Source organism: Coregonus clupeaformis, unplaced genomic scaffold (assembly GCF_020615455.1).
Source record: "Coregonus clupeaformis isolate EN_2021a unplaced genomic scaffold, ASM2061545v1 scaf1752, whole genome shotgun sequence".
In the NCBI taxonomy this organism is placed as follows: Eukaryota; Metazoa; Chordata; class Actinopteri; order Salmoniformes; family Salmonidae; genus Coregonus; species Coregonus clupeaformis.
The window spans coordinates 2,222-72,586 of record NW_025535206.1 but is presented as its reverse complement, the minus strand read 5'-3'; the positions used below and the strand labels follow the sequence as shown (position 1 = coordinate 72,586).

General features: G+C 44.7%; 5 protein-coding genes across 8 annotated transcripts in view; 2 read left to right on the top strand and 3 right to left on the bottom strand.

Annotated features, from left to right (window-relative positions):
* Positions 1-6,427, bottom strand: part of LOC121533142 (ras GTPase-activating protein nGAP) — a 14,492-nt gene extending 8,065 nt beyond the window's left edge. Inside the window, exons 1-8 of one of the 4 annotated variants that reach the window (XM_041838944.2) lie at positions 5,111-6,427; positions 3,903-4,042; positions 3,576-3,654; positions 1,569-1,636; positions 1,282-1,367; positions 1,066-1,198; positions 817-915; positions 1-70 (exon numbers count right to left, since the gene is read on the bottom strand). The exon at positions 1-70 is cut by the window's left edge and continues 608 nt beyond it. In XM_041838944.2, coding sequence (XP_041694878.1) covers positions 1-70; positions 817-915; positions 1,066-1,198; positions 1,282-1,367; positions 1,569-1,636; positions 3,576-3,654; positions 3,903-4,042; positions 5,111-5,741 — 1,306 coding nt within the window. In that variant the 5' untranslated portion in view covers positions 5,742-6,427. Of the gene's footprint in view, positions 71-816; positions 916-1,065; positions 1,199-1,281; positions 1,368-1,568; positions 1,637-2,902; positions 3,188-3,575; positions 3,655-3,902; positions 4,043-5,110 lie in introns of those variants that run through there. The other 3 variants (XM_041838945.2, XM_041838947.2, XM_041838948.2) reach the window with 3 other exon arrangements.
* Positions 6,428-9,796: 3,369 nt separating this feature from the next.
* LOC121561988 lies at positions 9,797-15,914 on the bottom strand. Its single transcript, XM_045218720.1, has 11 exons — positions 15,829-15,914; positions 15,257-15,369; positions 15,008-15,059; positions 14,601-14,807; positions 14,012-14,332; positions 13,084-13,812; positions 12,390-12,887; positions 11,780-12,193; positions 11,086-11,583; positions 10,392-10,889; positions 9,797-10,207 (listed from the first exon to the last, which is right to left on the bottom strand). The coding sequence occupies exons 2-11, from the start codon at positions 15,364-15,366 to the stop codon at positions 9,884-9,886; spliced, it is 3,651 nt and encodes a 1,216-aa protein (XP_045074655.1). The 5' UTR covers positions 15,367-15,369; positions 15,829-15,914; the 3' UTR covers positions 9,797-9,883.
* An 11,259-nt stretch (positions 15,915-27,173) lies between these two features.
* Positions 27,174-29,889, bottom strand: LOC121533254 (N-acetylmuramoyl-L-alanine amidase-like). Its single transcript, XM_045218716.1, has 5 exons — positions 29,567-29,889; positions 28,440-29,288; positions 28,073-28,283; positions 27,528-27,822; positions 27,174-27,260 (listed from the first exon to the last, which is right to left on the bottom strand). Exons 1-5 carry the CDS (start codon positions 29,628-29,630, stop codon positions 27,231-27,233), a joined length of 1,449 nt encoding a protein of 482 aa, XP_045074651.1. The 5' UTR covers positions 29,631-29,889; the 3' UTR covers positions 27,174-27,230.
* A 1,002-nt stretch (positions 29,890-30,891) lies between these two features.
* Positions 30,892-33,248, top strand: LOC121532652 (trafficking protein particle complex subunit 5-like). The gene is made up of 3 exons (XM_045218717.1): positions 30,892-30,963; positions 31,546-31,818; positions 32,080-33,248. Exons 2-3 carry the CDS (start codon positions 31,549-31,551, stop codon positions 32,374-32,376), a joined length of 567 nt encoding a protein of 188 aa, XP_045074652.1. The 5' UTR covers positions 30,892-30,963; positions 31,546-31,548; the 3' UTR covers positions 32,377-33,248.
* A 303-nt stretch (positions 33,249-33,551) lies between these two features.
* LOC123487508 (mucolipin-1-like) lies at positions 33,552-52,550 on the top strand. The gene is made up of 14 exons (XM_045218715.1): positions 33,552-33,785; positions 43,097-43,368; positions 43,626-43,793; positions 44,277-44,433; positions 45,261-45,342; positions 45,663-45,759; positions 45,991-46,090; positions 46,618-46,724; positions 47,514-47,663; positions 47,853-47,954; positions 48,040-48,162; positions 48,628-48,834; positions 49,688-49,818; positions 50,135-52,550. Exons 1-14 carry the CDS (start codon positions 33,740-33,742, stop codon positions 50,169-50,171), a joined length of 1,779 nt encoding a protein of 592 aa, XP_045074650.1. The 5' UTR covers positions 33,552-33,739; the 3' UTR covers positions 50,172-52,550.
* The last annotated feature ends 17,815 nt before the right edge of the window (positions 52,551-70,365 follow it).

Genomic DNA, 70,365 nt, shown 5'->3' with positions numbered 1-70,365 from the left:
TCTTGGGGAGCAGGTCCTTGGCCTCGTTCACCCACAGACTGAGGGAGTTCTCTGTCCGCTCACAGTTGTCCTAACGGAGACAGAACATGTTAGAACATCAATCAGTGAGTATACAATATGGAGTCCTAGAACATCATGGCAATGTGGCATACATTAAAGGAGACGTTTTCTTTTGTACCAAAAAAATATATTTTTGATGTAATATTCCATTTTGTTGCAACTCCAGTGGTACCTCTCCATTCTATAAGTAACTGCCAAAATAAAGGAAACACTTATGAGGGATAGATAGTACTGTATATTGAAAGCATGGGGTGCTTCCACTCAGGAAGTTCCAGACACTTGTAGAATCTATGCCAAGGCGCACTGAAGCTGTTCTGGCGGCTCCTGGTGGCCTAACGCCTTATTAAGACACTTTATGTTGGCAGTTACCTATAGCAGCAGACTACATGAAGAATGGAACAGCTGGATAGGGGAAACCGCTTGAATCGCACAAAAGGGAATATAATGTTGCGGATAAAGTGTGGAGTGACACAATTTCATGCGTACAACATCTAAAGACCTGCATCACTATATTGAGAGCTTTACTGTTTCTAAAAGGACTTATTTGGGTGTTTTTGGAGCCTTTGTTCAGGTTTTTTCGGGGGCTCAATACTATACAACAAGGATGAGGAAGTGATTCGCTGTTTGGGATAAGTTTCTCAAAAACAAGTGAAATAACAAAGGTGTCTGGACCCTACTATAACATTCCATTTACATAAAAAACTACTTCTCCTTTAACTGGTATGGAAGATTAATGTTTTTAAATAGTTTCTTTACCTTATTGGGCTGAGCAGCCCGTCTCAGGTCCTCTATCCAGCGGTCTCGCTCAGCAGCTGAGGTGCACCCAAAACAGTGGTTGTTCTCTGAGTTTATCACCTAGGACGTCAACAGTCAATACCAACAGTCAATACATGACAGGACAGAGTGAGGCAGAGATGCTATTGGGCAGTATTTAACATGAACTTAGTCAAATCACTTTAAGACATGGGATGAGTGTAGAAGTTACAGGTCAAAGGTCAGGTCTACCTCAAAGCAGTACTTCTCCCCCAGGATGGAGCTGTGTACGGGCCTGATAACCGTACTGGTGTCTGCGCTCAGATCCAGGTTTCCTGCAGCGCTGACTGGGATGGACACGGACTCCCGTGATCCATGGAGCCTGCTGGACAGACAGGAAGGAGGAGAGGAGTCAATGACGAACAGCCTGCCTTACACACCAAGAGCACTATGAGACTGACCGCATACCTGCTCCCTTTGTTCAACCCAATGGTGTTTAACTGGGTATTGCTCTTTCGCATGGCTCCACCATAGAAACGCCGCTTGATCAGCCCCTAGAGACAGAGGCCGGGAAGAAGACCATTAAAGAGGGGGGAGGGAGAGAGAAGAGTAAGAAGATGGGTAGATGAAGTTCAATTCATCCCCAGAGGAATACTGATTAGCAGGCCCTGAATCATACAGAATCCTCAGGAAATCCACAGCTGTTATGAATCATGTAATAACAGTGTCTTATCTGTGGAGTAAGCAGTACTCACCCTCACTCCTCCATCTTGGCCCTTCAGTCTGGGGCCTCCAGTAGGGGCCATGTGGTCGGGGCTGCATTCTGCAGGTCCAGGAGATACACACAGTTAGCATGTAAACACACTTTTGACATGATCCCTCCCCTCCCTCGAAAAAATGGCAACCTTTATCAGAGCGCTTCGGGCGTAAAGTGGGCATTGTGGGTTGTCTCTGTTATTGTTGCTCCATATGGAGATATACTGTATATCTTGTTACATATCACTCACATCTTACATATGTACGTCTGTACATTTTCCTGTTTATTTGGAAACCATTGGGGAGGGACAACCTGTGGTTGATCTAATCTCCCCAAGCTAAATTGCACAGTCCTCTGAAACCACCAGGGGAAGTGTAGTCATTTCCTCCTTTCTGCATTTCCTCTGAAGATCGAACAAATAACTGCTCAAATAGATGAGGCTGCAAGGCTGAAGATTATTCAGACTGGGTTTGACTAACTAATCTAGAACAGTGCATGTACTGTATAACTGAACATTAGTACACCGGCTTTGAAATGTTATTGATAACCACTTTAGCTGAAGTCTCTCCATCCCCGAGTGGCGCAGTGGTCTAAGGCACTGCATTGCAGTGCTAGCTGTGCCACTAGAGATCCTGGTTCGAATCCAGGCTCTGTCGTAGCCGGCCGTGACCAGGAAACCCATGGGGCGGCGCACAATTGGCCCAGCGTCATCCAGGGTAGGGGAGGGAATGGCCGGCAGGGATGTAGAGCATGGTGTTTGCAACGCCAGGGTTGTGGGTTTGATTCCCACGGGGGGCCAGTATGAAAAAATGTAATAATGTATGCACTCACTAACTGTAAGTCGCTCTGGATAAGAGCATCTGCTAAAATGTAAATCAGTAAGAAGGTTGAGGGATGAATAGGCTCAGTGTCAAAATGAGTCAGCCATTGAAAAGTATTCTGACAGTCACACCGGATATTGCTTTTATCTAGTGGCCGAGACAGGGCAGGAACCTTCCAAGTGCAGCCTTAATTTTAGACATTGAATAACTTGGTTTAGAGATTACAAAGATCCTTAGTACCACAGCAGAGCAGAAAATCAGCCGTGGTGTCACTCCATGTGAATAAAACAACAATTGAGACACTTCTTTGGCTAAAAGAATACATTTGCCTATGGCAGTAACTAAAGCGATCATACAGTACATCACTTTTCTTTAGAGCATTCGTTAAAAATTCACCTTTTGATATTCTCCTTTCATAGACATAATCAAGTAAAAGATTTGTCTGAATCAATAGCAATTGTGACTGTACAAATAAACGTACACAATTCTTAGAATCTAATCCTTTGCTTACCCAAAGCGCCTCCACATGCAATCCAGCGTCTAAATCCCATCATTGAGAGAGAGATCTGTCGAACCCGCTTCTCCTAATCACACGTAAGAGTGAACACTGTTTCACCTCTCATGGTTCTCCTCTCTTCACCAAATAGGCCTTGCCAGTGTAGCCATCACACAGAACTAATCAATATCCAAAATTCTATATCCGGACTAAACCCACAAGCTAATACTAATAAAATGAACATGAATGAGAGCAGCTACAGACACTGCTTCTTCTCAACCAGCCCTGACTGGTCTTCTGGAACACCCAGATGTGATGCTATCTACCCCCCAAATTTTGAGGAAACAATTTGAAAGTCACTCGCATGCATAATCACGTCAGCTATTTCCTCTGTGTCTGCCCTACCGTTACTCTGATAGACTCTCTAGTGGTTGTGATGCTGCCGAATGGATGTTCTCCTTGCAAAGACATCCCTGACTCACTCTTGCACAGTATTTCTGAGGATCAACCATTTTGATGAGAAAGTGGACTTCACTGTTGATTCACTGTTTTATCTTCTTTGTGTCTCTGATGATGACGTTAGGAAAGCTATTAGAGTAAGCAAGGTATTGGATCATAGTTCCAGGAACCCCATTCATATGAAACACTGCTCTAGTCTAAAGCCATGTGGCGGTATTGGAGGACTGACCCATGTTGACATCTGCCAGGTTCTGGATGCTGAGGTTTGACAGGCAGCTGCTGACTCGGTTCCTGGTCCACATCACTGGCTGAGTTAGGGAGTAGAAGAGATACACGCTAACTTAATAACCTAGAGAGAAACCATAACTATCAACCTCATACAGTCAAGTGTGAGTTTCCATTGAGAGTGCAGTGCTCCCAGTAATAGTACTAACTGTTAAACACAATGCTTCAAGGTTGTGTTGACTCCATGTTGTTTAATGGAAGTGCAATGCTAAGTGTTGTTGTGTAATTTTCAGTGTAGGTGATGTGAATGGTCTGTGTCTGTGTCGTGTACCTCTTCCTCCTGGGTGATGAGGATCTGTCCATCCTCCAGGACACAGTTGTTGATGTCCCAAATGGGGACGTCCTGGGGAGGGGCCCATGACAGCCTGGTTAGCTCTAGGGACGCAGCTGCAGGCCCGCTCCCACCCGCATCTACACACACACACACACACACACACACACACACACACACACACACACACACACACACACACACACACACACACACCATGACAACAGCACAGTAGATCAGTACACATTGGGATGGACCAAATCACTGCAATAGTCACTTGAAATCCTGGCCTTTTTATTTGAACTATCTGTGTGACACAACTAACTAGAGTTGCGTGACATAGTCTACAATAGATGCCACTAATTTTGACTAATTTTGATGACCCTAGTCGTGCCTCTGTGATTGGACACAGTTATTTTAACAATACTCTATATCTGTGTCTGACATTGGCACAAACGGAGCTCTCTGAGTTTTTTTATAGTCTAAGGAAACCAGCAATGGTTGTTCTGGGGGATAATTGAGCGCACACGCTGGCCCTTGGATGTTTTTCATTCGGAGTAATTATGGCATTATGTCGTTATCTGACACAGCGCACATGGCCACTCCCATTTCTAGTTTGTAGTTGTTGTTTTGAAGCTATCTTCCACTGCCCCCGCCCTCCCCCCTCCCCATCTATGATGAACCATAGCTCTCACACATCCTGTGTCAGTTTGTTTTCTAGTCTAAGTATGGCTGTATTACCGTCAACTTCTCCTAAATCATATCACATACTGTACATTTTTTCATCCATATCTGTATCTTCAGGTGTATTCTAGTCAAATAGACCCACTGAAAAGTCCACTCAAAATGGTCTCTGACGTGCATGGGTGATAATAATGCTTTTGGTTTTATGCCAACTTGCTTCTTTAAAGGGTAGAATGCTTACCAACCATGTCAAACGCCATCGTGGGTTCTTAGACACACTAAATGCCATGTATACAACACCAGATGTTAGCATTTCACTGAAGGAAAATGACTGAAAATCAAAACTAGACTGAAATCTAGAGACTAACTAAACTTTACCAATTAAAACCTAGAATTTAAAACTGTACTCAAAATGGTTGACATACAGTGATGTAGGAAGAGCATGACACTGTCATATGTGTGGTGCTAGGTGTGCATTCCGATGCCAAGGCAATCTGCTTATAGTGTGCATTCTGTGCCCTCACCTTGTAGGAGGGTCGGGGTGCTGTTTCTGCTCAGCAGCCGGGGCTTCTTGAGCTTCTGCGAGACAGTGCGAATGTACTTCCTGAACAGGGCCCCTCCGCCCCCTTTCTGTGGCGTGTCCGTGGGGGACGGCTCCGATGCCTCTGCGGTGGCCGCCGGTCCCGATGTTGCCTGGGCTGAAGAGGAGGAGGAGGGGGACAGTGTAGTGAACAGCGACCCTGGAGGCTCAGACTGGGCCCTTCTGAAGGGGTTCTTCCTGGAGGCAGGGTTCTTCTCCAGCCTGGGGGCCTCCCCTCCTCGTCCAGCGGTTGAGGCCCTGTCCCCGGGATCCTCGCTCATGGCTTTCCGCCAGCTCTGCATCTTATTACTCCATTTGGTGGTGGTGGTGGTCTTCTCCATCTTCTCTGTTGTTGATGCTGTGACTCCACCCTCTCCTCTCGTCCCATCGAGGGTTGCTGCCTTGGCCCCAGTGTGCCACTTGTAGGTGTTGAGAGGGTCGACGTCCTCAGGAGGAGGGGCGTCTTGAGGCTGCTCAGCAGGGATCTCCTTGTTCTCCTCTGTGGGGCCCGTCTCCTCTGGAATCTGTTGAGCTTCTGGCTCAGATTCATCCTCCTGGTTTGTGCCCATTTTCATCTTGGTATCTGTGACTTTATCTTTTTTTTAGCTTGCTCCTCTCACTGTTTTCAAGAATGGATTGGAATAAATCGTCCTTACCTCCCTACTTGAAGTCCCTTCAAAATGTAATCGCTTAGGATGACTAATAATCTGGACATTACTTGTTTTTCTTTCTTGATTCTTTTTTTATTTCTGTGTTCCAAAATGTAATCCGACAACATCAGTCTGACTGCTTCGTATGTAGTTCCTTTGCTGTGACTCTTCACGCCCTCAACCTCTCACACTCAACGGTTGCTTCCTTTCACTGTGTCACTAACACGTTATTGTTTTTCATGTATTTTAGTATTCTCTCTGCTCTCTCACCTCTCCCCTTCTTCATCTTGCCATCCTATCCAAGAGTTCTCTTTTTACTTTACCTCAAATCCTCCCACCCCTTCTGTAATGTTCTTAATGCCTTACTGGCCCTTGCCTTGAACAGAGTAGTGTTCAATTCCTCCGCTGCTTGGAAGAAATCTCCTCATAAAATCCTCAGGACGTCTTCACGTGTATGGTTTAGGTAACTGAAACTGTTGTTTAGTTTGTGAAGTTGTCCTCCACCTCACAGGAAGTGTGTCAGTTCACCCAATCATTTTGAAAGCGCCAGAGAGGAACAGAGGTCGTTTTCAAATGTTCTTCCCACTTGCCTACCCTTTCTTTGTATATGAAATGTAAATACAGGCTTGGTTTTGATTTGTTAATTTAGACTAGATATCATTTTTTTTGCATCTGTGCCTTCCTTTACTCAGATGGCTCTTATTTCTTCACACCTTCCTCTTTTTAAAATTTATAACATTGATTGAGACATATGCTCTGATGCTATCATAATTTCACAACTCTGTCCTATTCACCAGTTCTCTCAACTATTCGGATCAAACCTGAAGTTCATACATTAACGACAACTAGATGTAGAATATTTATTGAATGATAATTAATAGAACATCATCACCATCTGTGGGTCGTCTGACACAGATACATGTGGTTGTTTGTGTTTAGTGGCTGTTGGGCTCAGTTTCCTGTCTAAACCAGCAGAAGTTCCTGCCAGCCATACAGGTTCACTAGACTCTCTAAACCACTTCCTGTGTTGATGCTGCGCAGTTGTGACACATGCACCTGTTAAATATTTCACTCTCACACACTGGTCAATGTGTGTTTCATGAAATTATGGCTGTGAGTTTGAATTGGACAGGCAGCCAAGAATTCTGATCCAACACCATTGGATAGTTGAAAACAGGGTTACACAATACAGTTCTCTCTGATCAGTGCCAGATTATGCCAGATCAGAGAACCATTTTCAAAGTAGTCTCCTTTGAGTTGTGGATACTCCTTTTAAATGTCTCCTTATGCAACCTAAAACTGACTTAGTTAGAAGAGATACTTGCAACATCCAATAGCTTTGTCAATGACCCACCACCACAACCATCATTTATCTAAACCTTTACTCAGAAACACTGGAGGGCACTATTACACCAATATAACTGAACTGTCGTCAGGAGATAGAATTGAACATACTGTAACACCTATTTTAAAGTCTCTGCATTGGTTGCAGTATCCCTTCTTTCTTTTCTCTCCAAAATTATTGAGCGTGCCGTCTCTAGCCAACTCTCCTGCTATCTCTCTCAGAATGATCTTCTTGATCCAAACCAGTCAGGTTTCAAGACTGGTCATTCAACTGAGACTGCTCTTCTCTGTGTCACAGAGGCTCTCCGCACTGCTAAAGCTAACTCTCTCTCCTCTGCTCTTATCCTTCTAGACCTATCTGCTGCCTTTGATACTGTGAACCATCAGATCCTCCTCTCCACCCTCTCCGAGTTGGGCATCTCCGGCGCTGCTCACTCTTGGATTGTGTCCTACCTGACAGGCCGCTCCTACCAGGTGGCGTGGCGAGATTCTGTCTCCGCACCACGTGCTCTCACCACTGGTGTCCCCCAGGGCTCAGTTCTAGGCCCTCTCCTATTCTCTCTATACACCAAGTCACTTGGCTCTGTCATATCCTCACATGGTCTCTCCTATCATTGCTACGCAGACGACACACAATTAATTTTCTCCTTTCCCCCTTCTGATAACCAGGTGGTGAATCGCATCTCTGCATGTCTGGCAGACATATCAGTGTGGATGTCGGATCACCACCTCAAGCTGAACCTCGGCAAGACGGAGCTGCTCTTCCTCCCGGGGAAGGACTGCCCGCTCCATGATCTCGCCATCACGGTTGACAACTCCATTGTGTCCTCCTCCCAGAGTGCAAAGAACCTTGGCGTGACCCTGGACAACACCCTGTCGTTCTCCGCTAACATCAAAGTGGTGACCCGATCCTGCAGGTTCATGCTCTACAACATTCGCAGAGTACGACCCTATTTTAAACAGAAAGCGGCACAGGTCCTAATCCAGGCACTTGTCATCTCCCGTCTGGATTACTGCAACTCGCTGTTGGCTGGGCTCCCCCTAAAACTTATCCAGAACGCTGCAGCCCATCTGGTGTTCAACCTTCCCAAGTTCTCTCATGTCACCCCGCTCCTCCGCACACTCCACTGGCTTCCAGTTCAGGCTCGCATCAACTACAAACCATGGTGCTTGCCTACGGAGCTGTGAGGGGAACGGCACCTCCTTACCTTCAGGCTCTGATCAGACCCTACACCCAAACGATGGCACTACATTCATCCACCTCTGGCCTGCTAGCCCCCCTACCTCTACGGAAGCACAGTTCCCGCTCAGCCCAGTCAAAGCTATTCGCTGCTCTGGCACCCCAATGGTGGAACAAGCTCCCCCACGACGCCAGGACAGCGGAGTCACTGACCACCTTCCGGAGACACTTGAAACCCCACCTCTTTAAGGAATACCTGGGATAGTATAAAAGTAATCCTTCTACCACCACCCCCCCCATAAAAAAAAAATTAAAAAAATAGTGGTTGTCCCACTGGCTATCATAAGTTGAATTTGTAAGTGGCTCTGGATAAGAGCGTCTGCTAAATGACGTAAATGTAAATGTAAATGTTGCCTGTAGTTTTATCATTTATTTTAAAATAGATGTATTGATTTTTAAAGTACTACGTGGCCCTGCACCTGAATACATGTCTGACATGCTTTTAAGATACTGTATGTGCCCGGTCGGTCCCTCAGATCCTCTTTTAGTTGTTCCAAAGGTGAGAACCAAAACATTTGGTGAGGCTGCCTTCAGCCACTATGGTCCTGGCCTTTGGAACAGCCTGCCGGAGGATCTGAGGGCCTCAGAAACTGTAGACAGTTTGAAGAGCTTAAGACATAACTTTTTTGTAAATTTATTTTTCATACTGGCCCCCCGTGGGAATCGAACCCACAACCCTGGCGTTGCAAACGCCATGCTCTACCAACTGAGCTACATCCCTGCCGGCAATTCCCTCCCCTATCCTGGGCCAATTGTGCGCCGCCCCATGGGTCTCCCGGTCACAGCCAGCTGCGACAGAGCCTCGATTTGAACCAAGATCTCTAGTGGCACAGCTAGCACTGCAATGCAGTGCCTTAGACCACTGCGCCACTCGGGAGACACTGCGGGGTATGCTTAGTCATACTATCTATTTTATTCCATTGTATATATCTTATTTATTTTATTTTATTTTAATGCATTAGTCTCTCATGTCCACTGTTATTGTTTTACTATTTTAATTTGTCTCATTTAGAAAACCTATTTGTGTCTTTCTAACCTTTTATTTTATTTTCTAAGCACTTTGAAATGCATAATCTGTAAGAAATGTGCTCTGAAAATAAAGTTTCAGGAATCAGGAAAATAGCCCACAGTAGAGCCATTCAACCACAAACTTACATTCATATGCAAAGTGTCTCAAATGATTTCGTACATATTTACTAGTGTGTAATGCAGTAATACTGTGACTAATAAATACTTAATAAGTACTTCTCAAACAGCTTAATAGTCTGGATAATGAATGAATAAAAATGTTCTTTCAAGCATTCTTCATAAGTTATATGAAAAACTCTAATGAAACTGTTTTTTTTGTTGGGGTTCACATCCCCTTTATTTTTATTATTAAAAATAGACAGTTCAAAGGAAAGGGGGAGACGGTGGAGAAATTCAGATGCCCAGTATGGCCCAGAGTTGTGTGTGTGTGTGTGTGTGTGTGTTTGTGCTTGAGTCACTCCTCTTTGGGGAGGCTGTTGGTGCATGTGAAGAACTTCCACACACGTCGGAAGAATCGCAGAACGCCATTTTTCTTCCGCTTCTTTATTTCGCCGGACACCTTTGCCACTGAGTTCAACGCCTCGGTCACTCCGCTGCTCACCTCAGAAGAGCTCTCAGTAGATAGCTGCATCACCTTGCTGAGGCCATTTCCAGTGTTCAGAAGGTCTCCAATTGTCTCCGTCTTCTTTGTGTCACTGCACACCTCTTCCACTGCGTTCAACACCTCAGGCACTCCTATGCTCACCTCAGGAAGCCTCTCGGTGGATCCGAAATAGGACTAAACAGACAATGCAGAGCAGTGAAAGAGTAAGAACAACAACACACATCTGTCCTTTAGCTGTTTCACAAAACATACCACAGACATCCAAAGTCAAAGATTATAGAAGCTAATTTATAATATTGTCCAGTTTCAGACAACCCTGATACACCCCACTTACAAAGACTTGCTTTTTGTTCCTTACCTTTGGGGGTTTTGCAATCATATTATTGAAGTCTCGGGTCAGCTGATCTTCCAAGTCCTCCTTCAGCCACCCTTTGGGGTTCACCACCTTGCTGAGGACATTTTCAGTGTCCATAAGGTTTTCAGCAGCGTCTGTCGTCTTTGTGTCACTGGACACCTCTTCCACTGCATTTGGCGCCTCAGGCACCTCACTGAACACCTCAGGTCTTCCCCTGCACACCCCAGGCCCTCCGCTGCTCACCCCAGGCACTCCACTGCATACCTCAGGACCTCCACTGAACACCTCAGGCACTCTGATGCACACCTCAGGACTGCTGCAGACCTCAGGACGGCTCTCAGTGGATAGCTGCACCACCTTGCTTAGGCCATTTCCTGTTTTCAGAAGGTTTCCAGTAGCCTCTGTCTTCTTTGTGTCACTGCACACCTCTTCCACTGCGTTTGAGGCCTCAGGACCTCTGCTGCACACCTCAGGAAGGCTCTCGGTGGATCCGAAATAGGACTGAACAGACAATGCAGCGTAATGAAAGAGCAAGAACAACACATCTGTCGTTTTTCAAAAAACATACCAAAGACATCCAAAGTCAAAGATTATAGTAGCTAATTTATAATATTGTCCAGTTTGAGACAACCCTGACACACCCAACTTACAAAGATGCTTGACCTTTCAATTACAAAATAGGCTTATTGTTCCTTACCTTTGGGAGTTTTGCAATCATATTATTGAAGTCTCGGGTCAGCTGATCTTCCCAGTCCTCCTTCAGCCACCCTTTGGGGTTCACCACCTTGCTGAGGACATTTTCAGTGTCCAGAAGGTTTTCAGCAGCTGCTGTCTTCTTTGTGTCACTGGACACCTCTTCCACTGCGTTTGGCGCCTCAGGCACCTCACTGAACACCTCTGGACTTCCCCTGCACACCTCAGGACCTCCACTGCACACATCAGGCACTCCACTGCATACCTCGGGACCTCCATTGAACACCTCAGGCACTCTAATGCACACCTCAGAACTGCTGCACACCTCAGGATGGCTCTCAGTGGATAGCTGCACCACCTTGCTTAGGCCATTTCCCGTTTTCAGAAGGTTTCCAGTAGCCTCTGTCTTCTTTGTGTCACTGCACACCTCTTCCACTGTGTTTGAGGCCTCAGGACCTCTGCTGCACACCTCAGGAAGGCTCTCGGTGGATCCGAAATAGGACTGAACAGACAATGCAGCGTAACAAAAGAGCAAGAACAACACATCTGTCGTTTTTCAAAAAACATACCACAGACATCCAAAGTCAAAGATTATAGTAGCTAATTTATAATATTGTCCAGTTTGAGACAACCCTGATACACCCAACTTACAAAGATGCTTGACTTTTCATTTACAAAACAGGCTTCATGTTCCTTACCCTTGGGAGTTTTGCAATCATATTATTGAAGTCTCGGGTCAGCTGATCTTCCCAGCCCTCCTTCAGCCACCCTTTGGAGTTCACCACCTTGCTGAGGAGATTTCCAGTGTCCAGAAGATCTTCAGCAGCCACTGTCGTCTTTGTGTCACTGGACACCTCTTCCACTGCGTTTGAGGCCTCGGGACGTCCACTGAACACCTCAGGCACTCTAATGCACACCTCAGGACTGCTGCACACCTCAGGACGGCTCTCAGTGGATAGCTGCACCACCTTGCTTAGGCCATTTCCTGTTTTCAGAAGGTTTCCAGTAGCCTCGTTCTTATTTGTGTCACTGCACACCTCTTCCACTGTGTTTGAGGCCTCAGGACCTCTGCTGCACACTTCAGGAATGCTCTCGGTGGATCCGAAATAGGACTGAACAGACAATGCAGCGTAACGAAAGAGCAAGAACAACACATCTGTCGTTTTTCAAAAAACATACCACAGACATCCAAAGTCAAAGATTATAGTAGCTAATTTATAATATTGTCCAGTTTGAGACAACCCTGATACACCCAACTTACAAAGATGCTTGACTTTTCATTTACAAAACAGGCTTCATGTTCCTTACCCTTGGGAGTTTTGCAATCATATTATTGAAGTCTCGGGTCAGCTGATCTTCCCAGCCCTCCTTCAGCCACCCTTTGGGGTTCACCACCTTGCTGAGGACATTTTCAGTGTCCAGAAGGTTTTCAGCAGCCGCTGTCTTCTTTGTGTCACTGGACACCTCTTCCACTGCGTTTGGCGCCTCAGGCACCTCACTGAACACCTCTGGACTTCCCCTGCTCACCTCAGGACCTCCACTGCACACGTCAGGCACTCCACTGTATACCTCGGGACCTCCATTGAACACCTCAGACACTCTAATGCACACCTCATGACTGCTGCACACCTCAGGACGGCTCTCAGTGGATAGCTGCACCACCTTGCTTAGGCCATTTCCCGTTTTCAGAGGGTTTCCAGTAGCCTCTGTCTTCTTTGTGTCACTGCACACCTCTTCCACTGTGTTTGAGGCCTCAGGACCTCTGCTGCACACCTCAGGAAGGCTCTCGGTGGATCCGAAATAGGACTGAACAGACAATGCAGCGTAATGAAAGAGCAAGAACAACAAATCTGTCGTTTTTCAAAAAACATCCCACAGACATCCAAAGTCAAAGATTATAGTAGCTAATTTATAATATTGTCCAGTTTGAGACAACCCTGATACACCCAACTTACAAAGATGCTTGACCTTTCATTTACAAAATAGGCTTATTGTTCCTTACCTTTGGGAGTTTTGCAATCATATAATTGAAGTCTTGGGTCAGCTGATCTTCCCAGTCGTCCTTCAGCCACCCTTTTGGGTTCACCACCTTGCTGAGGACATTTCCAGTGTCCAGAAGGTCTTCAGCAGCCTCTGTCGTCTTTGTGTCACTGGACACCTCTTCCACTGCGTTTGACACCTCAGGCACTCCACTGCACACCCCAGGCCCTCCGCTGCTCACCCCAGGCACTCCACTGCACACCTCAGGACCTCCGCTACACACCTCAGGACCGCTGCACAGCTCAGCCACTCCACTGCACACCTCAGGACGGCTCTCAGTGGATAGCTGCACCACCTTTCTCAGGCCATTTCCAGTGTTCAGAAGGGCTCCAGTAGCCTCTGTCTTCTTTGTGTCACTTGACACCTCTCCCACTGCATTTGACACCTCAGGCACTCCACTGCACACCTCAGGACCTCTGCTGCACACCTGTGAACTTCTGCTGCACTCCTCAGGACCTCTGCTGCTCACCTCAGAACCTCTGAACCTCACCTCAGGTCCTCTGCTGCTCACCTCAGGACCTCTGCACCTCACCTCAGGACCTCTGCACCTCACCTCAGGCACTCTTCTGCACACCTCAGGACCTCTTCTGCACACCTCAGGACCTCTGCTGCACACCTCAGGCACTCTGCTGCACACCTCAGGACCTCTGCCACACATCTCATGAAGGCTCTCAGTGGATTCGAAATAGGACTAAATAGACAATGCAGAGCAATGAAAGAGTAAGAACAAAACAATATCTGTCCTTTTTCACAAAACATACCACAGACATCTAAAGTCAAAATGTATAGAAGCTAATTTGTAATATTGTCCAGTTTGAGACAACTCTGATACACCCAACTTGCAAAGACACTTGACCTTTCATTTATGAAACAGGCTTCTTGTTCCTTACCTTTGGTAGTTCCGCAATCATATCATAGAATTTTCGGGTTAGCTGATCTTTGCAACCCTCCTTCAGCCACACTTTGGGCTTCACCACCTTGCTGAGGACCTTTCCATCTCCAGCAGCCTCTTTCTCCACACCGACCAGGGCCAGCGGCTCAGCCTGGACATCCACCACATTGTTATTCGGAGACTCCACTGAAGCCTCCTCGTTGGTGTTGTCAATGTCAGCAGCCCCAGCGACACTGGCCGGGCACTTGGTCTTTGGTCTTTTCTCTTCAATTAGAGTTTCCTTTGAAGAGGTCTCAGAATGTCCATAAAGCTCAGAGAGCTGTAAATGGACAGAGACGTACATAACTATCTGTATAGCACTTTGTGACATCTGCTGATGTAAAAAGGGCTTTATAAATAAATGTGATTGATTGATATCCTATAGCTGTTTCACAAATAAAACAAACCAAATACATCCAACGTTGATAGTAATTCCTATGTAATACTGACCAACTTTTACCACCATATTATACACAGAAACGACAAAGATGCTTGACATTTTATTCAAAGAAACAATATTGTCATTGCAGATGGCTCTTATGTCTTACCTCAGTGGCCAGGCATGTCTCATCCTTTAGGTGCAAGAAGTTCAACTTCCAACACTCCTCTTTCAGAAGCTGGATGTCTCCGTCGGGCGCAGTGTCCACGATGACATTTGGTATCCTTAATTCAACCGGAACTCTCTGGCCACTGAGCAGGATAACTATCTCTGTCTCTGTTTCCTGTAATTCCAGGCCCCTCTTTGCATCCCAAGTCTATGTAACAACATAATATGTCATTAAAAGACCGTTGATGGTACCAGGTGAGACTGGACACTGGTCCATCATTGAAATGATTGCGAAAATTATGAATTTGAACTGATAGCTATTGTTTTTCTCTTTGGGTACAAAAATTAGCTTGCTGATATTTGAAGTGCTTTACAGTGGGTGTACTGTTTGCGCTACATAGTCCTCACCAATTCAGCTACAGAGACCTTCCTCCATCTCTTCCATGTCTCTGCCTCACGCCTTCATGTGAATATGGAAATGTATCAGACTGTGTCTGTCTGCTCTATCTATCAAACTATTGCTATCATCTAATATATTTTGATACATTCAGGTTATCATTTGGCCTTGTGTACTGATGTGATAAACTCAAGTTACCTAAATGAAGTATAAAGTTTCGTACTTCGTATTTAAAAATAGTCTGAGAACACTGCACTTACTCCAGGAAGACTCTTTTCCCTGCCAGGAGCCAGGCCTTCATTGGTCTCAGAGGGAGGTCCAGTGGGAGCCTTCCCTGGGCTTTCAGCATACAGAATTGCCTCTTGAGCATTTTCTGCAATAGAGTCTTCAATTAGTGACGAAACCAGTTAGAATGTGGCAATCAGAGAGTGATATGAATTGGTTCATGGCAGAAACGAACTGCTCCTCCATGGAGAGTGATGAGGCCTTTTTGATTATTAATTTTTGTTGGCCAAAGCCCTGCAGAAAGAGCGAGAGTTACTGAGCACAGTACCCAACACCAGATGTCTACATCTGTCTTTTATTAATTAATGCTGGGAAAAGTTATCTAAATGGGAAGAATTTACATTATACCTTACATAGAACAAGACCATGCAATATAAACAATGAAAATGCAAATGAGATTAATGAGACCTTAATTATGATGAGGAAGCAAGTCATCTTAGATTATCGATAAATTGCTTGTATTCGATATGATCCAAGTAACGTTATTTTTCTCAAATGTCGAATGCGTGCAATATCGGTCATTCTCATTATGGGAAGACCTACTTACCTTACATTATATAATTGTTTTGATTGACTTGAATGAAGAATGCGCGTTTGCTATAGATATACTGTAGGTTGGTTGTGATTGTGAATAATTTAACCTCTGAGTGATACACATAGAATTAGGAATTAGAATGTATGTTATTGGGCATTGTGACTCGTATAGAATTATAATTTTGATTCGATTTCTATGGTGACGCGTTCCTTATTGCGCACAGAGTGCGTAATTTCTGAGCACATTTATTTGTCCTGTTGTATCATTTGCCCCGGGCAAATCCTATTTCTTCCTAATGAATACAGATCCTATAACATTTTTACGCGATGTCACGGGAAAAAAACGTTATTTATGATGGTTTATTGGCATTGAAAGAAAAATACATAAAACATGCAATACAGTATTAAAATGTGTTGGTTAAAAAATCTCTTCAAAGTTGAAGACAATAGGCTATTTAAAGGTGGCTATATGAAATACATTACAGAATCACTCAATACAATTTACACTATGCCTAGATATCAACAAAATAAAATAGTATTTGTCACATGCGCGGAATACAACAGGTGTAGACATTACAGTGAAATGCTTACTTACAAGCCCTTAACCAACAACGCAGTTTTAACAAAAAATACGTGTTAAGTAAAAAATAATTAAAGAGCAGCAGTAAAATAACAGTAGTGAGGCTATATACAGGGGATACCTGTACAGAGTCAATGTGCGGGGCACAGGTTAGTCGAGGTAATTGAGGTAATATGTACATGTAGGTAGAATTAAAGTGACTATGCATAGATAATAAACAGAGAGTAGCAGCATCGTAAAAGAGGGGGTGTGGGGGGGACAATGCAAATAGTTCGGGTAGCCATTTGATTAGCTGTTCAGGAGTCTTATGGCTAGGGGTAGAAGCTATTAAGAAGCCTTTTGGACCTAGACTTGGCACTCTGGTACCGCTTGCCATGCCGTAGCAGAGAGAACAGTCTCTGACTAGGGTGGCTGGAGTCTTTGACAATTTTTAGGGCCTTCCTCTGACACCGCCTGGTATAGAGGTCCTGGATGGCAGGAAGCTTGGCCCCAGTGATGTACTGGGACGTACGCACTACCCTCTGTAGTGCCTTGCGGTCGGAGGCCCGAGCAGTTGCCATATCAGGCAGTGATGCAACCAGTCAGGATGCTCTCGATGGTGCAGCTGTAGAACAAATATTTTCAGTCTCCTGAGGGGGAATAGGCTTTGTCGTGCCCTCTTCACGACTGTCTTGGTGCGTTTGGACCATGATAGTTTGTTGGTGATGTGGACACCAAGGAACTTGAAGCTCTCAACCTGCTCCACTACAGCCCCGTCGATGAGAATGGGGGCGTGCTCGGTCCTCTTCTTTTTCCTGTAGTCCACAATCATCTCCTTTGTCTTGACCACGTTGAGGGAGAGGTTGTTATCCTACCACCACACGGCCAGGTCTCTGACCTCCTCCCTATAGGCTTTCTCATCGTTGTCGGTGATCAGGCCTACCACTGTTGTGTCGTCAAACTTAATGATGGTGTTGGAGTCGTGCCTGGCCATGCAGTCATGGGTGAACAGGGAGTACAGGAGGGGACTGAGCACGCACCCCTGAGGGGCCCCCGTGTTGAGGATCAGCATGGCAGATGTGTTGTTACCTAACCTTACCACCTGGGGGTGGCCCGTCAGGAAGTCCAGGATCCAGTTGCAGAGAGAGGTGTTTAGTCCCAGGGTCCTTAGCTTAGTGATGAGCTTAGAGGGGGCACTATGGTGTTGAACGCTGAGCTGTAGTCAATGAATAGCATTCTCACGTAGGTGTTCCTTTTGTCCAGGTGGGAAAGGGCAGTGTGGAATGCAATAGAGATTGCATCATCTGTGGATCTCTTGGGGCGGTATGCAAATTAGAGTGGGTCTAGTGTTTCTGGGATAATGGTGTTGATGTGAGCCATGACCAGCCTTTCAAAGCACTTCATGGCTTAGTGCCATGTGGTGGTAAATAGACAGCTATGAAAAATATAGATGAAAATTATCTTGGTAAATAGTGTGGTCTACAGCTTATCATGAGATACTCTACCTCAGGTGAGAAAAACCTAGAGACTTCCTTAATATTAGATTTCATGCACCAGCTGTTGTTTACAAATATACACAGTCCGCCACCCCTTGTCTTACCGGAGGCAGCTGTTCTATCTTGCCGATGCAGCGTATATCCCGCCAGCAGTATGTTATCCATGTCGTTGTTCAGCCACGACTCGTGAAACATAAGATATTACAGTTTTTAATGTACCGTTGGCAGGATATCCGTGATCGTGGTTCGTCTATTTTGTTATCCAATGATTGTACGTTGGCTAGCAGGACTGATGGTAGAGGCAGATTACCCACTCGCCGTCGGATTCTTACAATGCACCCCGACCTACGTCCCCGATATCTCCTTCTCTTTCTCATGCGAATGACAGGGATTTGGGCCTTGTCGGGTGTCTGAAGAAAATCCTTTGCATCCGACTCGTTAAAGAAAAAATCTTTGTCCAGTACGAGGTGAGTAATCACTGTCCTGACATCCAGAAGCTCTTTTCGGTCACAAGAGACGGTGGCATAATCATTATGTACAAAATAAGTTACAAATACTGCGAAAAAACACACACAATAGCACAATTGGTGAGGAACCTGTAAAACGGCAGCAATCTCCTCCAGCGCCATTTCCAGTGTTATTGGATATTTAAAATTTTACTGTACTGTTAATATATTGAAAGTGTATGAAAATAGCTAAATCAGTGTTGTCATTTAGAAATTGAACAAATATGCCATGATTGTCAATCCATGCTGATAAAGCAAATAATTATAATTTCAAAATATGTATTATTACAATAATGAAATTAATAATAACATTCAAAATAATGTTCACTGTCTTGAGTTTACAATCATTTGATTGAAATCGAGGCTTTAGGCCTATTTAATAAATGTTTTATTAATTTTAACTTACACACCTGTTAAACATTTCACTCTCACAACCTGGTCAATATGTGTTTCATGAATTGGACAGATAGCCAAGTTGTATAATTCATTAGCCAAAACAGTTTTCTCTAATGCCAGATTAGTGCCAGATTATGCTAGATCAGAGATTACCCCATGTAAGGGAGGAAGGATGGAAAGGTCCTTTCAAAGTATTCCAACAGGGCCAATTGTCTCCCTACGCCCGCTAAAACTGATGTTTTTTATTTTTTAAAGGCGATGTTTACAGTAATTTAATTGTAATTAACTATTTTAATTAATTAACATTTAACTTAACATGTTGATATAGGCTAAGCGGAGTGAAACCCAGTCATTGAGGGAACATATCCATGCTGGATCCACTGGTAGCCTTGGTTCCTATACCATGTCACTGTCTCTCTCTCTCTCTCTCTCTCTCTCTCTCTCTCTCTCTCTCTCTCTCTCTCTCTCTCTCTCTCTCTCTCTCTCTCTCTCTCTCTCTCGCTCTCTCTCTCTCTCTCTCTCGACAGATGCAGCTATACTGATCAAAAATAAAATGCAACATGCTACAATTTCAACGATTTTACTGAGTTAAAGTTCATACAAGGAAATCAGTCAATTGAAATAAATTAATTAGGCCCTAATCTATGGATTTCACATGACTGGGCATAGGCCCACCCACTGGGGAGCCAGGCCCAGCCAATCAGAATGAGTCTTCCCCCACAAAAGGGCTTTATTACGGAAATACTCCTCAGTTTCATCAGCTGTCCGGATGGCTGGTCTCAGACGATCCCACAGGTGAAGAAGCCGGATGTGGAGGTCCTGGGCTGGCGTAGTTACACGTGGTCTGCGTTTGTGAGGCCTATTGGACGTACTGCCAAATTCTCTAAAACGACGTTGGAGATGGTTTATGGTAGAGAAATGTACATTCAATTCTCTGGCAACAGCTCTGGTGGACATTCCTGCAGTCAGCATGCCAATTGCACACTCCCTAAAAATTTGAGACATCTGAGGTATTTTGTTGTGTGACAAAACTGCACATTTTAGAGTGGCTTTTTATTGTCCCCAGCACAAGGTGAACCTGTGTAATGATCATGCTGTGTAATCAGCTTCTTGATATGCCACACCTGTCAGGTGGATGGTTTATCTCAGCAAATGAGAAATGCTCACTATGTCAGCTTCCTGCCTCCTGTTTGTCTCCGGGCCTCTAGAGGTCATCTGTGTTCCCCTCTGCCTTAGTTCTTCCTCGTGTGTCCTTATTAGCTTGATCCAGGTCACCTGTGCCTTGTTTCACCTAGAGTATTTTAGCTGTGTTTTTTCCCCTGTTCCTCACTTGGTTTTTGAGTCCTGGCTATGTGTCTCCTGCTTTGTCCCACCGTGTCTTTCCAAGTAAGCTTTTCTAAGTTATCTTTAGTTTGTTTTTCTCCCTCGTGGAGTTATTTTGTTTTGCCTCCTGTTTTGTTACTCTACCTCTGTTAATATACCTCTTTCTGAGAAGAACTTTTGTTGGACTATTTTTGAAGTGCAAAGAACCTTTTTGTTACATTAAATCTACTTACCTGGAGTATTGCCTTGGGTGTTTCATTTGGGTCCAACTATACCTCCTCTGTGGCTAAGGGGTAGAACCCCCAGCTCCCCACCTCTGAGACCGGAGTTCTAGCCCAGCTTGTGACAGAAAAACCAAGTCAATCATGGACCCAGAAACACTCAGTTCCCAGGACCTGTTGGCGGTGATCACTCGACATGAGGCATCTTTCCAGCGCCATGAAGCCGTTCTCAGCCGACAAGAAGAGCTGATGGCTAGTCATTCTCAACTCCTGGCCGAAATGATGAGTTCCCTCCACCAGCTCTTTGAACGCCTCCCTGGTCCTCTCCCCTTCCTCCAGGTCACCCCCAGTGACGACAGGCCTTCTCCAGTGGCGGAGCCCCGACTACCACCTCCCAAGCCCTTTTCTGGGGATCCAAGCTCTTGCCAGGGTTTCCTCACCCAATGCTCCCTCACCTTCGAGCTCCAACCCTCAAGTTTTCCCACAGACCGTTCCAAGATTGCCTACATCATTACCTTTCTTTCAGACAAGGCGCTCGCCTGGGCCTCTGCGGTGTGGCAGTCCCAGGAGGCCTGTTGTGACTCCTACGCTGCATTTGTAGAAGAGTTCAAGCGGGTGTTCGATCATCCTGTCAGTGGGCGGGAGGCTTCCAAGCGCCTACTGTCTCTCCGTCAGGGTCCCCAAAGCACGGCAGATTTTGCCATTGAATTCCGGACCATAGCAGCAAGGAGCGGATGGAATGATGAAGCGCTGAGGGTCTGTTTTCAGGGAGGGTTATCTGAGCCCCTTCAAGATGAGTTAGCCACCCGAGAACCAGCTGGAGATCTCGAGGCCCTCATAGCCTTGGCCATCCGCCTGGACAATCGTCTAAGAGAGCGGAGAACGGCTCGCCGCCAGGGGTCTCAGTCCCAGGTTCCTCTGAGCAGCTCTGTTTCTCCTGTTTGGACTCCGTCATTCAGAGCTTCCCCGGCTCCTGAACTGCTCCAGGATTCCCCGGAGAGCATGCAGTTAGGCCGTTCCAGGCTTTCTCCCAACGAAAGGGAATGTCGCATGAGGGAGCGTCGGTGCCTCTACTGCGGGGTTGCCGGCCACTTCCGCTCCACTTGCCCCGAGCTTTCGGGAAACGCCTGTCCCCGCCCAGCTACAGGAGGGTTGTGATGGGGAAAATTAGAGCTCCTCCTACTAACGCTGTCCTAGCTATTCCAGCCACTCTGTCCTGGGAGGGCCACCAGCATCGGGTCCAGGCTATGATCGATTCCGGTGCCGCAGGTGATTTCATGGATGTAACCTTGGCTAAGGAACTCAAGATCCCTACCCAATTACTTCCTCAACCCCAGGCGGTTACAGCCTTAGATGGCAGACCTCTGGAACCAGGAAAGGTTACTGAGGCGACTCAGTCCCTGCGACTTACTATCTCTCAACACCAGCAGGAGGAGACCTTCTATCTCATTGACTCTCCCGAGTATCCTATTATCCTGGGTCACCCTTGGCTATGCAGACATAATCCCCAGATCGACTGGCCTACTGGCACCATTCTAAACTGGGGTTCCACTTGCCAACTCACCTGCATGCTTCAGAGTCCCTCAGCCCCTAGTACCCAGTTTCAAGAGTCTGTTGACGTCTCCCGAGTCCCCAGTGTTTACCATCGGTTCAAGGCAGTGTTCAGCAAGGCCCTGGCTACTTCCTTACCGCCTCATCGCACGTATGACTGTGCCATTGATCTACTCCCTGGTTGCTGCCCTCCTAGAGGTCGGATCTTTTCCTTATCCTCCCCCGAGCAAGCAGCTATGGACACCTACATTAAGGAGTCCTTGGCAGCCGGCCTCATCTGTGCCTCTACTTCCCCGGCTGGGGCGGGCTTCTTTTTTGTTGAAAAGAAAGACGGGGGTCTTAGGCCTTGTGTTGATTACCGGGGACTCAACAAGATCACGGTTCGAATCGATACCCCCCTTCCTCTCATGGCCACTGCTTTTGAGCTGCTTCAAGGGGCTTCCATTTTTACTAAACTGGATCTCCGCAATGCTTACCATCTCGTGCGGATCCGGCAAGGGGACGAATGGAAGACGGCGTTCAACACGCCCACGGGGCACTATGAATATCGGGTGATGCCGTTCGGGCTCACCAATGCCCCCGCAGTATTCCAAGCCCTGATTAATGATGTTCTCCGGGATATGCTTAATCTGTTCGTCTTCGTGTACCTGGACGATATCCTCATCTTCTCGAGGTCACTGAAGGAGCATGAGGGGCATGTTAGCAGGGTTCTCCAGAGGCTCCTTGACAATCACCTCTACGTTAAACCTGAGAAGTGTGAGTTTCATGTTTCTCAGACTCAGTTTCTCGGGTTTATTGTCACTCCCGGCCACCTAGAGATGGATCCCAAGAAGGTCAAAGCGGTCCACAGCTGGCCCACACCTGCCACGGTCAAGGAGGTTCAACGGTTCATTGGCTTTTCTAACTTCTATCGGAAGTTCATTAAGAATTTCAGCTCTGTGGTAGCCCCTTTGACGACGCTTACCAAGGGAGGAGGGACCAAGATTCACTGGGGTCCGGAAGCAGCAGGGGCCTTCGAGGATCTCAAGCGCCGCTTCACTTCTGCTCCGATTCTGGTGATCCCTGACCCAGAAAGACCTTTCGTGGTGGAGGTGGACGCCTCAGAGGTGGGGGTGGGAGCCGTCCTGTCACAGAGGGGTGAGGATGGGAGATTACACCCTTGTGCCTTCATGTCTCGCCGCCCGTCTGAGGCCGAGCGCAACTACCACGTGGGGGATCGAGAGTTGCTTGCGGTTAAGCTGGCCTTGGAAGAGTGGCGCCATTGGCTTGAGGGGGCTCAGCATCCTTTTCAGGTTCTCACAGACCACAAGAACCTGGAATATCTCCAACAGGCTAAGCGGATGAACCCTCGGCAAGCACGATGGTCCCTTTTCTTTAATCGATTCCAGTTCCTCCTGTCTTACCGACCTGGCACCAAGAACGTCAAGCCGGATGCCCTGTCTCGAGCCTATTCTCCCGAGGTACAAGAGAAGCCCTTGGCATCGATTATTCCGAGGTCTAGGATCGTCGCACCTCTTCAGTGGGAACTTGAAAGAGGGGTACGAGAGGCCCTTGTCCATGAGCCCGATCCAGGCGGTGGTCCTGCCGGGTCGCCTGTACGTTCCTCTCTCTGTTCGGGCCCGCGTCTTGCAGTGGGGTCATGAGTCGCCCTTGACATGCCATCCAGGCAGTGCTCGCACACTGGAATTCCTCCGACGGCGGTTTTGGTGGCCGTCCATCAAGAAGGACGTGCAGGTCTATGTTGAGGCCTGCCCTGTGTGCAACCAGGGAAAGTCGACACGCCAGCGACCCCCAGGGACTGCTCCATCCCTTACCTGTTCCTCGAAGGCCATGGTCACACCTTTCTCTGGACTTTGTTACGGGACTTCCCTCCATCCCAGGGCAACACCGTCATCCTAGTGGTGGTAGACCGGTTCTCTAAGGCTGCCCGGTTTATTCCCCTGCCCAAGCTGCCCTCGGCTAAGGAGACTGCTGAGCTCCTCATGAACCATGTCTTCCGGATATTTGGTATTCCCCTGGACGTGGTCTCCGACCGAGGTCCCCAATTCTCGTCCCGGTTTTGGGGGGCCTTCTGCAGGCTTATTGGGGCCACAGCCAGCCTATCGTCGGGGTTCCATCCAGAGTCTAATGGCCAAACGGAACGGATTAATCAGGATCTGGAGACCATCCTGCGGTGTATGGCGGCCAGTAATCCCACGTCTTGGGCCACCTATATCATTTGGGCTGAATATGCCCACAACACCCTCCAGTCCTCAGCCACCGGATTGTCCCCCTTCGAATGCCAGTTCGGTTACACCCCCTCCATTGTTTCCAGAGGAAGAGGCGCAAGTTGGTGTTCCCTCGGCCCAGCGCTTTGTCCAACGCTGTAGGCGGACCTGGAAGAAGGCCAGGCGTACCCTCCTTCGGACCTCCCAGAGATACCAAAGTCAGGCTAATCGCCGCCGCCGGACGGCCCCCTAGTTTCCGAGCTGGTCAGAGAGTTTGGTTGGCCACTAAGAACCTGCCCCTCCGGGTCGAATCCAAGAAGCTTTCCCAGAAATACATCGGCCCTTTCCGCATAGCAAGAAAGGTTAACCCTGTTTCGTATCGTTTGGTTCTCCCTCGCTCCCTTAGAATTAACCCCACTTTCCATGTTTCACTACTTAAACCTGTCTTGTCTTCTCCCTTTGCCCCCCCACGCAGACCCCCGCCACCTCCCAGGATCATTGACGGCCAGCCAGCCTACACAGTCCGCCGGATACTGGACTCCCGGAGGGTCCAGAACTCTCTGCAGTATCTGGTGGACTGGGAGGGCTACGGGCCAGAGGGAGCGCTCCTGGGTTCCAGCCAAGGACATCCTGGACCCAGGTTTGATCCGAGAGTTTCGCACCCTGAGGCCAGGGTGTTCTGGAAGGAACGTCAGGAGTCGTTCCTAGAGGAGGGGGTCCTGTCAGCTTCCTGCCTCCTGTTTGTCTCCGGGCCTCTAGAGGTCATCTGTGTTCCCCCTCTGCCTTAGTTCTTCCTCGTGTGTCCTTATTAGCTTGATCCAGGTCACCTGTGCCTTGTTTCACCTAGAGTATTTTAGCTGTGTTTTTTCCCCTGTTCCTCACTTGGTTTTTTTTTTCTGGCTATGTGTCTCCTGCTTTGTCCCACCGTGTCTTTCCAAGTAAGCTTTTCTAAGTTATCTTTAGTTTGTTTTTCTCCCCTCGTGGAGTTATTTTGTTTTGCCTCCTGTTTTGTTACTCTACCTCTGTTAATATACCTCTTTCTGAGAAGAACTTTTGTTGGACTATTTTTGAAGTGCAAAGAACCTTTTTGTTACATTAAATCTACTTACCTGGAGTATTGCCTTGGGTGTTTCATTTGGGTCCAACTATACCTCCTCTGTGGCTAAGGGGTAGAACCCCCAGCTCCCCACCTCTGAGACCGGAGTTCTAGCCCAGCTTGTGACACACTAACAGGGATGTAAACACATTTCTGCACAAAATTGGAGAGAAATAAGCTTTTTGTGCGTGTGGAAAATTTGTGGGATCTTTTATTTCAGCTCATGAAACATGGGACCAACACTTTACATGTTGCTTTTATATTTTTGTTCCGTATACAGTTGAAGTCGGAAGTTTACATACACCTTAGCCAAATACATTTAAACTCAGTTTTTCACAATTCCTGACATTTAATCCTAGTAAAAATTCCCTGTCTTAGGTCAGTTAGGATCACCACTTTATTTTAAGAATGTGAAATGTCAGAATAATAGTAGAGAGAATGATTTATTTAAGCTTTTATTTCTTTCATCACATTCCCAGTGGGTCAGAAGTTTACATACACTCAATTAGTATTTGGTAGCATTGCCTTTAAATTGTTTAACTTGGGTCAAACGTTTCGGGTAGCCTTCCACAAGCTTCCCACAATAAGTTGGGTGAATTTTGTCCCATTCCTCCTGACACAGCTGGTGTAACTGAGTCAGGTTTGTAGGCCTCCTTGCTCGCACACGCTTTTTCAGTTCTGCCCACACATTTTCTATAGGATTGGGGTCAGGGCTTTGTGATGGCCACTCCAATACCTTTACTTTGTTGTCCTTAAGCCATTTTGCCACAACTTTGGAAGTAAGCTTGGGGTCATTGTCCATTTGGAAGACCCATTTGCGACCAAGCTTTAACTTCCTGACTAATGTCTTGAGATGTTGCTTCAATATATCCACATAATTTTCCTTCCTCATGATGCCATCTATTTTGTGAAGTTCACCAGTCCCTCCTGCAGCAAAGCACCCCCACAGCATGATGCTGCCACCCCCGTGCTTCATGGTTGGGATGGTGTTCTTCGGCTTGCAAGGCACCCCCTTTTTCCTCCAAACATAACGATGGTCATTATGGCCAAGCAGTTCTGTTTTTGTTTAATCAGACCAGAGGACATTTCTCCAAAAAGTACGATCTTTGTCCCCATGTGCAGTTGCAAACCGTAGTCTGGCTTTTTTATGGCGGTTTTGGAGCAGTGGCTTCTTCCTTGCTGAGCGGCCTTTCAGGTTATGTCGATATAGGACTCGTTTTACTGTGGATATAGATACTTTTGAACCTGTTTCCTCCAGTATCTTCACAAGGTCCTTTGCTGTTGTTCTGGGATTGATTTGCACTTTTCGCACCAAAGTATGTTCATCTCTAGGAGACAGAACGCGTCTCCTTCCTGAGCGGTATGACGGCTGCGTGGTCCCATGGTGTTTATACTTGCGTACTATTGTTTGTACAGATGAACGTGGTACCTGCAGGCGTTTGGAAATTGCTCCCAAGGATGAACCAGACTTATGGAAGTCTACAAGGTCTTGGCTGATTTCTTTTGATTTTCCCATGATGTCAAACAAAGAGGCACTGAGTTTGAAGGTAGGCCTTGAAATACATCCACAGGTACACCTCCAATTGATTCAAATTATGTCAATTAGCCTATCAGAAGCTTCTAAAGCCATGATATCATTTTCTGGAATTTTACGAGCTGTTTAAAGGCACAGTCAACTTAGTGTATGTAAACTTCTGACCCACTGGAATTGTGATACAGTGAATTATAAGTGAAATAATCTGTCTGTAAACAATTGTTGGAAAAATTACTTGTGTCATGCACAAAGTAGATGTCCTAACCGACTTGCCAAAACTATAGTTTGTTAACAAGAAATTTGTGGAGTGTATGTAAACTTCCGACTTCAACTGTACGTCTCTCTGTTGTGTTACAATACTGTAATGTGAAGCAGTGACAACCATAAGGGTGAGCGTTATACGCTGTTATAACTCTAAAACACACTATTATCATGGACATAACAAATTGATACCCCCACACAATCCAAGTAGACATTTTGACAAAATTGGTTTTATTCCACACTGCTTTTTACATGCTTGTCTTCTTCATTGGTCCTTTTTCAATGAGCTGGTTTCCTGTAAAAGATTGCTATAATGAGTGATCAAGATAACACAGGATCAAAACGTGTCAGCAGCATCAATATCAACAGTGCACAAACCGCTCAATGTTGGTGTTTATCACTAATGTCTAATGTATGAAAAAGGGCACAATTGTATTATGACTGAATAGTGTTCCGGTGTTCTGGCGCAACTGTGATGCTCTTTTGATCGTGTATGTATTAAAATGATACATTTGACATTGACTAACAGTATAGTAGTCTATAATACTGAACAGTATCTCACCCCAAAGTGCTCCCAGCCCCTGATCTCTGAGTAGAGTGCGTCTCCTGGACAGGAGGTGTCCACCAACTGCCGGTGCCCGTAGAGGGTGAAGTTGGACTGCAGGCGCCCGCCATCCACTGCACACTTGGCCAGGTGTTGGCGCACCAGATCCAGGGTGTGGCGCGAGGGCAGAGAGGAGGAGTAGTTGCCGATGAAGGCCACGCCATAACCGTAAGAGTTCTGCCCCCTGGTGTGGGTGCCAATGTGATGCCAGCCGCGCCCCTCGTAGATGTACCCGTCAGAACCCACCACAAAGCTGAGGGGAACATACATTTAGGAGTTGGAGTGATAAAACAAATTGCATTATCTCACAACCCTGATTCCTGTTATAGCATATTGTCATTATATATTGCTTCAAGTTATACTGTGTAATATCATGTAAAGATTTGCTATGATATGACTGCTTCAGTAATTTCTGGCTGACACAGTACACTTGTCTCCATCTATGAAGCTTAGTGTAAAGGGTTTGTTAAAATCTGCTAATGGATGAGGGGGTCAAAGGTCACCTATATCCAATGTCGGCCCAGCCGCGGTCTTCTTGGTGGAAGCGCTGCATGGCCCTCATGTTCCTGGAGCATTGCCGGAAGGAGCGACAGGGCCTGTCTGGCTGGTAGGTGTGGTGGATGTACAGGAAGGGGAGGGGCAGGGCAAGAGGGAAGGGAGACCCTCGGTAGGGTGCCGCCCCCCACTGACACCGTGGGATGATGGGAGGGCAGTCTGGAGAGGAGAGGTTGAACCAGAGTAGAACAGGTTCAATTACTCTTCATATCTACAGACCAATTTTCTGTAGACTTCAAATTAATAGCCATTCATCACCTACAATTTCATAATTACAGGGGTAAATTATTCCCTCTTCCCCATCTCGAGACTCACCCCAGTATCTGTGGACAAATTCCAGCATTCCGTCTCTCACTGCTTTTTCCACCCCTGTATCATTGGCTATCCACTGAGTGTCCTCCAGCCTCCACACCAAGTATAGGGTCTCCATCACCTGCCTCTGGGTGTCCAGGGTTCCCAGCAGGGCTTGGGCAATCTCCCTGCGCTTGGGGCTGATGTGGCTGTATACAACCCCCAGGTCCTGCCCATCCAGTACATGGTTGTAGTAACCCTTCAGCACCTCGCTGAGTTTACCAGGCTGTTCAGAGGGGGCCAGGGTGGCAAGGTCCATGCCCAAGATGGACCCATCCATTCCCCCGTTGATGAGGGCATCGGTGGCCAGGGTGGGCACACGCGATAGCTGGAACACCCTGGGGTGGGCCACGTTGTCCCAGCAGCCGTCCGGCCCCAGACGCTGAGCGGGTGGAAAGTCCTGGAGGCTAAGGAACGACAACCCTAGGTTTTTGGCCAAGGTGAGGGGAAACATGCCCAGAGGAGGGGTGCCTTCCAGCTTAGCTTTCAGCCCCACCTCGATGCCTAGAAGCATGGGAGCGATGGCCACTGTGGTGCCATCTTGGGTCAGAACGACCCCTCTCTCTGCACCACGGTCCGTCACAAAATGGTGGATGGCTTTGTCGAAGAAGCCAAAGAGAGTGGCGTTGAACACAGAGTTGTGGGTGTGGCTGATGTTGTTGGAGGCCCCCAGGAAGTGCAGGGTGAGAGGATCCTCGTGTCCGGCCGTCCTACGGAGGCTCCTCACCAGGGCTAGTGGTGACAGGTCTGGGTTAGAGTCCTCAGCCTGCTCAACGGCACTGATGAAACTGTCCATGTCCCGCAGGTGGTTCTCTGAAACCAAAACAAATGTTTTTCGTTCATGCTACAACAAACTCAGTGCAAACAGTCACCTGGGGCTTCATTCATACTCATATTCATACTATCTTGGGGTATTTAATGTATCGTACACCAGCTACTAGTGAATTTTTTTGTTAAATTGAGCTCTAAGTTTAATGATAGAAGCATATGTTGCCAATGTAGATGTGTACAGACAATGCAGTATGGCAGCCAAACTTTCAGACATATGAACACAAATAAACGTATAATATCAGTCAATTAACACAACTTACCTGAACAGAGAACGCTGTAGCACGTTCCAGCCACAATGAAGAGCCATACAACCACTATAGTCATTCTGAGTGCAGCTGTATCACACCGGATCCAGACGCTAAACTAAACCCACTAACGATCCCCAGACAAGGTCAACTCAGGCAGCCGATGACAGTTTTAACCTTCTTATCTCTTACAGTCCAGGACTCTGTTATGACAAACCACAACCACTCATGACAAACCACAAGAATAATGTCCAGGTGCTCAATAAGGCTTTGTTTCAAGTACCTAAAGCTGATTTCACTTCCCACTTCGGGGAATCAATGTGTTTGTAATGTGGTGTCCCAATAGATGAAATAACTCTTTATACACAGACGCCTCCAAATATTGATTGGTTCTTACCCAAAGTCAAAGTTTGTAATCGGAAAACAAATAAGGCCCTTTCAAGCTTGTGACGAAATCAGGCTTAAAGGGACTAGAGAAGTGTTGAAGATATGCTGGTTTCTGTTAGTCATCACAGTATTACATACATCTATTACATCCACCTTCCACACATATGGCTGTAATCACACACACATATACACAGACACACACAGATGGTGAAGTCTGGTAAATGTATTCCACGATGCATAGAGGAGAGGGGCGGTCTGTTTACCGTCAATGTCAGGGAAGCCCAGTAACCTTACTGGAAATGACACAAAACAAATTCCCAAAAAACAACCCAATGTAGTAGGCATACACTATAATCAGTGCATGTATGCTTTGTCAGATGACAACAACGTTCCTGACTCATGACATTAGTGTCCCATGACAGGTGGTGTTCATTGGCTTATGAGGTTTTGGTGGTTGGGAGTAAAGGGAACAAAGTTTATCACCCTTGAGTGACTGCTACTTTGAGAATTGCAGCCAGTGTCTGTTTGTTTTTGTGGGTTTTTTCTATCCCCAAGCCTCTTGTTCCCTATGTTTATTTTCTCTTTGTGTCATTAGGAAAAACAGCCATTATGTGGTCCTCTATAGCTCAGCTGGTAGAGCACGGCGCTTGTAACGCCAAGGTAGTGGGTTCGATCCCTGGGACCACCCATACACAAAAAAAAATTATGCACGCATGACTGTAAGTCGCTTTGGATAAAAGCGTCTGCTAAATGGCATATTATTATTATTATAAATGGGACAATAGTGGCCTCTTGGATGACAATTAGCTCTTTTTTTATTATTATTAGTATAGGTTTAAAAAAATCCGTTTAAAATAGTGATTTATGAAAACTGTAATATTTTTAATAATTGTTATCAATACCATAATGTTTAAACGGAAGATATTTCAACATTAACATCGTGATGTATGACTGTGACGTTTCACCCGGAACAGGAAGTAAAATGTGTTTGCAAATTGTGCTGCTAAGAACAACAACAGAAATTGGTGAGGAATATTAATTTAAATCATTTTATGAGAATATTTGCTATGTTTATTTCTTCGTGCATGTTTTATTGTTAACTTTCCACAATGTGTGCTCATTGAACGAATTAATCCTTGTTTTTATTCATATTCTGTTAAAAGAGTATCTAGCTAGCTAACGTTAGCTAGCTTAACATCACTTAGAGCCAGCTAGTAGCAGTGCACGTTTTCTGATGTGTTGAAATGGATGGATGGTTGTCAGAACAGTCATTGAGTGATGTTTGGTACAAATGCCGCGTTCAAAATAACTGGGAACTCGGAATTCTCTGACTTCCGACTATAGTGCGTTCAAGACAGCTGGGAACTCTGGAAAATACTAGCTCCGACTGGGAAAAATCGTTTTGAACGGTCAACCAAGTCGGCAACTAAGAGGGCATCCTTCTAGAGTTCTGACCTGAAGATCACTAACGTCATCATTTGACCTCGTTTTTTTCATCAGAGTTCCCAGTTGTCTTGAAAGCACCATGCGCTGCTATTTTATTTTACACCAACATGCTGCTGTTGTTGACAGTCACTCACTCTCCTCACCTTCCCCTCCCCGTGTAGAAAATGGAGACTCGCTTCACCATGGGCAAGTCTGCGATTCTAGAGCGCTCGCTCACCCGACCCAAGACTGAGGTCAGCGTGAGCGCATTCGCCCTACTCTTCTCTGAGATGGTGCAGTACTGCCAGAGTCGGGTGTACTCTGTGTCCGAGCTGCAGGCACGCTTGGCAGACTTGGGTCAAGGCGTGGGGGCCAGCCTGCTGGACGTGCTGGTGTTGAGAGAGAAGAATGGAAAAAGGGAAACCAAAGTGTTGAACATACTGCTCTTCATCAAGGTATGATCAAGAGAACATTGCACATTGTGTGTTTCACATACTCTACTTTTTCATTAGTGTAATAACAACAAATGTATAACATTATACTAACATTCACATAACATTAGGCTATAATGTAATACCAATAAAGCCTAGGTATACATGGCTCTTGGCTGTAGCAGCGACTTGTCCTCCACTTCAACAAACCTGGCCTCTGACATAAGCATAAACACAAACAAACCTTCACCTTTCTCTGCCTTCCGTTCCCCCTCGATTCCTCAGGTGTCGGTTTGGAGGGCCCTGTTCGGCAAGGAGGCAGACAAGCTGGAGCAGGCCAACGACGACGACAAGACCTACTATATCATTGAGAAGGAGCCCCTGATCAACGCCTTCATCTCGGTGCCCAAGGAGAACAGCACGCTCAACTGTGCCGCTTTCACCGGGGGCGTGGTGGAGGCCATTCTCACACACAGCGGCTTCCCCGCCAAGGTCACGGTGCACTGGCACAAGGGCACCACGCTCATGATCAAGTTTGACGAGGCCGTCATCGCCCGAGACAAGGCACTGGAGGGCAGATAGGATATATAGAGTTGAGAGGTAGTAGGAAGTGTGGATTGAGATGTAAAAGGGATGTACTGTATACCGTATTGGCTGTATAATGTATAGTGCTTCCTTTCCTATGTCCTATTCATTTTATTGTCCTGACAGATGTGGGAGATGGGAGAAAGTACTCACTTTAACTTCCCTATCTGTTGGCAAGGTCAATGTACGTACTTGAATATTGCTACGTGGGTGCAGACAGTTTTTACAACAATGCATCAATTTGTGTACATAGTTACAGAACTTCCCTACTATGACTAACCCACTATAACTACGACATTATACTTCTTCCACTGCCGTAAATGAACTTTATGGCAGTTGCAGAAGGTACACAGATTTTATTCAGAAACGTTAGCTTTAATCGTTATTTTACCTATTCGGTGCATTTGAATCAGTGAGGACAATGACATAGAACAAGGAAAGGAAGCTAGTTGGAAGTACAGTATTCATTCATTCAAAGGACCTACTCTAGAGGCAGATGAAAGGGAGGAGTAACAGTATGGAAAGAGGAGTGTGGATTGGGCAGCTCAGTGATGTGCTAGTAGTTCACTGATGAAAAAACAGAAATGGTCACAATTGAATGCGCTTTATCCTGGACTGATTGTTCAGCAAGATGTAGTTTTTGTAAAATGGAGTCCTCTGATTTAACAGAATTAGCTAGCACTGTACAATGATATGCACTGCAGTCTTATTTGTAATATCTTATGGGTGGGAAATGTTACAATGCTCCCCATTTAGACATTACACATCATTGTGTCATTGTAAATATATGTGTGGCTGCTTTAATGTCCACAACTTATTTGGTGCTTGTATATTGCTTTGTCAAATTGAAATAAATACTGTAATACCTGAAATAATGCCTTTGTATTTCATTGAAATGTCAAAGAAATGTAATGTTTAAATTGACCATATGGACCAGAAATTCCATGAGAATAAATACATTGTGTCAATAACATAGGTCTCAAGTTATACATAATTAGATGTTGTGCTTGGTATGTGTTTTACTATTGTCTGCAATTAAATGTTGGCAGGAGGCTGCAAAGAGACGGTAAAGTTGAAGTGGGAGAAAGAGCTGAGAACAAGCGCCACCTTGTGCAGTCACATGATGGTACATGAGTCACGTGATCTCGTCTGAGGACCCGACTCATGTTTTGTCCTGATGCTGAACCTATGCAGTTATTGCAGAACGCAGAAAAACGTCGTCCTCATGGCTATTTTCTCGGACAGTTAACTTTACGCCAACAATATACTCGCGTTTTATAACAGCTTTTATTTGCCCTATTTATTCTGAGACAGTTCAGATTTTATGTCGCATATTTATTCATAGTTTCAAAAAGTTAACATGGCTACAGCAAGCGGCAATTGCAACCACGGCGGCGCGGGTTCAGGTATGTTGAGTTGTTTACAAGTCATTTTCAAGAATATTCTGACAACATGTTACTTTGTAACTTTTTGTGTTTTAAGTGGTTTGTTACATTGTTGCATGCCTTCCATTGAAAGGAGGGCCCTGAGTATATTCTGCTTGTGTAACGTAGCTCTACAGTGGGCTGTCTTGTCTTGCCAATCATCTCCATAAAACAGACATCTAATTTTAGGGACAAAGTTAGTGGTGATTGATCGTGAATAAATGCATTAGTAACATTGTATAACACAGTAACATTGTATAACACAGTAACATTGTATGAGGTTGACGCAGCAGTATCAACAATGTTTTGTTACAATGTTTCCAAACACTGACTGGAAGAAGCGTTATTGCAGAAATGTGTACCATCCACTCTCTTTAGTCAGTTATCACCAAAATGTATTGTTTTTAATCATGTGATCGCTGTTGCTGGACAAATCATGCAGCTTAGATGTGTCCAATATGAGTCTTTGTGTGTGTGCTATTCCTGAATCATGAATGATGCATTATTTCCCATAGAAACTAGTAGCCTATCCATTCAAAGAACCAAGATGTTGATCGTCACAATGGCACAATTATTATTGTATTTTTTACATTTAATAGATAGGGGAGAGTGGGGTAAGTTTTTTAAAAAGTAGAGTATGTAAATATTCATTCTAGCAAATATATATACATATAATTTATTTCAGGATGTTGTGTATGCCTGTAAATAATCAGAATTCATGTAAATATTAGTTTTGAAATCATAGCTTGTCCAAAAAAAGTGGTCTCTTGGCACAGCTGACCACGGGTATGGGGTAAGCTGAGCCGTGGGACAGGGTAAGTTAAGCCACCTACAAATTATCACTACCTTTTTAAAAACCATGTCCAAACACAATTCAAAACAATCACAATAGCTTTTTTTTGTCTTTTAATCATTTTACGCATCTATTAACACAGTGTTAGCACCTAACAAACATTTTGTATATTTTAAATACTTTTAACATAAGCCAGGCCCTGGTGTTACCTCATATCCCAGCGATAATGCCTTGCATTACTACGCCTGGGAAGAAAACACTTCAATTTGCTTAACTTGCCATTGGCTCAATTTACCCCATTGCCATTGGCTCAACTTACCCCAAGGCAAACACAACTACAAGGATGTACTTTCATGCTAGGTTTAGGGCCTCATATTAAAGCTTATAGAGACCCCAAATGATGTATAGAACAATCTTTAAAATATCTGCTTTGGTTTATATGCAAGCATCATGAAACCTCTAACACAATCAATTCATTTGAGTTGGTGAAAACCTGTTTGTTCGACCTAACTTGCTTACCACTTTTTCCATGTGGTTTCTTCCTCCACAGACTCCATGAAATCATGACTTCTTCCTAAATATTTGGTCAAATTATACATTTTGTGTATGGTTTCCTAGAAACAAGAGATGGCTCAACTTACCCTTTGGCTCAACATACCCCACTCTCCCCTACAGACATTCTGGATGAAATAGGCAAAGATGGTTGGCTTTATGTTGACATGCTGCTGACAGAGTTGGCCAATAACAGTTTACACTTGTCAAGTTTGGGGTAAGAAATTATACCTGATGGCCACTTAAAGCAAGGGACATTTTAGCCTTGAAATTGTTCTATTCTATCCCACCATTGCAGTCAATGCTGTACTTCAATTCTCATGAGTCTTGATTTAAGCATTTCCCCTAAATTTCAGGGTTCGTTCTATCCAGGATCCTTGGGACTCCAATGGGGTGAAGTCCGATCCCGTTTAGACTTTTCCTAAATTCTAGAGCGTTGGAAGCTGAAAGAAACTATTGTTTCATGAGCCCCCTCCAAGACCCCAAAGACCCTGACTACTCTTGCTCCCTCCCATCACCATAGCATGTCTGCCACATTTAAACCAGACTGACCCAGGTTCTCCACCTACCATACTCTGTGATAACCTCCCTCCACTCAGTTTCATAACTTCCTCTCACGTGTCGTAGTCTACGGTGCCCATATGACTGTGGGCATAGGCTTTCACTTCTGCACTTCTCTGTGTGTGGTTCAGGGGTTTTGAAAATGTCTTGTAAGCACTCAAGCAGTTATCAAGCATTTTCTTTCTCATGCCGTAGTATACTTTAAACTCATTGTTTACAGTACTTCATTTGTGGTCTCATACATGGAATATTATGAAATTATTCACCACACCTTTAACAAGTGATGTGGGGCCATACTTGCGAACATTAGAAACAGTTTAAATGTAAATCTTTTCTCCGTCTCAAAATCTGCATCAGCCAATTACAAATGTTGACATAGTTGGACGTGACCGGAGATACTGGATATAATGACGAGATGCGTGTCTCCGCCGTAACAATGGGATTCGTTGTCCTCAGAGCGGAACGGCAGGCTGTCAAGCTCCCGCCTATTCCTCTCTTTGGATTGGTGGATACATCTCGTTATTTGAATACTTTTTTGAATTTTCGATGAGAGGTGTTGATGTCAAATGCCTGTATTCGATGGAGAGTGAGATAATATGCTATCTTCAAGAATACACATTGACAGTCTAGAATTTCAACGGGGACAACTCCGAGATAGTGTTTTTTTCTCAAAGTTGCCGGGATGTCAGGTGCATCACACTTCTATCAGTACACTTGTAACAACCAAAGCATTATGAAACTTCTATTAGATCAAATAAGCCTCATATATCTAAATAGCAATAAAAAAAATGTGACTAAATTCGACATTCTCTCATTTCCCCACATACAAAACTCCTCACTTGCTTAATAATGAATGATCTGCTTATATGGACAGATTTTAGGCGGAGTAAACCCTCTCGCTTCGCCTCTTCCTCCCTGACGTGACTGAACACTTTTTCATGAGAGCGTCCTTAACATAAGTCACACGGCACCATCTGCTAATCAAAGTTACTAAAACACGCACAAAAGTTCAATTGGACAGATAGCTCACAGTGTTGCGAGCCAGGTTTCTGGTCATTTTTCGCTGTTTGCGATGTTCAAATCCCAGGTGAATTTTTCCTTTGAAATGTAGAATTACATTTATTTATTTTTACATATTGTGTTTTGAAGGGTTCGGCTAAAACCGTGTTCAGACCCCTTGGCTTTTTCCACATTTTGTTACGTTACAATGCTAAAATGGATTAAATGTTTTTTTCCCTCATCAATCTACACACAATACCCCATAATGACAAAGCGAAAACGGGTTTTTAGACATTTTTGCAAATGTATAAAAAAAATACAAAACCGAAATACCTAATTTACATAGGTATTCAGACCCTTTGCTATGAGACTTGACATTGAGCTCAAGTGCATCCTGTTTCCATTTATCATCTTTGAGATGTTTCTACAACTTGATTGGAGTCCACCTGTGGTAAATTCAATTGATTGGACATGATTTGGAAAGGCACACACCTGTCTATGTAAGGTCCCACAGTTGACAGTGCATGTCAGAGCAAAAACCAAGCCATGAGGGAATTGTCCATAGAGGTCCGAGACAGGATTGTGTCGAGGCACAGATCTTGGGAAGGGTACCAAAAAATGTCTGCAGCATTGAAGGTCCCCAAGAACACCGTGGCCTCCATCATTCTTAAATGGAAGAATTTTGGAACCACCAAGACTCTTCCTAGAGCTGGCCACCACTGATGTTTCAGTTATTGTTTTGTTTATTTTTTTTAAATATTCTAAAAACCTGCTTTTGCTTTGTCATTATGGGGTATTGTGTGTAGATTGATGAGGGGGGGGAAAAACAATTTAATCAATTTTAGAATAAGGCTTTAACCTAACAAAATGTGGAAAAAGTCAAGGGGTCTGAATACTTTCAGAATGTACTGTAGTTTAACGTTACTGTTAGATAAAAAACACCACTTAATTTCTTATGTAGGCTACACTTACATGTACAACGTTTTCTATACATTACTATGAGGGCTGACCCCATTTAGTCGACTGGTTTGGTCGACCGTGATTTTCTTTTTTGTAGAGCAGTGGCAAATATATTAAAACAAATTATGGCACAAGAGACACGTCTGATTCAAGCCGGTCTGAGTGGACTAATCCAATGTGGAGATGTACACCAGTATCACCAGTAGTACATTTACCGTTAATTACCATCATTTTTAATCTACAATGTTTGATTGGTTATGGTCATTTCTGTTAATGCATTCAATATATTATTATTACAGTCTTACCGTTGTCATTGTCGGAATGGACACGTTGTTTGCAGAGTGCATAGCCTAGGCTACACTTGTGAGAAACAAGTTTTGGTTTATTTCATTCCATTTACGAGTTGTCAATTCTGATTGTCTTAACTCACCATCACTGTGGAGCTTCTCAAAGTAATTTTTTCTTTGCCTCAAACAGCAAGTAAACAAAGTCTGTTTTTACATCCATTGAGAATGACAATAGTTCCTCAACGTAGCCTATTTGAAAAATCTTTCCAGCTCTCTTCCTTTCGATTAGCCTACCACTCAGCATGAAAGGGGAAAAAATGTAATGCTCTGATCCGGTGGAAACGTCATAAAATAGGCCTACCTGATTACTTCTTATACCTTGCACAAAATAGCCTACAGCTGTGTCTGTCTGTCCGGAGCTCACTGGCAGGAAACTCTGAGGACCCAGAATATTTTATGTGATTTATAGAATATTTACTTTCACCAGGATATTTTCTACCTGCGGGCTGCAATGTTTTAATTGTTGGCTTTATGTAGACTATTTTTACATATTGGCAATGGCAATAGAAGTTACTTTTAGATTTGTATCATTTTCATTTAGAATTTTGATTAACCACATGACATTGATTTTGAGATATGAAGACATTATTATAAATTAAATTAAACTGTTCCACCAAAATGTGCATATGTAAATCATAACTGGCACAAATATTATTAGAAATGGCAGGATAACTTGGCACTCCAAATGGAAAAGGTTACCGACCGCTGGTGTAGCCTATTACCGGCAACTTCAGGAGCGTAATGGCAGAATCTGGGAGGGCCAGCAGCAGCGGGCAGCGGGAACAGGTTTTTCTTCTTCTGGTTAGGACATATTGATCTCTGGCTCCCTCTTTAGTAATTTGTGTGTCTTCATTTTTAATTGCAGTGCTTAAATATCAGACAAGCTCAGTAGCCTGCATAGTTGATTTTATTCAAACATGGAAAAATACACGTTTTAAAATGTTTACCAATATATTTGTCGAAAGAACAGACGACTCTCGGTCGCCCAATATTTTTTGAAATCGGTGACAACCCTAATTATTATAATCATCCACTTCGTCACATATGCGTTTTGGATCAGACATGAAGGACTGTTTTTTTTCCTCAACAAAAAAGCTTGTTGCGAGGTGGGCTCAAACCCATGGTTAAAGTGCGCTATCGATTTCGAGTCAACCGCTTTAGCAGTGTGTGCCACATAGAAGCAATGGTAATAATGGTACATTACTTGTTTTTTTCACGATGTACGATAAATGTACGTTGTAAGGACCACATTTATCTTTTTTACATGAAAGCACATAGATATGTGTGAAACAGATGAGAAAAAGCGTTAACATTTTGTCTAATGTTAGTACTAGTAGCTAGTAGCCTAGTCAAAGGTGCATCAATGCAATATTGGCACATGACATTGTTACACACGAACGGAACAAAAGTAAACTTTGAATTTATAGGTTTAAAATATCCCTCTGGTGTCCAGGGTTGACCTATTTTAACAAATGCCATTGGTTGGTGGATATAAAGTCTAAGATCTTTTATAGGCTGATGCAGAATTTGTTACAGGAAATAATCACTGTCAGCTGGTGAGGCTAGCATAGGGCTAACGTGTGCCAGGTTATCTGATGGGACCAGCTACAATGTAGCGTTCTATCACGTGCAAGTAAATCAACAATTTTAATTGGCTGATGCGCATTTTGAGACTGAGAAACAGTTTAAAGTTAAATAATAGCAATAACAAAAAGTCCACCTCATAACCATGTCCTCTCGCCACAGGAGAAAATAGAAACAGCAAATGGAGATCACCCATAGTTAAGAGTTGACAGAGAGGTCGAGCAGCTTTGCTTGTTTACTGGTTCCAGTGAGGTTGCGAAGTGTAGCCTACTCTCCCTGTGTGGCCCAGTGCAGACTGATAGCTGCTGATCCATTGTAGTGATACAGAGATACTGGCAGACTGATGGTCACAGTGCTGACTATGACTGACGGACAAGATGCAGAGTTGTCTATTAAGCCTTCTCTACCACACCATCGACTGCCCTGAACTGGAAGAGCAGGATTTTTCAGCGGATTTATTCAGTTTGATTGACTCTATCTCTTAGTGCGGCTTAGTGAGACAATTGCTGTCGGCCTTGATGGCCGAAATGCCCCATCAAGATCTGTCAATTTCTTGGCTCAGGCTCCTATTGCTGGCACGAAATGTTACATAGTGAAATTCTTTCAGCACAGGTCTGAATTGTTTTTGACTGGGAGAGTCACGCAACTGCTGTCATGTCTGTGAGTGTTTGTGACCTTGCAAGGCTCTGTGTGTGCAAGTTGATATACTGTAGGTAGGTCTTCCACCCCTAGATAGGCTTCTCTCATTCACTTGGCCGAACTAAAGATCATTAGATATGCAGGTGATTATTGTGGATGGCTTACAATAGGTCAATATTCCTAGACAGTCATGCACAGTAAACATTGAGATATCAACCTTGCCTCACACAATCCTACACACACATCACAGTGATTCTCTCTTCTGCGTCCGTCAGACCAGATTTTGTGTCTTCTGTCTGGTCTGCGAGTTCTGGTAAACTTACATCCTGGTGACCCAGTTCATAACAGCAGTTCATTTCCAAGTTCCACTTCCTTTTTCTCCATTACTGCTGAACTAGCTCTTTTACCGTCCTCTCACTGTCAACTGCGTTTATTTTCAGCAAACTTAACATGTGTAAATATTTGTATGAACATAAGATTCAACAACTGAGACATAAACTGAACAAGTTCAACATACGTGTGACTAACAGAAATTGAATAATGTGTCCCTGAACAAAGGGGGGGTCAAAATCAAAAGTAACAGTCAGTATCTGGTGTGGCCACCAGCTGCATTAAGTACTGCAGTGCATCTCCTCCTCATGGACTGCACCAGATTTGCCAGTTCTTGCTGTGAGATGTTACCGCACTCTTCCACCAAGGCACCTGCAAGTTCCCGGACATTTCTGGGGGGAATGGCCCTAGCCCTCACCCTCCGATCCAACAGGTCCCAGACGTGCTCAATGGGATTGAGATCCGGGCTCTTCGCTGGCCATGGCAGAACACTGACATTCCTGTCTTGCAGGAAATCACGCACAGAACGAGCAGTATGGCTGGTGGCATTGTCATGCTGGAGGGTCATGTCAGGATGAGCCTGCAGGAAGGGTACCACATGAGGGAGGAGGATGTCTTCCCTGTAACGCACAGCATTGAGATTGCCTGCAATGACAACAAGCTCAGTCCGATGATGCAGTGACACACCGCCCCAGACCATGACGGACCCTCCACCTCCAAATTGATCCCGCTCCAGAGTACAGGCCTCGGTGTAAGGCTCATTCCTTCGACAATAAACGTGAATCCGACCATCACCCCTGGTGAGACAAAACCGCGACTCGTCAGTGAAGAGCACTTTTTGCTAGTCCTGTCTGGTCCAGCGACAGTGTGTTTGTGCCCATAGGCGACGTTGTTGCCAGTGATGTCTTGTGAAGACCTGCCTTACAATAGGCCTGCAACCCCTCAGTCCAGCCTCTCTCAGCCTATTGCGGACAGTCTGAGCACTGATGGAGGGATTGTGCGTTCCTGGTGTAACTCGGGCAGTTGTTGTTGCCATCCTGTACCTGTCCCGCAGGTGTGATGTACCGATCCTGTGCAGGTGTTACACGTGGTCTGCCACTGCGAGGACGATCAGCTGTCCGTCCTGTCTCCTTGTAGCGCTGTCTTAGGCGTTTCACAGTACGGACATTGCAATTTATTGCCCTGGCCACATCTGCAGTCCTCATGCCTCCTTGCAGCATGCCTAAGGCACGTTCACGCAGATGAGCAGGGACTCTTGGCATCTTTCTTTTTGTGTTTTTCAGAGTCAATACAAAGGCCTCTTTAGAGTCGTAAGTTTTCATAACTGTGACCTTAATTGCCTACCGTCTGTAAGCTGTTAGTGTCTTAACGACCATTCCACAGGTGCATGTTCATTAATTGTTTATGGTTCATTGAACAAGCATGGGAAACAGTGTTTAAAGCCTTTACAATGAAGATCTGTACAATTATTACAACGTTTCTTTTTTTGCTGAGTTTATATGGTCCACATTTCTCTTCTAAGTCTGTTATTATTATGTGTTCGTTTGGAGGACTCAGGTTGAATTCAGCTTTCACCAGCAGTCTCTTCACTGAAGGTGCAAATATTTTAGGTTTTTATTACACCTTTATGGTTTATGTTATCGACGACATCAATCAAAATGTGTAGCATCGCACCTTGAAGCTCTGCTCCTTTGACAAATGACTACCTAGTCAGACGGGTGTAGTCGCATAGCAGTAGCCCAACCATCTCTGGAGTCTTTTTGCATCTTCCAGCCATCTCCAGTGGTGTGTTTCTGTCATCCTTGAGTGGCAGAGCTGCCAGCCATAGCACACCAGTCACCCGCTTCTCTTCCTCCAGGGAGGCTGTCTGTCTCGCCCGGCCCAGCCCAGAGCCTCTGATCTGGGTGTTTTTTTTAGTAAGCTGGCCTGTGTCACCTCCAGGGTTTTACTAGATAGAGACGTGATGAAGGATGACTATATGAGGTGAGGGAGATTAGGAAATGTAATGAATGAAAGCTGCCAAAACTAGTACAAGAGCCGTCACAAAAAGAAAGAGACGTGTGTAACATTACAACACGTAGCCTATTCATCATTATAAACTGGGTGGTTCGAGCCCTGAATGCTGATTGGCTTACAGCCGTGGTATATCAGACCGTAAACCATTGGTATGACAAAACATTTATTTGTACTGCTCTAATTACGTTGGTAACTAGTTTATAATAGCAATAAGGCACCTCTGGGGTTTGTGGTATATTGGCCATATACCACACCTCCTCGTGCATTATTGCTTAAGTACGCAACTGTGTCAACGGTTCAAAGCCACAACACTGGTTAAACAGTGTTCGGGCTCACAGAGGAAATAGCACTAATATGGAGTGCCGTTGCGGTGCGCTATTGCAGATTACATTGGAGTTTTGCTCAGTTATCCACTGACTGTTCATATTAGTCAGACTCACTATCCTTCTGTCATTGCTAACATGTTTTTTCTTTCTTTTTCTTCCCTTGCTCTTTATGTCTCCGTCTCTCAGAGAAGGACAGGTTGGTTTCCTCTCTGTCACCTCACGGCTACGGCTCCAGCGACAGCAGCGGCAAGCATGTTCACCACAGACCCAGCCATGGCAACCCCCAGTTGCCCACGGCGAATGCGGGGGGCTGGCTGGGGGCGGAGCAGGAAGAGGAGGCCCTGCGCAGGAAGCTCAAGTACTTCTTCATGAGCCCCTGTGACAAGTTCCACGCCAAGGGCCGCAAGCCCTTCAAACTGGGCCTGCAGCTGCTCAAGATTGTCATTGTCACCGTGCAGGTAACTACACACATCGACTCCCCCCATGACAGCCGCTATTCTGTTTCATATGTACTTTGAGTGTATGAACAATAAATGTTAAACGCCCTCATGGCAAAGCTCAGGTTTTATGGCGGGACCAACAACCTGAAGTCCATAACAACTGACAATTTGTTTCATATGGGTTATGTTATAGTTGTAGAACAGTCACTTTCCTTCAATAAAACACCTTTCTGACTCCCTCCCTCCCTCCCTCCCTCCCTCCCTCCCTCCATCAGCTGGTGTTGTTTGGCCTCAGCAACCAGATGGTGGTGACGTTCAAGGAGGAGAACACATTGACCTTTAAGCACATCTTCCTGAAGGACTATGACGAGGGCTCCGACGACACGTTCGCCGTGTACACAAAGAGTGATGTCAATGAACACATCTTATATGCCTTAGACCAGGTAACAGTCTCTAATGACACCTGGGTCATGTTCATTAGGGCATGCAACGGAAAATGTTTTTAAAAGGAAAATGTTAATGAGAGTTTCAGGAAATCTCTCCGTTTGGTACCTAATGAACAAGACCCGGCATACAGACTGATATGTAAACATGTCCATGCAGTGCAAAGAAGGACCACATCTCATCCCCTTCATGATTTCATCCTCAACTTTCAACTAAAAGTCTCCAACTCTTAGGCCCTGTTTGAATATTTAGAATGTATCCTTTCCTGCCTGCATCATTTGAAGTAATCACAGATCTGAGCGAGTTTGATTGGTGAAAGCGGTAGTGTGGAAACGTTCACTAGTTACGTTCACTAATCGTCCACTAATCCGCATAGAGATCAGTGCTTACCTCAAATTATGGAGGAAAGAGGGAGGAGTTATTTTAAAATATTAGAGCAGGGCCTTATTCTCCATCCTTGTACCCTTCCTCCTCCCGCACAGTATTTGGTGCTACCCGAGACCACGGTGGGAAGCTATGCGTATGTCTATGGGGTCGGGGTGAACGGGAGTGCCCTCTCTCTCTGCCAGCAGTACTACAAGAAGGGCAGCATCGATCCCGCCAATGATACCTTCAACATTGACCCTCATGTTATCACAGGTACGTGGATATACTTTCTTGCATTATGCCAGCGGTCCCCAACCCTGGTACTAGAGCTACTGAGTGTGGTGCGTCCCAAATGGCACCCTATTCCCTATGGCGTGCACTACGTTTGACCAGGGCCCAAGGGCTTTGGTCAAAAGTAGTGCACTTCATAGGCAATATGGTGCCATTTGGGACTCTACCTAAATGTAGTTCTGTTCCAAAACGCCTGATTTGGCTCATCATTCTTTTGATGATTAGTTGACTGGTTGAAAAAGGTTGAGTTTTGTGCCAGATTTGAACAAAAGCCTGCACGCCTTGTAGCTTTTCAGGGCCAAGTTTGGTGATTGACCATTGCTTTATGCCCTAGCCTTGTCTAGCCTGAAGTTAAGTTATTTAATTTACTGTAACAATGGGGACTACCCAAAGAGTTGCTAAGCTGCTTATTTCCAGTACCATGTCATATTTTCAGTAACAATTCATCGTAACTGTATCGTTTTTTTTTTACTAAACATGTGTATAAGTACTGTATTGTTCCCCAATCATGTGAATGTAGCAGAAAGCTCCACTTCCTTATATGAGCTGACACTTGAGACAATACTACTGACTAAAAGGGAAACACATTAAACAATAAAAATCACCTGGTATTGAAATGGCCTGCCCTTTGACTCTTGACATGATCACCAGAACAGAATAACCATAGACATATAATTACTAGAACAGATGTTTATTTCAGTGTAATGGTAATTCTATTTCAATGTAATTCTATTTCTATAAGGAAAAACATTGACAGCCCCTGAAATGACTAACTTCTCTCTCTCTCTGTCCCTCTGTCCTGTTACTAGAATGTGTGGGGGTTAACCCTCTGTCGGTCCCTCAAGCGCCTTTAAGCATTGACTACAAGAACTTTACCCTCAAGTTCCACAAGTAAGGCTTCATTTTTCAAATGTCTTTTCAAATGACTTCGGGCTCCCATGTTTTCTGTCTGTCTACAACTAAGATAGATGGGACATCCATCTTTGTAGTATCTGACTGTTGACAAGTGATTGTATCTCTCACACACATCCACAAACTGTTTACACACTACCTATAGCCCTGGGTTATGTTCATTAGACGCCAAACAGAAACTAACAAAAACAGGGAGGGTCTACCTTGACTTGTCCAATAAGAAACGTTTCTCTTTGCTTTCACTTTGACACAACCCTGGTATCCCTCTTCATTTTTTATTTTCACTCTTTATTGTCTAGACTCATAAACGTGACGATACAGTTCCAACTAAAGGCCATCAACGTTCAGACCATCATCAACAACGAGATTCCTGACTGTTACACGTTCTTCATAACGGTGATTCCCTCCCCCACCACTTCCTGCAAATGGTCCTACCCAGTCTGTGACTCATTGTAACCTTTTTAGTGTTTAGTAGTTGCTGTGGAAACCTGTATATTAGAGGTAACCTATAACCTGTTTCTTATATTATCCCTTGAAGAGTCTGCCACTGTTTTTTCTATGTTTAATTTTAAGTGCTAGTACCTGTATCAAAGTCTGATCTGTTGTTCTTTCCATCTGTTTCTACAGATAGTCCTGGACAACAAGGCTCACAGTGGTAAAGTGAGGATCAGTCTGGAAAACCAGGCTTTTATAAAGGAGTGTAAAGACCCCAGTGTGTCTGGCCATGGTGAGATAGAGACGTTTTTTTTTATTAAACATTTATTTCACCAGGGTAATATTAATTAGAAACCAAACGGGAGAAACGGACTGAAATGTAGGGACTACCTGAACGTCTTCCGTTGGCAAAGTATTTTTCTACGGTGTGCCCTAATTATTATGACCCAAGAGAATCTCTTGAGGTTGAAAACCAGTTTTATTCGAGAGAGACCTGGTAAGAGAGTCAAAAATAAATAAATAAAAATCAGCGTTTGCAAAGGTCAATACAAAACTACACACATATTGACCAAACAGAAATTAACCGGTACAGCTTGTACCACAAGACAAAGACTATGTAAACACTAAGCAATTTCCCCTATCGCCATCTTCATTTGACCTCGTAAGACATTTCTAAACGTCGCGTAAGAATTTTCACTTAGTCACGCATTGATGTCAATGTGAAAGGTTGACTTAAGTGGAAGTAAGGATTCACCCCAATGTTTCTACTTGATTAAAGCCACTGAATTCTCTCTCTTTCCTTCCCTCCCTCCCTCTCAGCGGAGAACCACACGCGGCTAACGTTTGACGTGGTGGTGGCGATCGTTTGTATGCTGTCCCTGGTGCTGTGTGGCCGCTCCATACTCCGAGGCATCAGACTACAGGCCGTAAGTTACTGGGAGGTAGAGGGTAGGAAGAGACAAAGTGGTTAGAAGGAGGAACATCCAATCTAGTGGTCCTCTATAGCTCAGTTTGTATAGCATGGCTCTTGCAACGCCAGGATAGTGGGCTCGATTCCCGGGACCACCCATACGTAAAATGTATGCAGGCATGACTGTAAGTCACTTTGGATAAAAGCGTCTGCTAAATGGTATATATTATCTGAGAACATACTGTAGATACATTTGTTTGCTTGTTATAGGGTTGGGGAGTAGGGTGGAAGAAATATATATATATATATATATATATATATATATATATATATATATTTGTTTGTTGAGTGGATTGGCATTCTTTGAAGTGATTCCACTTTTGGAGTAATGTTCTGCAACACTGTCACGATCGTCGGGAAGAGAGGAGGACCAAGGCGCAGCGTTGAATGCGAACATATTTATTTATATAATGATCACACGATCAAAAACAACAAAACGATGACGTGACAGTCAATGGTCAAACACAAACCAACACGAACACGAAACCACAATGAATGAATGCCTAACGGCTACCTAAGTATGACTCCCAATCAGAGACAACGAGCTACAGCCGTCTCTGATTGGGAGCCACCCTGGCCAACATAGATATACAACAACTAGAACCAACACACATGAAAACTCACACCCTGGCTCAACATACTAGAGTCCCCAGAGCCAGGGCGTGACAAACACGAAAACCGAGAATGTGTGAATACTGGTCTTTCCAGTAGGGCCACCCAACTCCTCTCTGTCTCTGGGTAACAGGAGTTTGTCGAGTTCTTCAAGACTAACCTGGGCCGGAATGTAAGCTGGGATGAAAGGATGGAATTCATCAATGGCTGGTACATCCTGCTCATCATCAGTGACGTCCTCACCATGATCGGCAGCTTCATCAAGATCGCCATCGAGTCTAAGGTCAGTCCCCCTCTAGGGGACTTTTTCTCTACTGCTCAGAGTAGAATAGAAAAGCTTTATTTTTCCCAGAGAAAAATGCTAAATAATTATTTAAAATCGCCAGCCAAAACATTCTTCTCAGTTTGGGTAATGACAAAGACAGTTGTGCTAAGCTCATGAGGCATTTATGAGTTGTATATCTCCCTACAGAATTTGTCATCGTATGATGAGTGTGGCATCCTGTTGGGGACCTCCACCTTGTTGGTGTGGGTCGGAGTCATTCGCTACCTCAGCTTCTTCCAGAAGTACAATGTAAGTTGCCTACAGTATACACACACACACACACACATTAACTATGACAGTGATTCACCCACACTCCTGGCTCTCTCCCTCTCAGATCCTGATCGTGACCTTGCGAGCTGCGTTCCCCAACGTAATCCGGTTCTCCTGCTGTGTAGCTGTGATCTACCTGGGCTACTGCTTCTGTGGCTGGATCGTGCTGGGGCCCTATCACGTCAAGGTACAGACTGCCACCATTTTGAAGCACAGACAGAAATGCTAACAGAAGAAGATGTAGGCCAATAACAGAGTGGGCCGGCAAATTGATTGAAAAGGAATGAATCTGGAGGGGGACACCCCATATGGTTCAGTGATGATTGCACAATTGTGCATTGTGGGATTTTACACAATAATGACGTACTGTGATAATAATATGTGATTTGTGTATTATTATAATTCAATATTTACTGGCCCTTATGGATGTAATTTTATTTTTTATGTTTGTGTGTGTACTGAATCCTCAATAATTTTGAACCAATTCACTGTTTATATCATACAGTGAGAAAGGTCATGTTAAGTCATATGGTTGTCTGTGTAATTTAGGTCTCTCTCCCTATCGTATTCAATTCATTAAGCTGTATTGCTATGAAATACATGAGACGTAACTGTTTCCCTATCTCTCTCCCTCACTCTCTCCCTCCGTCAGTTCCGCTCTCTCTCCATGGTGTCGGAGTGCCTGTTCTCGCTGATCAACGGCGATGACATGTTTGTGACCTTCTCGGAGATGCAGGAGAGCAGCATGCTGGTGTGGGTGTTCAGCCAGGTCTACCTCTACACCTTCATCTCCCTCTTCATCTACATGGTGCTCTCGCTCTTCATCGCCCTCATCACCGGCGCCTACGAAACCATCAAGGTAACAATAAAGGGCAACATTTTCCTCAGGCAAAAGAGCACAGATCTGTGTAAAAACAAAAATAGTAAAACTCATAATCTGCTGTGTGATTTAATTAGAAGATGTTCTTCAACGATGTACGTTTATAGAGACCAAGGTACAGCCAAGAGTCATGAGACTTTAAAGCCCTTTATCTAAATATTATCTATGAAGGAAGTTAGAGGTCATTTCTCAAGCCATTGCTAACTAGCGTTACGGAAGTGACTGGAAGACTATAATATCTACTAGCATGCTTGCAGTTACCCTGAACTTCCAGTCATTGCTCTAACGCTAGTTAGCAATTGCGCTAAGTCTAGTTAGCAACTTCCTTCAAACTGCACACCGAGACATAAAAATAGTATCCACGAGTTCATCTGACTCTGGGGAAGTAGATAAAGGACTTAATTGCCAACATCCCGAAGTATCTCTTTAAACGGACTCTAATCCAAATGAATGTAAAAGATAAGCACTGTATAATTTCTTATTTGGTGCTTGTCTTTTACATTCATTTGGAGTTGAGGCGTATAGCTGGGTTTACACAATAACTTCTGTGGGATGTGGATTCATATTTAGAGTTGCATTCCTCATAAAGAACAGTCATGTTCACTGCTCATAGCGGTACAAACGGAAGCCAATTACAAACAACAACACCTAGTGAAAGCCAACCGATCATGATACACACAGTGGCAGCATCCCAAATGGCTCCCTATTCACTATATAGTGCACTACTGCCCTGGTCAAAAGTAGTGCACTACATAGGGAATAGGGTGCCATTTGAGATGCAGAGAGTGAGTAACCTAAACATGGATGCCTGTTTCCTCTCCTGTCCCTCCAGCACCAAACCCAGGAGCCCTACCACATTACGGACCTGCACGCCTTCATCGCAGAGTGCACTGACACGCCCAGCTCGGGGAAGTTCCAGGGCCTTGAGACCTCGCCCTGCTCCTTCTTCTGCTGCTGTGACCGGTAGGTCAGAGGGCACAGGTCAAGACTGAAGTTAGCGGTCAAGGCCGGGTTCAGAAACCACCCTCCAGCGCCTAACCTCTTCAGTGTTTGCAGATCTGAAGGAGTCAGATGGGTGTAAGATGATGGTGATGGCTCCACCTAGCCTTGATGGGGATGGATTTTAGTCTGTAGAAATGAACAGCAGTAGATGCTACTTGAATAACCAGACAATAACAGATGCATTCACTGTTATCCTTTCTATCATGGTTGAGAGACGTTAAAATTTTTCTACATGTGTATGTGCTATCGTGTAAACAATGTTTGTTTCTTCCCTCAGAACGACAACATACGAGGATGTCCTTTTGGTGAACTGACTGGGCTGGGGTGTCTGGACCTACAGCGCTTTCTGCTGGCCGGAGTGCCACACTGCATCCAGATTTTCATTGTCGTTACCATCAAATCTGGGTCAGACATGAGCACGTACTTGAATGAGGAACCTCAGTTCAACCATGTACAGACAGAGGACTATGAGCTGAAAGCCTAGTCTTTTTTGAGTGGATTCATTGAAGAGACCGCCTGCGTTTTGTGAATTTTATAGGGATGTTGCACAGTAACATACAACTCAACACAGCATTCCCCACACAGAAAGAGAACAGTATTTTGCCAAAATCTGGATATACGCACGCAGTGCTAGCACAGCACTCTTCAAAATCCATACTTGCTGAGGGCCATAGTGCAATGTGGAATGTCTTGTTAGCACTAATGCTAACGTTTAGCTGTTTTTAATTGTTTTACATGGGTTTTTAGGTGTTAAGTTGCACAAGGGACAAGAACTGGAACTGTACAAAGCATGTTTTTATTATATATATATATATATATGTCAGAAGTTCTGGTTATATATGAAGGGGATGACAATGACATGCATACTTCCTACTAGGCCAGAGACTGCTCTGGAGGAGCACTTCCACTGTCCCTAAGGAGAGAGCACTTAAGCCCAATTTACATGACTCACACAAGAACGTTCTTGCCCTGTCATGAGGCGCAAGCCCAGCAAGAACTGCTGAGAGCAAGGCTGGCTTCGTCGCAGCGCTTTGGGTTACCACCGTTGCACTCAGAGTTCAAGTAAGTGGAACTTAAACCCTGCACTGCGCCTGGACCCAATGGCTCACTCAGTGGCCTTTCATCTTTGCTCAGATGTACATATACTGCCCAATAGGCTGTGTTTAGACAGGCAGCCCAATTCTGATATTTATTCCACTAATTGGTCTTTAATCACATCAGATATTTTTCAGAGCTGATCTGATTGGTAAAAAATACCAATTAGTGAAAATAAGATCAGAATTGATCTGCCTGCCACACCCAGGTGCTGGTGCTGGTCACCAGGAACAGTATCCATAGAATTGTTCTATAGTTTGTTGGACACAGAAAGAGATGCAGTGCATCATCTCAAGCACACCTACAGTACCAGACGTTATAGTAGGTGTTAATCCGAAGACACAGCACACAGGGTAAATGTCAGGACTATTGTTGATTTGTACGTGTCAAGTTGTCCTGTTCACGATGCACAAATGATGCTTTTTATCGCTACATGCTGAACACCGCTTCATCAGAGTTCATTTGAAAGGGGACCAGCAGTGAAGTAGTCAAATCCTCTCTGAATCTCAGAAACCCACTAACGCACTACCCATCATGGCACAACATTCCGGTCGCAATGGAAATGTGACTTTCCAATTTTGCCTGACCTAAATGTAACTTCCTTAAATGAGGAAACTAATGATGGGAAAATGGAGAGTTCATCTATTTTTTGTGAATTTTAAAAGGCCTAAGCTCCAGTCATGGACAATATGGATGGAGAAGTGCAGATATTTGCGAGCACTGCAGTAATGCCTGTGATGTTGACCCAGAAGAATGCTCTTACATATGTTTCGTTCCCATTCTGTTTTATGTCTCATAATGATGTCTAGTTTAAAACGAACGATTGCTTTGTCCTAGTGAAAGTTTAAAAAAATATATATATTTTTTTTTATGTTGGATTGTTTCTGTATCTAGAGAAAAACGCACAAGGGGAGTGTGGTCTTCAAGTTCAGGCTCCAGAAAGGGGTCATGCATTGAGCTTTGTACTCCAATCGATATTGAAGGAAAAAAACTAAACGTTTTTAATATGTTATAGGCCTGCTTCCATTTTGGTCCCTAGCTCCTTCTAAACGGTGAACATTTTAGCGTTGATAGATTCCAAAGAACCTCACAATGTGTAGGAAAAGTTGAATGGGAATGGCGCCACCTAGCCTCCCAAATAGGCTAAAAGCAGAGCTTTCACCATATAACTTTCACTTACCCAGTTCTTTAGGATCTGAGAACACCAAAGGGCTGGAGGCTACGAGAAGTGGCTAGGGGCCGTAATGGTACTGGGCCATAGCCTGTCTGTCGGTTAGTGAAGAGTCATGTAGCTCTTATTTTAATGGTCATATTGTACATTTAAATTAAATGTATGTTCTTAACTAAGCAGTACACACATAGGATTTGTTTTTGGCCTTGCGTTTGTATATTGTAGTATTAGACACTTAGATGTCCTGTTCGAGCAGTCTGTAGACATGTATACAGTTAATTATGTAAACTTTTCTATGTTGATCTTACTTGAACATTGTTTTGAGTATGTTGGATCTCTGTGCCAAACTCAGTATGATGCCAAACCACTGATAATTAAATGCCTGTCTGTTTTGTTCATGTTTGAGTTACAGTGCCTTGCAAAAGTATTCGTCCCCCTTGGTGTTTTTCCTATTTTGTTGCATTACAACCTGTAATTTAAATTGATTTTTATTTGGATTTCATGTAATGGACATGCACAAAATAGTCCAAATTGGTGAAGTGAAAAAAAAAAAAAACTTGTTTCAAAAACATTTAAAAAATAAATTAACGGAAAAGTGGTGCGTGCATATGTATTCACTCCCTTTGCTATGAAGCACCTAAATAAGATCTGGTGCAACCAATTACCTTCAGAAGACACATAATTAGTTAAATAAAGTCCACCTGTGTGCAATCTAAGTGTCACATGATCTGTCGCATGATCTCAGTATATATATACACCTGTTCTGAAAGGCCCCAGTGTCTGCAACACCACTAAGCAAGGGGCACCACCAGCAAGCGGCACTATAAAGACCAAGGAGCTCTCCAAACAGGTCAGGGACAATGTTGTGGACAAGTACAGATCAGGGTTGGGTTATGAAGAAATATCCTAAACTTTGAACATCCCACGGAGCACTATTAAATCCATTATTAAAAAATTGAAAGAATATGGCACCACAACAAACCTGCCAAGAGAGGGCCGTCCACTAAAAGTCACAGACCAGGCAAAAAGGGCATTAATCAGAGTGGCAACAAAGAGACCAAAGATAACCCTGAAGGAGCTGCAAAGCGGAGATTGGAGTATCTGTCCATAGGACCACTTTAAGCCGTACACTTACGGAAGAGTGGCCAGAAAAAAGCCTTTGCTTAAAGAAAAAAATAAGCAAACATGTTTGGTGTTCGCCAAAAGGCAGGTGGGAGACTCCCCAAACATATGGAAGAAGGTAATCTGGTCAGATGAGACTAAAATTGAGCTTTTTGACCATGAAGGAAAACGCTATGTCTGGCGCAAACCCAACACCTCTCATCACCTGAGAACACCATCCCCACAGTGAAGCATGGTGGTGGAGATGCTGTGGGGATGTTATCCATCGGCAGGGACTAGGAAACTGGTCAGAATTGAAGGAATGATGGATGGCACTAAATACAGGGAAATTCTTGAGGGAAACCTGTTTCAGTCTTCCAGTGATTTGAGACTGGGACGGAGGTTCACCTTCCAGCAGGACAATGACCCTAAGCATACTGCTAAAGTAACACTCGAGTGGTTTAAGAGGAAACATTTAAATGTCTTGGTCAAAGCCCAGACCTCAATCCAATTGAGAATCTGTGGTATGACTTAAAGATTGCTGTACACCAGCGGAACCCATCCAACTTGAAGGAGCTGGAGCAGTTTTGCCTTGAAGAATGGGCAAAAATCCCAGTGGCTAGATGTGCCAAGCTTATAAAGACATACAGTGAGGGAAAAAAGTATTTGATCCCCTGCTGATTTTGTACGTTTGCCCACTGACAAAGAAATGATCAGTCTATAATTTTAATGGTAGGTTTATTTGAACAGTGAGAGACAGAATAACAAAAAAATCCAGAAAAATGCATGTCAAAAATGTTATAAATTGATTCGCATTTTAATGAGGGAAATAAGTATTTGACCCCTCTGCAAAACATGACTTAGTACTTGGTGGCAAAAACCTTGTTGGCAATCACAGAGGTCAGACGTTTCTTGTAGTTAGCCACCAGGTTTGCACACATCTCAGGAGGGATTTTGTCCCACTCCTCTTTGCAGATCTTCTCCAAGTCATTAAGGTTGAGGCTGACGTTTGGCAACTCGAACCTTCAGCTCCCTCCACAGATTTTCTATGGGATTAAGGTCTGGAGACTGGCTAGGCCACTCCAGGACCTTAATGTGCTTCTTCTTGAGCCACTCCTTTGTTGCCTTGGCTGTGTGTTTTGGGTCATTGTCATGCTGGAATACCCATCCACGACCCATTTTCAATGCCCTGGCTGAGGGAAGGAGGTTCTCACCCAAGATTTGACGGTACATGGCCCCGTCCATCGTCCCTTTGATGCGGTGAAGTTGTCCTGTCCACGGCGAGTTGAGTTGATGCCAAAGAGCTCAATTTTTGTCTCATCTGACCACAACACTTTCACCCAGTTCTCCTCTGAATCATTCAGATGTTCATTGGCAAACTTTAGACGGCCTGTATATGTGCTTTCTTGAGCAGGGGGACCTTGCGGGCCCTGCAGGATTTCAGTCCTTCACGGCACAGTGTGTTACCAATTGTTTTCTTGGTGACTATGGTCCCAGCTGCCTTGAGATCATTGACAAGATCCTCCTGTGTAGTTCTGGGCTGATTCCTCACCGTTCTCATGATCATTGCAACTCCACGAGGTGAGATCTTGCATGGAGCCCCAGGCCGAGGGAGATTGACAGTTATTTTGTGTTTCTTCCATTTGCGAATAATCGCGCCAACTGTTGTCACCTTCTCACCAAGCTGCTTGGCGATGGTCTTGTAGCCCATTCCAGCCTTGTGTAGGTCTACAATCTTGTCCCTGACATCCTTGGAGAGCTCTTTGGTCTTGGCCATGGTGGAGAGTTTGGAATCTGATTGATTGATTGCTTCTGTGGACAGGTGTCTTTAATACAGGTAACAAGCTGAGATTAGGAGCACTCCCTTTAAGAGTGTGCTCCTAATCTCAGCTCGTTACCTGTATAAAAGACACCTGGGAGCCAGAAATCTTTCTGATTGAGAGGGGGTCAAATACTTATTTCATTAAAATGCACATCAATTTATAACATTTTTTTGTTGTTATTCTGTCTCTCACTGTTCAAATAAACCTACCATTAAAATTATAGACTGATCATTTCTTTGTCAGTGGGCAAACGTACAAAATCAGCAGGCGATCAAATACTTTTTTTCCCTCACTGTACCCCAAGAGACTTGCAGCTGTAATTGCTGCAAAAGGTGGCTCTACAAAGTATTGACTTTGGGGGGGTGAATAGTTATGCACGCTCAAGTTTTCTGTTTTTTTGTCTTATTTCTTGTTTGTTTCACAATAAAACATATTTTGCATCTTCAAAGTGGTAGGCGTATTGTGTAAAACAAATGATACAAACCCCCAAAAAATCCAAAATAGGAAAAATGCCAAGGGTGGTGAATACTTTCGCAAGCCCCTGTATATATTATTTGCATGAAGCTCAAATCTAGGCCCATTGTCAAGCTTACAGTATAAAGTGTGTGAAGTAAAATCATGAGTTTACCTCAGGATGTAATTACCTGAAGTTACCAGAAGGGGGAATAACGGCTTTTGCATCCTTCATGTCTGACCGCTCAAACTCCAACAATAACATCCTACAGGAGGAGGATAGACAACCTTACACCCAACATCTGTTTATTAGACAGAGACAATAGGGATATAATACAACAGAAGACTAAATGTATTATAGTACAACAAATACCATAGATACATTTACACAATTCATGTAACATTCAATATGCACAAATTCGGCACAGTCCAGATATGAAAACGGCGATGGTAGATCTCCTTAAATAGAACACTTGAACCCATATCCTGGTAACGCAGGAGGTTGGTGTCACCTTAATGGGGGAGGACGGGCTCATGGTAATGTCTGGTGCGGAGTCAGTGGAATGGTATCAAATACACGCGTTTGATGCCATTCCATTCGCTCTGTTCCAGACATTATTATGAGCCGTCCTCCCCTCAGCAGCCTCCACTGCCTGGTAATGTACCTTTCCTAAGCAGCCTTTGGCGGCTGATGCAGCACATCATTCCTTCCAGTCCACTAAACCTAATATCATCATCCATTATGCACTGTCCTGGCTGCCCATCCTTTAGCTGGGCTCTTGGCCCATGCCCATCTCAGTGACTCACTCTTTGTTTTTGCACTCTAGTAGTCTACTGGGTGTGTCCAGTGTGTGTAAGTGCACACCACTTGATGCTGATTATGTGTCTTTATTTTCTTCCACACCAAATACAAACATACACTTACGAACCACAACTTACAGACGCACACAAACAACTACATCTCCTCTGCCCAGACCCTCATGCTCACACCTCCATCCCTACTGCCTGCATTATTGTTTGCCACTTGGCCTTAAATTGTACCAATTAGTTTTTTTTCGGTCGCCCATGCTAACTCAATATTTCAATAATAAATCATTTGATTTTTCCATTGTGTTAATGATGGTGGATTGATTGATTTTCATGTTTTTTCAAGATGAGTGCTGAGAAGAGAATCATCCAGGCTATTGGGTATCTCACTACACCCCCATATTGTTTTTCATTTAACCTTTATTCATACAGGTTATTTTCATTAACATATGTATTTTGTAGTAGATACCTGTTATGAGCTGTGGGTGTGCTTGTGGTTGTTACATGGTGCCCTCAATACACAATGACTACTCTGAGGTAATGGTCTATAAGGTGTGGTCTTTGGTGTCTGTGGCATTGTTATTTCTATAGTATTTAATTTGCCGTTTGATAATGTGTTCCAGTGTGTCAAAGGTGGGCTCACGTTTCCAGACTGCCAAACAATGATGACCTAGAGAGGCTACTGGAGTAAAGTGGTGACGCACTAGACTTCCATAATATTTTGAGATGATGTTCACTCTAATTGTTGTCTTTGTGGACCAAATACTTCGTACCCAGGCCAGAAATGTACCACCATGACCCTTTTCTTCAGCATGAGTGTACGTGTTTGTGCTGGTCTGTTTGTCTGACTGTCTGTATATCTGCCGGTCTCTCTGTCTGTCTGTTAGCGTCTCTGGATGTGTGTGGGCTTGCATGGTTGTTTTCTCTGTGCCGTGGGCAGTGTTTGCAGCTGTACCTGGAGCTGCATACACAAAGTATGGCCGGGGTTAGTGTTGTTTTGGCAGATGGGTGAAACAACAAGACCACACTGAAAGACTGTGAGCCAACAAGACAAACGGTGATGAAAGAAACCCCTTTGGTTTAACAATTAATCCCAGTTTCCATAGAGACCAATACTGAGCCACACCCTTATAGGACAACATTACAGAGCATTGAGGTGGGTGGGCAGAACCAGGAAGTGACTGGATTTTATGGTTTTACTAACAACCCAATTAAGGATATTGGATTGTGGCCGAATACACACACACACAAACATACTATAAAAGCTACGGCGTCAGGGAGAGGCTCTCCGTTCCCTAGTTTTGGCAATAGGCCCTAGAAGATAGGAAAGGCTGACAGGCTGCAGATGTAACAACTGCCAGAGCCCTGTGAATAGCTGAGACAGACAGAGGGGTCAGACAGACGGACCGTATGAGTCACCCGCTTCCACACACACTACAATGAGTTGAGGTAAACACACACACACTGTAAGAAAGGCCGTTTGAAAGGTGAGGATCCCTATGTCTACATCTTTCACATCACTCTAGTCCAGAGTGAATGCATCATGTCTGTTTCCAGTCTAACCCTCTCTTCTCCTGCCACTGTGAGTTGGGACTTTTCTTTGCCCAAAGCTTCCTCCTTCATTGTGCCTCTCCTTCGTTCTTTCTCTTTGTCATCTTGCTGTATAACAAACTAGTTGTCAGATTTCTTGGCCCGATTCAGTCTCTTTCAATCTCTTTCTGTCAATCTCATAGTCTTTGTATATTTCCCCTCTTTTCATTGATTCCTATTGTAAAGCCAGCAGCTGCAACTGAGGGAACAGAAACAAGCTGCCACTCCCATTGTAGGCAGTCATGCTGAGGCTGTTTATCTTCATAAGCACCATCGTCACTGTCTGATGAAAACCTCATCTCCAGAACAGAACATTTTCAGGAAATTAAAATAATGACAATATTTTCCCATTAACAAACATACAATTATGACACTTCAGAAGCTATTTTGAATAAATGTTGTTGGTCCTAGAGTCATGAAATGCTCAGAGTACACTGAGTTACTGCTTTGCAAAAAGTGAGTTACAAGGTTTTCATCCGACAGCGACATTATGCTAATAAATAAGACCTAACCAGGACCGTGAACAATGCCTTTCTCAATTGAATAAATATGCCTATTCTTCATTGATATCAAGAAACTATCAATTGCATTCAAATCGATTTTTGAACAAACGGAAACCTTTACAGACTACCGTGTAAACATACTTATGTAGCCTAGCCTATTTGTTTGGCCTTAAAGGCATCCAGTGTAGGCCTAGAGTAGTTTAAATATTAACCATGCAGCTGGATTTTGGAACTTCATACACAGAGAATGGGGGCATTGTGGCAAGGCCCTCTAGCGCACAGAAAATAAGAGGGGGGGCGGTGGTTTAGCATATGACATCATCCCTATTTTTAATTAACCTCAGGCCATGTTCTTGATTGGTTCCTAGCTGGAGAAATCGATTTTTTTAGGCATGCTTCTCCTTCAATTTCACGCCCGCGCGACTATGTGGTAACTCCCCTCATTCGATTCCTCATCTCGATATGTAGCTTCTGCGGTCCTACGAACGTTACTAAAGGAGGGATGCACGCCGTTTGACAAGTCAATTGAATCCACAGCTTCATTGTGGAGTTAGTCAGTATAGGGAGGCAGTTGCACGTTTGATTGTTTGTCCTCTAAATTTATAACCTCCGCGTCGACATATTTGGTCTGTTTTTGTCCAGCCAGCGAGGAAGCAGCCTAAAAAAGGAGTAACGTTATCTTACGACTGTCTCTGCAAGAATTTGGGTGAAACGCTGCGAAGCGTGCCTCGACATTCTTACGGTGAGTGGGATTTGATGCATTGTAACACGAGCCAGCAAACGTCTCGCAATAACCAATTTATTGGATACATTGTTGCCATTTCGGCTTTTAAAAAAGTATTTTCTGCTAATTCATGCTGGTTTGTCGTGTTTAGCGTTACACAATGGCTACTACATCATCCAAACAAAGCTCATGAAATGACAGATCAAACGTTCGTTGTTAAAAGCCCATGTTTTCCAACTAGATTGATGTAATGTCTACAACGTTGGTGGTGTTTGGGCGGTGGTTTCAACAAGGATGTGGTGGTTTGTTTTCACGAAAACAGCGGTGTCAAGGCGCTTGAGGTGACTGGACACGCAACTGGATATGTAGCCTACATGTTCATTTAATCAATCATTTATTGACTAACCTCGGCACCAAACTTCCCCCAATTATGCCCCAGCTCAGACGCCCATTGTTCTGAGAACGAGAGGGCCCCAAATGGCTCCTGCAAAACCGGGGTTAATTTACCGTTCATGATTGTGTCCTGAGATTTGGCCTCTGCTAAATTTTCTGTGGATCACCAGTAAGCGCTCCTATGAAACTGCGTTTTCTAATGGAGAGCAGGTGGAGCGCGAGCCCATTATCGATTGATAGCCCAATCGAAAGAGCATCCTTTAATGTTCTTTCATCGATATATAGCCACATGTAGTCTAGATAATGTATTTGTTGATTACATTGCTGAATCAATATCACATTATACAAACCATTAACATCCAGCTGCAAATCTAATGTGAGCATGTGATGGGGAAATTATGTGAAAGGGAAACTGTGATGGGCAGGCCTATATGCTTCTCTATCACGTGGAGATTTTGAGTGACTTTTTACACCAACAGCACTTCAGTGGTTTACCTGGTTAAATAAAGGTGAAATAAAAATAACTAAAAAAGTGAAAACAGGAGTGTCTGGCTCACGCGCCTCCAGGTCTGGAGATGTCTGCTAGATTATAATGCTCACCAAGATTCACAGCGCTGTCTGTTTTCACTCACACCTACACATCCAGAGATATCACCAGTGGCGGCTCCTGAAAAAATTCTCAGGGGGGGGCAATTTTTCTGATGATTTAGGTGACCTACACACATTTTAAAAAAGATATGTCCAGCAACAACATGAAGACAGGGGCAGCATATAAATCAATACCAGAAGCATTTATTGACTGATCTCAAAAGTGTTGGCTTACAAAAGCAAAATAAGTTATCACAGTAAAAATAATCAAGGGTGTTCTTTCACATTCCTCAACACTGCATAAACAATATGCATTTCCATAAACAAATGAAATATCAGCTGAAAATACAGCATCTTGGTATTTGTTCAGATTGCAGGATCAACAAGAGCTTTTACCACATTTTTTGCCTCATGGTTGAATTGGAAATATGTGCACCTGAGCATAATTCACAACAAGCAAGCAGGAGCTTTTGATAGAGGCTACTGAAAACATTGATGCAAGTTATTGGTAATAAGACATTTTTATAGACTTCCATATTCTGCCCTCTTGTATAGATTTGTGAAAATGAACAGTGATAGACATTTTGCCTGAAAACAGAATTTGAAAGTAATTTCTAGAAAAGGTAAACACAGCTATCTGTATGGCTTTGTAAAAATGAACAACCATATTCTGGCCAATTGTATAGATTTGTAAATATGAACAACCATATTCTGGCCAATTGTATAGATTTGTAAAAATGAACATGAACAGATTTTTTTTTCTTTTACTTAAAAAAAAGAAGAAAAATAACTATTTTAAACAACATCAACTGTGAACTGATTTGGGCGTGTGTGTGTTAAAGAGACAGACAGGGAGGGACAAAGAGAGAGAGAGGCTACATTACTTGTACTGAAACTGTTCTAGCTTGCTGCATGATCAAATTCAGCTGATGCGCATAGCAATGCACGTAATGGGCATTCTTGAAATGCTCACGCACATTTTGCTGCACACCAGCCTTCTCTCACCTCATCACACTGGCTCCATCGTAAGCTTGCGCAATGAGTTTGACTTTCTCGTCGTCGGCAAAAAGACCGTTCAGTCTCTCCAAAAGCACACTGGAGATTGAGACTGAGGTTGATTCCGAGATGGGAAGGAACTCAAAAAAGCGCTCCTGCACTTTGTGGTTGCTATCTATGTACCTCAGCACAAGCACCAGCTGTGTCTGTGTAGAAACGTCTGTGGTCTCGTCAGCTTGGATAGCTACGAAGTTCGCCGACTTCACCTCCTCCACAATATGTTCCCTCATGACCGCTAGCATACACTCCAGTAGCTCGTTTTGAATGGTCTTTGATGTGCCCTTGACAACTTTAGCATTTTTAAGATGGTCATCAAACACCTCATCTAATTGTGCCACAAAGTTGACAAGTCCAAGAAAAATACCAGGGTTGGTGGAGCCCTCAGTTTCATCTTTGCCTCGCAAAGCTAACTCAAACACTCCGCAAAACTTCACACACTGGATTAGCCGGCTGAGGATGTGGCGGTTCTTGCTAACCTCATCGTTGTGGCGGCGGACAGCTAGCCTGTATCCCTCATCCAGTTGAGTGGCAATATTCACTCTCCCCAAAGCAGACAATCTCAAACAGCTATCCATGTGGGTCTTTGACAGCTCATGTTTCTTAATCTTTTCTGAAAGATGGTGCATGTCGGTTACACCAGTCGCTGTCCAAGCGGTGCTGTCTGCCGTGCCGCCTTCAGGGTGAAAGAGTATGCAGGGGTAGCAGAAAACTGCATTAGCTACATCGCAGCCTGCTAGCCAGATTTTTCGTTCGTACCAATTTTTGGAAAATCCTCGGGTGTAGGACTTTCCCCCTTTTTAGTAGAAACCTGTTGAATTATTAAATTTGGTCTGGGAGGTCCTAATTGTTTCGTTGCCAATTTATCTTGATTTGTTCGCCGACAAAAAGGAACTTCTTTCAAAGAGACAATCGAGTTGCACTGAATGCTAGCCATTTTGACAGTAGTAGTGAATTGATTGACGCTGCTACCCGCTCTTTTCTTAGTTACGTATGACGAAAGCGCGTAAGTGCAAGCCCTCAGAAACCCATAGAGATTGTATTGAAAGCTCTGATATTTGAAAAAAAAAGATTTTACATTTGAGTCTGAGACTTCTGGGGCGATTTTCAACCTGACTGAAATCGCCCCAAAGGGGCCATTTGAAGCACGACTTTAGCCTGATTGGACATTTAGTGGCAGATCAGACGTCTAGATTAGAACACTGATAACTACTGTTGCTGTGATATAATTGATTAGAAAAAAAATCCCTTCCTTTTCCCGTTTGGCAGTGCGTCGCCCATATCGCCCTAATGAACACACCGCCCCTGGATATCACCCATGACAACAGATTGACACTGGGCAGAGGGAGAGTTCAGAAGCATGTCAGATCCCAGTGATACTCTGTCATCTGGGTTTTGGCTCCAAATACATCTTGCTAGCTACTATTTTGTATTTTATTCAAGTGGATAAAGTAGTGATCTAGGCAGTGAGGTAGTTCGTCTATGCCGAAAAAGTCCATCATTGAAACCAGATCCTAGTCACTGCTTTTGCCTAGGTTGGGTTGACGAGACTACCCTAAGTACAGGTTTAGGATCAGTATTACCAACCCTAAAATCATCCTTATCTATGTAGTTATTGAAAGAAAAACTGACCTTAGATCAGCCTCTGTGACTTGTGGAACTAACGTTCTCTCTACATGAGTCATGTAACATGATTGGCACCCAACTAGTCTTGGAATGTAAATGCACTGGTGCTCTTCAAATGGTTCCTCTCCTGTAGTGTAGACTCCCTTGTTAGTCAGCATGGCGCCCCATGGGGCAGCTGCAGTTGTCTATTTTAGGTAAGACTCTCACAGAAATACAGGTGGTTGGCATTGCATTGTTAACGATCGTGTGACCGGACCGCTGCTTAAATTGGATACAGCCGTAAAACTCTGCAGGTCAGTATCTCGTATTTCGTTGGATGCCTTCAACAAATTCACTTAAATAATGGCCTTGGGAGTGTGGTTGTCACAAAAGTGTGCTGTTGACTCAAATAGCTTTCCACTTTATGGTTGCTAATGCTCCCTTATTTGCTCTGGTTATTGTTGGTGCCATGTGAAAGCATCAATGCAACAGCTGCTGAGATATTACGCATTGGATGGCAAGGTCACTGGGTTCAAATCCATTTTCTTCGCCCTGCATAGTGAGCAGATGATATACTACCCAATTACACACACCACACACACACCCTGACGAGACTAGCTATTATCTACCCTATCAACAGCCATAAATCTCTCCATTTGCTGGATTACAAATCAAATCAAATTTTATTGGTCACATGCGCCGAATACAACAGGTGCAGACATTACAGTGAAATGCTTACTTACAGCCCTTAACCAACAGTGCATTTATTTTAAACAAAAAAGTAAAATAAAACAACAACAAAAAAAAGTGTTGAGAAAAAAAAGAGCAGAAGTAAAATAAAGTGACAGTAGGGAGGCTATATATACAGGGGGTACCGTTGCAGAGTCAATGTGCGGGGGCACCGGCTAGTTGAGGTAATATGTACATGTGGGTAGAGTTAAAGTGACTATGCATAAATACTTAACAGAGTAGCAGCAGCGTAAAAAGGATGGGGTGGGGGGGCAGTGCAAATAGTCCGGGTAGCCATGATTAGCTGTTCAGGAGTCTTATGGCTTGGGGGTAGAAGTATAGAGGTCCTGGATGGCAGGAAGCTTTGCCCCAGTGATGTACTGGGCCGTACGCACTACCCTCTGTAGTGCCTTGCGGTCGGAGGCCAAGCAGTTGCCATACCAGGCGGTGATGCAACCAGTCAGGATGCTCTCGATGGTGCAGCTGTAGAATTTTTTGAGGATCTGAGGACCCATGCCAAATCTTTTTAGTCTCCTGAGGGGGAATAGGCTTTGTCGTGCCCTCTTCACGACTGTCTTGGTGTGTTTGGACCATGATAGTTCGTTGGTGATGTGGACACCAAGGAACTTGAAGCTCTCAACCTGTTCCACTACAGCCCCGTCGATGAGAATGGGGGCGTGCTCAGTCCTCTTTTTTTTCCTGTAGTCCACAATCATCTCCTTTGTCTTGGTCACGTTGAGGGAGAGGTTGTTGTCCTGGCACCACACGGCCAGATCTCTGACCTCATCCCTATAGGCTGTCTCATCGTTGTCGGTGATCAGGCCTACCACTGTTGTGTCGTCGGCAAACTTAATGATGGTGTTGGAGTCGTGCCTGGCCATGCAGTCATGGGTGAACAGAGAGTACAGGAGGGGACTGAGCACGCACCCCTGAGGGCCCCCGTGTTGAGGATCAGTGTGGCAGATGTGTTGTTACCTACCCTTACCACCTGGGGGCGGCCCGTCAGGAAGTCCAGGATCCAGTTGCAGAGGGAGGTGTTTAGTCCCAGGATCCTTAGCTTAGTGATGAGCTTAGAGGGCACTATGGTGTTGAATGCTGAGCTGTAGTCAATGAATAGCATTCTCACGTAGGTGTTCCTCTTGTCCAGGTGGGAAAGGGCAGTGTGGAGTGCAATAGAGATTGCATCATCTGTGGATCTGTTGGGGCGGTATGCAAATTGGAGTGGGTCTAGGGTTTCTGGGATAATGCTGTTGATGTGAGCCATGACCAGCCTTTCAAAGCACTTCATGGCTACAGACGTCAGTGCTACGGGTCGGTAGTCATTTAGGCAGGTTATCTTAGAGTCCTTGGGCACGGGGACTATGGTGGTCTGCTTGAAACATGTTGGTATTACAGACTCAGTCAGGGACATGTTGAAAATGTCAGTGAAGACACTTGCCAGTTGGTCAGCACATGCTCGGAGTACACGTCCTGGTAATCCGTCTGGCCCTGCGGCCTTGTGAATGTTGACCTGCTTAAAAGTCTTACTCACATCGGCTACGGAGTGCGTGATCACATAGTCATCCGGAACAGCTGGTGCTCTCATGCATGCTTCAGTGTTGCTTGCCTCGGAGCGAGCATAGAAGTGGTTTAGCTTCGTCTGGTAGGCTTGTGTCACTGGGCAGCTCGCGGCTGTGCTTCCCTTTGTAGTCTGTAATAGTTTTCAAGCCCTGCCACATCTGACGAGCGTCAGAGCCAGTGTAGTACGATTCAATCTTAGACCTGTATTGACTCTTTGCCTGTTTGATGGTTCGTCGGAGGTCATAGCGGGATTTCTTATAAGCGTCCGGGTTAGAGTCCCGTTCCTTGAAAGCGGCAGCTCTACCCTTTAGCTCAGTGCGGATGTTTCCTGTAATCCATGGCTTCTGGTTGGGGTATGTACGTACGGTCACTGTGGGGATGACACCATCGATGCACTTATTGATGAAGCCAGTGACTGATGTGGTGTACTCCTCAATGCTGTCTGAAGAATCCCGGAACATGTTCCAGTCTGTGCTAGCAAAACAGTCCTGTAGCTTAGCATCTGCGTCATCTGACCACTTTTTTATTAACCGAGTCACTGGTGCTTCCTGCTTTAGTTTTTGCTTATAAGCAGGAATCAGGAGGATAGAGTTATGGTCAGATTTGCCAAATGGAGGGCGAGGGAGAGCTTTGTATGTGTCTCTGTGTGTGGAGTAAAGGTGGTCTAGAGTTTTTTTCCCTCTGGTTGCACATTTAACATGATGGTAGAAATTAGGTAGAACGGATTTAAGTTTCCCTGCATTAAAGTCCCCGGCCACTAGGAGCGCTGCATCTGGATGAGCGTTTTCCTGTTGATTAATGGCCTTGTACAACTCATTCAGTGCAATCTTAATGCCAGCATTGGTTTGTGGTGGTAAATAGACAGCTATGAAAAATATAGATGAAAACTCTCTTGGTAAATAGTGTGGTCTACAGCTTATCATAAGATACTCTACCTCAGGCGAGCAAAACCTCGAGACTTCCTTAGTATTTGGTTTTGTGCACCAGCTGTTGTTTACAAATATACACAGACCGCCACCCCTTGTCTTACCGGAGTCAGCCGTTCTGTCCTGCCGATGTCGCGTATAGCCTGCTAGCTGAATGTTATCATTGTCGCTCGTTCAGCCACGACTCGGTGAAACATAATATATTACAGTTTTTAATGTCCCGTTGGTAGGATAACCGTAATCTTAAATCGTCCACTTTATTTTCAAAAGATTGAACGTTGGCTAATAGGATTGATGGAAGAGGCAGTTTACTCGCTCGCCGTCGGATCCTTACAAGGCACCCCGATCTGCGTCCACGATATCTCCGTCTCTTCTTCATGCGAATGACGGGGATTTGGGCCTTGTCGGGTGTCTGTATGATATCCTTCGCGGCCGCCTCGTTGAAGAAAAAATCTTCGTCCAATACGAGGTGAGTAATCGCTGTCCTGATATCCAGAAGCTCTTTTTGGTTATAAGAGACGATGGCAGAAACATTATGTACAAAATAAATTACAAATAACGCGGAAAAACACACATAATAGTACAATTGGTTAGAGGGCTGTAAAACGGCAGCCATCTTCTCCGGCGCTGTTCTTCTAATCATACGGCATACATCTGCTGTGAATACAATTACGGTAGGTTTCATCATACATTCTCTCACAGGTTTCTATGGTGTCTCACTGTGTCCTTCCCAAATGGCACCCTATGCGCTATATAGGGAGTAGGGTGGCATTTGGGATGCAGACACTGTCTCCAGTCTGGAAGGGCTGCTGCTGGCTGTCCTATGGGAAGCTGTGTTTGGTTGTGCTGCTGTAGAGCTTGTCACTGGGTGGTCTGTGCCTTGGCATTCAGCATTCGCTCTTTTAGCCATGAAGCAATGGACACACTGCTTTTAGACTCAGTGGCTGCCTGGCATTGTGAAATGTGGCTCTGTGCTCTGCTATGATCCAAAGTGTTGTTCAGCACATTCAGGAATCTGGTTTGGTCAGATCTTGTTTGTTCTGGTCTGACCTTGAGATGCCTGCTCAAATAACTATTAAGTCTTATTTTATATTTTTCCTATGAGGCTTCACCTAAATCTATTCATGCTGTATCCCTCCCGGTAGGCTATAACCGTATCTGATTTGTTTTAATGGTGTGCTTTGGGACAAGGTTTGATTGTGGTTTCATTGACCCCAAGGTTTGAAGTGCATGTGTGACGGCACTTGCTGTGTGTGTGTGTTGTGGCTGGTTACGCATATCCTGTTTTCCTCTGGTCTGCCTCTCGACCCATGAGTAACCCAGGTCTGTGTGTTCAGTAATAGAGCAATGGTGTGTCTGCCCCCAGAGGCATGGCAGCCAGCCAGGCAGGCGCGATGGGATCAGTCCATCTGGCCTGGGCTCACCCTGGCTGCTCAAAGCCCTGGTAACTGATCTGGCCCTGAGGCAGCAGCACCACAGAGCACAGCTACTTCCCAGTATTGACTTTCTTCCTGATCCCCAGAGAGGAGAGCCCTGTTGCCATCACACTGTCAGCCTCCCCATCCCTCCAATGCCTGGTGTCCCTGGTCTGTCATGGCTTCATCTCAATTAGTCTTTCAGTGATTCCCCGCAACCTATCCCCTTGCCTCCTTCTCAAACCCCTCATACCTTCTCCAATGGGTTTTGAGAAGGAGGCTAGAAGAGAAGATGCGAGGAATGATACATTTAGAGCCCTGGTGTCCCAGGTCTGGTTGTTCTCGTGGGATTTTGGCCAAAGCCAAGCGTGCCAGCTGCTACCCCTGTCCCCCTGCCCTGGCTGGGCTAATCCAAACCCCCCTCTATGCCCCAGGCCAAAGGGTGCTCAGTGGGCACAGGGGCGGACAATGGGACCTGTCTGTTACCTCTTAATCCTCAATTACCCACTGACGACCAGCACACACACACCTCCCCTCTGCCATCTCCCACCCTGCGGGAACATTCGTCCCCATTTGCGCATTGTCCCGAAGAGACCCCCAGACCAAACTTGGCTCAGAGCTGCTTTGAACCTGGTCCAGCTTAACCAGATTGTGCTGACTGCCTGCAGCATGTAGGCTAGTGGCTAGGCTAGCCGCTGAGTCCATTCCCTTCTTATTCCCCCCATGCTAACTGACTAGGTTACACCATTCTCTTATGATTCCCCTAACACTAACTTGTTAGGCTAACCCATCCCATCTGATTCCCCCAAGGCTAATTGGCTACGCTAACTATCCACTTAGCCTGTAGCATGACTCGCCACAGTCTTATCCTCCTCATCCCATTATCGAGCGCTTTAACGTCACTTAGCACATTCTCCATGTCCCCCTATGGAATTAATTAGCGTTAACATGTGGTTTAAGTACACAGTCCAGCTAATTAATTGTTTAGCATGGCAAAGCCTATGCTTAGTGTCCATCCTATATGTCAGGACAGCAGCTCTAATCCTGGAGGGCTGCAGTGCTTGCAGGATTTTGTTCCAATGCAGGACACATACTTCAGCCAAGCAATCAACTAATTATGGTCTTCCATTAGACCAGGATAGGGTTTATTCACAGGAACAAAAGCCTACACACACTGCAGCCCTCCATGACTAGGAGATGTCCACCACTGATCCATAGAATATCTTAGAAGCATCTTCTTTGTTTTCTCCGTACATCTATGGTCTACCCAAGTTGGCAAAGGGGCTTTGTGCCCTGCTGTCTCCAAAGGGGTCTACCCCAGCCTCATCAGTCATCCAGGAAGTGGGACTGTGCAGGCACATCATACAGGTCTTTGTCTAGTGATAGCAAGCTCTGTGGTGCGCTAACTCTACATGGGGCGGGGCTTCCAGAAGACCCTCAACCAACCCCCAGTGCAGGGGACACCCAGTGAGGGGTGGGGTGATGTAGGAGATGGGCGCTGGGTGGGGTTGGGGGTAGAGCTCTGCTAACCGACCTGAGACCGATGGACCCTGACATTATACATCGGGTTAGATCCAGTTTTTTCATCAATAACTAGGGTACGGACAGTTCTCGGGTATCACTAAATTGACCACTAACATTTTGAAGCTGAGCCTTTTGCTCGTGCTCTGCTGCGCAGTACAGTCATATCTGACTAAGATCATAACAATGTTCCTTGAGTTTTGTCGCGATTTACAGCTAACTGCTCTCATGTCTCATCATTGAGCAGAGCAGCCCCTGGAGCCCTTGCTATGGTTACTCACGGACTCAGAGCGCCGGGAGCTTGTGACAGATGGAGAGGAGTAGCTAAAGGATTTACTAATGGAGGAAGTCATTTCTGATTTCAGGCCGGGCCTTACATTTGTCAGAAGCAATCGGGCCTGAATGTCGCAGGCATGGGTAGGGTTCGGGCTTATAATTCATGCCCGTGTAGGGCTCTAGTAGGAGGTCCCATGTTGTTTTGGATTATACCCTAAGCCATTTAATGCTGGCTGGCTTGGGTAGGGGGATGCTGTGTCATTTTTGATATTCGATTTGTCATTGATATCAAAGGTTTTATGCTTAAATTCTGTCTCTAACTGAAATGAGAGCTACCTCTTCAGTGTACTGCCACTGCCAGATGAGATGCCATGGGCTTTAGTTAGTTAGTAGCGATGGATTTTCAGGTTGGCATGAGCTCATATTCCCAGTGAGTAATTCCATTCCATTGTGCCAGTGGTTCTGGTTAAACAGAAGGGTAAAGGTCAGTAAGCTATCCTCTATGGGAGAGTTGCTCCTGTTGAGATGCCCCATAGGAGATCAGCACCCTGCCCTCACCCTCAGGTCACTGTGAAAAGCCTGCCACCATAGGGTGTGCATGGGAAGGCAGCGGTGCATAGCTTCACTGGGAGAGCCCACAGTAGTGTGTTTGTGTCGTCCACCATGGCCTGCGTTTGTTACGGAGTGGCTGTGGATCTGGCTTTTTCAGGATCTTTAGTCTGCAGCACTAAAATATTCTGTGCATGTATATTTTCTCTACGATCAGAGAACAGGCTATTCAGGAGAATGCATACAGTCATTGGGCAAATGGTCATGGTGCTCATTTAATAAAGTTGGATCAAAGCTGAATCGATGTCTGCAAGATCATATAATCAGTGTTCTACGTAACAGAACCAAATATAATAGCATTGTAGTATAACGTTACTGTCAACAGCGCACGCCACTAGGAAAAATACACAGGTAGGCTATGCTACAGTTTAACACAATCTGCTCTAAAATTAGTTCACGCCATCATTAAAAACAACACTATGCTACTTCGAAACAACACTTTATAACTCAAGAAGATCTAAATGCATATCCCCTTTTTTTTTTTTTTTTTTTTACTGATTGAGATCAAATGCTGAATGATGCTGCGTGGATGTTTCACCGGAAAAACGTATCATGTTGAATGCGGT

What these genes read in the sequence shown, in the direction of transcription:
- LOC121561988 (XM_045218720.1), bottom strand. Translation starts at nt 15,366, where the DNA reads ATGCTCAAGAGGCAATTCTGTATGCTGAAAGCCCAGGGAAGGCTCCCA. An exon ending in GGGAAAAGAGTCTTCCTGGA is followed by an intron (nt 15,060 to 15,256) that starts GTAAGTGCAGTG and finishes ATTCACATGAAG; the next exon opens with GCGTGAGGCAGAGACATGGA. An exon ending in TGATTGCAAAACTCCCAAAG is followed by an intron (nt 12,888 to 13,083) that starts GTAAGGAACAAT and finishes TTGTCTGTTCAG; the next exon opens with TCCTATTTCGGATCCACCGA.
- LOC121533254 (XM_045218716.1), bottom strand. Translation starts at nt 29,630, where the DNA reads ATGACTATAGTGGTTGTATGGCTCTTCATTGTGGCTGGAACGTGCTAC. An exon ending in CTACAGCGTTCTCTGTTCAG is followed by an intron (nt 29,289 to 29,566) that starts GTAAGTTGTGTT and finishes TTTTGGTTTCAG; the next exon opens with AGAACCACCTGCGGGACATG. An exon ending in GGGGCTGGGAGCACTTTGGG is followed by an intron (nt 27,261 to 27,527) that starts GTGAGATACTGT and finishes AATCTTTTACAG; the next exon opens with GAAACCAGCTCATTGAAAAA.
- LOC121532652 (XM_045218717.1), top strand. Translation starts at nt 31,549, where the DNA reads ATGGAGACTCGCTTCACCATGGGCAAGTCTGCGATTCTAGAGCGCTCG. An exon ending in ACATACTGCTCTTCATCAAG is followed by an intron (nt 31,819 to 32,079) that starts GTATGATCAAGA and finishes TCGATTCCTCAG; the next exon opens with GTGTCGGTTTGGAGGGCCCT.
- LOC123487508 (XM_045218715.1), top strand. Translation starts at nt 33,740, where the DNA reads ATGGCTACAGCAAGCGGCAATTGCAACCACGGCGGCGCGGGTTCAG. An exon ending in TTGTCATTGTCACCGTGCAG is followed by an intron (nt 43,369 to 43,625) that starts GTAACTACACAC and finishes TCCCTCCATCAG; the next exon opens with CTGGTGTTGTTTGGCCTCAG. An exon ending in TCTTATATGCCTTAGACCAG is followed by an intron (nt 43,794 to 44,276) that starts GTAACAGTCTCT and finishes CCTCCCGCACAG; the next exon opens with TATTTGGTGCTACCCGAGAC.